This window comes from Cricetulus griseus, assembly GCF_003668045.3.
Source record: "Cricetulus griseus strain 17A/GY chromosome 1 unlocalized genomic scaffold, alternate assembly CriGri-PICRH-1.0 chr1_0, whole genome shotgun sequence".
Lineage (NCBI taxonomy): Eukaryota > Metazoa > Chordata > Mammalia > Rodentia > Cricetidae > Cricetulus > Cricetulus griseus.
The window spans coordinates 56,121,193-56,193,281 of NW_023276806.1; the positions used below are offsets into that span (position 1 = coordinate 56,121,193).

The window sequence follows — 72,089 nt, forward strand, 5'->3', positions numbered from 1 at the left end:
CCTCAACCCGTGAAGTCAATGCTGTCTTATGAAGCAAGGCACATGGGTTTCCCTGGCAGCTCGGACATCCTAGAACTGTGTAGCCTGCTCACCAATAGGGCACCTGGGAAAGGGGGCTGGATCAGTGAGTCATGCTGAGGTGGACATTTAAGGGATCAGGGGCCGAGGTGACAGCAGGCAACTAAGAAGACAAATTTTCATTAAGTGGCCTTACTCACCTAGACATCTGTAAATGTGGGACTGAGCTGACATGCACTACTGGATCGAATTATGTCCATGAGATAGATAAACGCAACGACACTCTATCCTTTTATTTCAGGTAATGTCTCCTCAAAAAAAGGGGGAGGGGGTAAGGAATTAAAAAAAAGAAAGAAAAATGAAAAGAGAAAAAATCCACCTTGGACAAGACTTGAACAGTTCACTATATGCCCGCATTTCGAGGCAGCTTTTGTGCTAGAACTATAGCTCAATGGTAGACACTAACCTAGCCTATGTGTAGGCCATGAGCTTGCACTCTACAACTGCCCCTCATAAAGAAATCTTTTTATATATCTACATTACTTATCTTATTGTAGCCACATAAACTCCAGATGTCTGTGACCTGGTAGTTGACACTGAGTCAGTCAAGTGAGCATTAAGCACCAAGTGTGGCAACCTGTGCTTGTGACCCCAGCACTTTGAAAGCTAAGGTAGAGTTACAAGTTCAAGGCATAAGCATTTCAGGCCAGGCACTTACTTAACAAGATCCCATCTCAAAAACAGAGCAAAAAGAATAAATAAACAAAGCAGAAAACTTTACATGAAGCCAGTGAACAGCTAAGAAAATACTAAAAGGTATTATATGGGCAAAGTATAGCAAACCTTCCCTTAAACAATTCTTCTTTTTCAACCTCTATCTCTACAACCTTTTTTCTCCTGAAGACACCCCCTACACACACCGCAACTCCCTGAAGACTCTTTCTGGTCTCTTTCTTTCTTTCTTTCTTTCTTTCTTTCTTTCTTTCTTTCTTTCTTTCTTTTCTTTCTTTCTTTCTCTTTCTCTCTCTCTCTCTTTCTTTCTTTCTTTTCTCTTCTTTCTTCTTTCTGTGTCTCTTTTCTGTCTTATCCCTCAAATCTATTTAGACTTCTTAGTGCGGCTTTCTCCCTTGGACTCATCACTGTGAGTCAGAGCATGGGGAGTCAGCAGAAAGAAGAGGCTGTGGGTATCTGTTTTCTATTGTCACCCCAGATCTGGCTAAGGGAGCATCAGAAGTTAGGGGAGCCAATGATCCTGAGGTTCTGCAAGTCTTTTTCCATATTGTAGTAGCTTTTATTCTTTGCTTGATAATAAAGAAATGAGAAGAAATAGTTGTCTTTGGTTTTGTTCCCAATTGAAGTATTTACTATGATATGTTATCTCATTAGTTACTGATACGTAGGTGAACAAGGAATACCTTGCTAAGAGCATGGAAAAGAGGTAAACTAGAGAAAGGAGACTGAGGAATTGATATCAGCAAAGAGGTGGAATGGGGAGGTCCCCGTATTCTCCAACAGCAACACTAACTTGGCAGCCATTGTGGACAATGCCTGTTGTGGAATATTTGCTTATGCAAAGATGTGTTGTATTTGTTTAACTATGTAAAGATGTGTTGCTGTTTTACCCTGTCTGCCTAAGGCACCTGATTGGTCTAATAAAAAGCTGAATAGCCAATAGTGAGGGAGGAGATACAAGTGGACAGGAAGAGTAAGCAGGAGGAGGAATTTAGGTTCAAGAAAGAAAGAAATGAAGACGACAGGGAGACAGTTGGGGCCAGCTAGACAGACATGGAGGAAACAGGAAAGTAGGATATACAGAATAAAAGAAAGGTTTAAAAGCCCTGAGGCAAAATGTAGATGAATATAAACAGGCTAAATAAAGTTAAAAGAGCTAGTGGGACAAGCCTAAGCTCAGGCTGAGCATTCAAGATTAATAATAAGTCTCCATGTCTTTATTTATGAGCTGGTTGGTGGCCCAAAGAAAATTCCAACTACCATTGCATCTATAGGCATTTTGACCTAAGTAGGAGAACAAAAGACTGTAACTATCAGAGTGAGGGCTGGTTCCACTACAATCTAGAAACACCAACCTCATGCATGCACAATGAACTTGAAAGAGGTTTACATTTTAATGTAAAACCTGAAAGCATAAAATGACTAGAAAACAACACAGGAAAAATATCCCAGATGTTTTGGTGACGATTATTAAACATATGACACTAAAAGCAAAACTAAACAAATAGGACTACCTCAAAATAAAGAGAATTTCTATATCATGAAGGAAGTAATCAATAAAATAAAGAGAAAACCCACAGAAAGGAAGTAGTATTTGCTAACTATATATCTGGTAAGTGTTAATGTCCGAAATACATAAGGAACTTACACAAGTCAGTAGCAAGCCCCAAATAACATATTTTTGATAGGCAAAGAAGCTGAATGATCATCCAACAGGTGTACAGAAGGGTGTCCAACCACTAATCCTCAAGGAAAGACTACCCTGCCTCATCCCCTGCCCCTTGAGACAAGATCTATCTTGTAGCATATGCTGGCCTTGACTCATTTCTCTTGCCTTAGCCTCCTGAATACTGGATGTATAGTTGTGAGTCACCATGCTTGACTGAAATACAAATCTAGACCCCAGTGAGCTAGTTCCTCCACTTGTTAGGAAAGCCTTTATCAGACAGACAAGGGGTCAGAAGCACTAACGAGGATATGGAAAAATGGGACCCCTGTCCATTGTTGATGGCAATGTGCATTGGCTGCTACAGCCGTTTCGGGAAACTGCATGGAAGGTCCCCCCAGATCACCAATGCAACTCCCCTATAATCCAGCAACCACACATCTGAGCATAAATCCAGAGGAAACGACAGGAACTTGAGAAGGAACCCATACACCACACCCATTGTGATGCTGTTTAGAAGAGCACCCACACAGAAACACTGAGTGTTCATCAGCAGTTAAATGCATGAAGACCTTGGGGAACAAATACACCATGGAGTATTATTCAATATTAAGAAGAAGGAGATCACTGCTCAGAGTCATCTGACAACAGCGACCTGCGTGCCGGACTGAGTTCGGCGGCGGGGTCCGACACACCGAAGCTTGGAGACAGTTCCGCCTCCAACTGCCAGCCAAGTGGGACCTGGCACACCCAAACACTGCCGACACCCGGGTAACAGTGACACCTCCATCCACGAGAAGAGGACCAACATCAGAGTATTGGAACCTTGGTCCCATACCCACCAGGAGAGGAAGAGACTCCTGCTATACACACCAGAAGAAAGGATGAGAAGAGGACAAGGTAAAAGCACATCCAACAACAGAAAACCCAATATGACACCACCGGAGACTAGGAACCATACACCAGTAAGACCTGAACATCACGATGCAGATGAACCAGAAGAGAATGATCTTAAAAACATCTTCAGAAAAATGATAGAGGACCTCAAAGAGGACATGAGAAAATCCCTTAAAGAAATGGAAGAAAAAACTAACCAAAAAATACAAGATATCAACAAATCTTTCAAGGAAACAGTTCAAGACCTAAAAACTGAAATAGAGACAATAAAGAAAGCACAATCTGAGGGATCGCCAGAAATAGAAAAGCTCAGTAAATGATCAGGAACTACAGATGTAAGCATCACCAACAGAATACAAGAGATGGAAGAATCTCAGGAGCTGAAGAAACACTAGCAAAAATAGATTCATCAACCAAAGAAAATTTTAAGTCCAACAAATCCCTAACACAAAATATCCGGGAAATATGGGATACAGTGAAAAGACCAAACATAAGAATAATAGGTATAGAAGAAGGTGAAAAATCCAACTCAAAGGCACAGAAAACATATTCAACAAAATCATAGAAGAAAACTTTCCCAACCTAAAGAAAGACATGCCAATGGAAATACGAGAAACCTACAGAACACCAAATAGACTGAACCAAAAAAAAATGTCTCCTCGCCACATAATAATCAAAACACCAAACATACAGAACAAAGAGAAAATATTAAGAGCAGCAAAGGAAAAATGACTATAAAGGCAAACTTATGAGAATCACACCTGACTTTTCCATGGAAACCCTGAAAGCCAGAAGGTCCTGGATAGATATTCCACCTACACTAAGAGACCATGGATGCCAGCCCAGACTACTATACCCAGCAAAGCTTTCAATCATTATAGATGGAGAAAACAAGATATTCCATGAGAAAACCAGATTCAAACAATACATATCCACCAATCCAGCCCTACAGAAAGTTCTTGAAGGAAAACTTCAACCCAAGGAAGTTAACTACAACCAGAAAAATATAGGCAATAGATAAACCCACTTTACCAACAGCCAAAAGGAAAAAGGGATAGAATCCCACACATAATCTTGCCTCCATCACCAAATTAAAAACAAACAAGAATGAACAATAATCAATGGTCATTAATATCCATCAACAATAATCAATGGTCTTAACTCCCCTATAAAAAGACACAGAATAGCAGAAAGGATAAGAAGACAGAATCCTTCCTTCTGCTGCATACAAAAAACACACCTCAACTTCAAAGACAGACGGTACCTAAGAATTAAAGGTTGGGGAAAGATCTTCCAATCAAATGGACCCAAGAAACAAACGTGGGTAGCAATCCTAATATCCAATAAATTGGACTTTAAACTAAAATCATTCAAAAGAGATGAAGAAGGTCACTTCCTACTCATCACAGGAGAAATCTATCAGGATGAAGTCTCAATTCTGAACATTTATGCTCCAAATACAAAGGCATCCACGTTTGTAAAAGAAACATTACTAAAACTCAAATCATACATAATACTGGACACACTTATAGTGGGAGATTTCAACACCCCACTCTCACCACTGGACAGGAACACCAGACAGAAGCTTAACAAAGAAACAAAAGAACTAACAGAAGTTATGGCACAATTAGACTTAACAGATATCTATAGAAAATTCCATCCAAATACAAAACAATTTACCTTCTTCTCAGTGCCATATGGAACCTTCTCTAAAATTGACCACATACTTGGCAACATAGCAAACCTCAACAGGTACAAAAAAAATTGAAATAACCCCCTGTGTCTTATCAGACCACCAAGCTTTAAAATTAGAATTCAACAACAACAAGAATTACAGAAAACCTACAAACTCATGGAAATTAAGTAACACTCAATTGCACAATTCATGGGTCCAGGAAGAAATAAAAAAAGAAATTAAAGATTTCCTAGAATTCAATGAGAATGCGGACACAACATATACAAACCTATGGGATACTTTGAAAACAGTGCTAAGAGGAAAGTTCATAGCTCTAAATGCCCACAGGAAGAAACAGGAGAATAATCACACTAGAGAATTAACAGTACAACTGAGAGCTTTAGAAAACAAAGAAGCCAATATACCCCGGAGGAGCAGACGCCAGGAAATAATCAAATTGAGGGCTGAAATCAATAAAATGGAAACTAGGAGAACAATACAAAGAATTAATATAACAAAAAGTTGGTTCTTCGAGAAAATCAATAAGATAGACAAACCTTTATCCAAACTTACCAAACAACAAAGAGTGAACATGCAAATTAATAAAATCAGGAATGAAAAGGGGGACATAACAACAGACTCAGTGGAAATCCAGAGAATCATCAAGTCATACTTTGAAAACCTATATTCCTCAAAATTTGAAATTCTAAAGGAAATGGACAATTTTCTGGACAGATTTCACTTACCAAAATTAAATCAAGAACAGATAAGCAACTTAAATAGACCTATAACCCCTAATGAAATTGAAGCAGTCATTAGAAGTCTCCCAACCAAAAAAAGCCCAGGGCCAGATGGCTTCAGTGCAGAATTCTATGAGAAATTCAAAATACAGCTAATACCAATTCTCCTCAAAGTATTCCACACAATAGAAGCAGAAGGGTCATTACCAAACTCTTTTTATGAAGCTTCAATAACCTTGATACCCAAGCCACACAAAGACACAACTAAGAAAGAGAACTACAGACTAATATCCCTCATGAACATTGATGCAAAAATTCTCAATAAAATATTGGCAAATCAAATCCAAGAACACAACATGAGAAATCATCCATCCCGATCAAGTAGCCTTCATCCCAGGGATGCAAGGATGGTTCAACATTCGAAAATCCATCAATGTAATCCACCATATAAACAGACTGAGGGAAAAAAAATCACATGATCATCTCACTAGATGCCAAAAATACTTTGACAAAATCCAACATCCCTTCATGATAAAGGTCCTGGGGAAATCAGGGATAACAAGAACATACCTCAACATAATAAAAGCAATATACAGCAAGCTGACAGCCAACATCAAATTAAATGGAGAGAAACTCAATGCAATTCCTCTAAAATCAGGAACAAGACAAGGCTGTCCACTCTCTCCATACCTCTTCAATATTGTCCTTGAAGTTCTAGCTAGAGCAATAAGACAACAAAAGGAGATCAAGGGAATACAAATTGGAAAGGAAGAAATCAAACTCTCACTATTTGCAGATGATATGACAGTCTACATAAATGACCCAAAAAACTCTACTAGGGAACTCCTACAGCTGATAAACACCTTCAGCAAAGTGGCAAGATACAAGATTAACTCAAAAAAATCTGTAGCCCTACTATAGATGGATGACACATTGGTGGAGAAAGAAATCAGAGAAACATCACCCTTTTCAATTGCCACAAAAACCATAAAATACCTTGGAATAACACTAACCAAAAAAGTGAAAGACCTGTACCCTAAGAATTTTGAGTCTCTAAAGAAAGAAATTAAAGAAGATACCCGAAAATGGCAAGATCTCCCATGCTCTTGGATAGGCAGGATCAACATAGTAAAAATGGCAATCTTGCCAAAAGCAATCTACAGAGTCAATGCAATCCCCATCAAAATTCAATGCAATCCCCAACACAATTCTTCACTGACCTTGAAAGAACAATTTTCAACTTTATATGGAGAAACAAAAGACCCAGGATAGCCAAAACAACCCTGTACAATAGAGGAACTTCTGGAGGCATCACCATCAAGACTTAATAGACTTAATAGACTTCAAGCTCTATTACAGAGCTATAGTCCTGAAAACCTCATGGTATTGGCACAAAAATAGACAGGTAGACCAATGGAATAGAGTTGAAAACCCTGATATTAACCCACACACCTACGAACACCTGATCTTTGACAAACAATCCAAATATATATGCTGGAACAAAGAGAACATATTCAACAAATGGTGCTGGCATAACTGGATGCAAACATGTAGAAGACTACAGATAGACCCAAGCCTTTTGCCCTGCACAAAACTTAACTCAAAATGTATCAAAGACCTCAACGTAAACCCAGCCACACTGAACCTATTAGAAGATAAAGTGGGAAATACACTTGAATTAATCGGTACAGGAGACTGCTTCCTGAACATAACGCCAGTAGCACAGACACTGAGATCAACAATTAATAAATGGGACCTCCTGAAACTGAGAAGCTTCTGTAAGGCAAAGGACACAGTCAGCAAGACAAAACAGCAGCCCACAGACTGGGAAAAGATATTCACCAACCCCACATCTGACAGAGGGCTGATCTCCAAAATATACAAAGAACTCAAGAAGCTAGTCTCCAAAACACCAAACAATCCAATTAAAAAATGGGGTACAGAACTAAGTAGAGAATTCTCAATAGAGGAATCTAAAATGGCTGAAAGACACTTAAGAAAGTGTTCAACATCCTTAGCCATCAGGGAAATGCAAATCAAAACAACTCTGAGATACCATCTTACTCCTGTCAGAATGGCTAAAATCAAAAACACCAATGACAGTTTATGCTGGAGAGGATGTGGAGAAAGAGGAACACCCAACCACTGCTGGTGGGAGTGCCAACTTGTAGTGCCACTTTGGAAATCAGTATGGAGATTCCTCAGGAAAATGGGAATTAGTCTACCACAAGATCCAGCAATTCAACTCTTGAACATATACCCAAAAGGTGCACATTCATACAATAAAGACATCTGTTCAAAGATGTTCATAGCACCACTATTTGTAATAGCCAGAAACTAGAAGCAGACTAGATGCCCCTCAACCGGAAGAATGGATAGAGAAAATGTGGTACATTTACACAATGGAGTACTACTCAGCAGAAAAAAACAATGGAATCTTGAAATTTGCAGGAAAATGGATGGATCTAGAAGAAACCATTCTGAGCGAGGTAACCCAATCACAAAAAGACAAACATGATATGTACTCACTCATATGTGGATTTTAGACATAGAGTAAGAGATTGCCATCCTACAATCCACACTGCCAGAGAAAATAGTAAACAAGGAGGACCCTAAAAGAGACAAACTTTGTTCTCTGAAGAAGGGGAAAGGGTCACCACCGCCCTGATCAAATTGAGAACATGAGAAGAGGGGGGAGGGAGCTACGAGAATGAGAAGGGAAGAAAAGGAAGGATGCAGAGGTCATGAGGGAGCAGAAAGGTTGAGTCAGGTGTAGATTAGAAGAAAGGATATGTGATAGGCAGGATTTTAGTTGGGGGAGTGGTAGGGGAGGATGGGAGGGAGAAGGGAACTGGGATTGTCATGTAATTCAATCTTATTTGTAATTCAAATATATAAAAAAATTATAAAAGAAGAAGGAAAGCCTACCATTTGTGACAATAATGAACCTAGAGGACATTATCCTAGATGAAATAATATAGACACAGAAAGATGAGCAATATGAGCTCAGCTATGTGTGAAATGTTAGAAGCAGAGAGGTGGTGGGGACCACCAGGGGCTGGCAGTAGGTGAATGGGGAGGTATTGGTCATAGGGTATCAACTTTTACATACGAAGTAGATGAATTCTAGGGACCTAATACACAGTTATAACTAATGACATCAGGCATTCCAAACCTGATGAGAGAATAGATGTGTTTTCATCACACACACACACACACACACACACACACACACACACACACACACACACACACCACGCATAGGTATACATATTCCTATGTCTACACAGACTTACACACATACAAAAATGCTAACTGTAGTGAAAGACATACTCATTAACTCTACATAATGTCATTTCACAGTGAATATCAAATAATCACACGTGTCTTAAATTCAGGCTCTGTTCTCATCAGTTGCACCTCAACAGAGCTTTCCTGCAAAGGGGAGGAGGGGAATAAGGTTAAGAAGCAAGCAGGAAAATCTCTAATGCTGCAAAAATGTGGGAACATCAGATGCAAAATGTGTTTCGTTTTTCAAAATGTTGCCCTCCCCATCCTACACACTTCCCCTGTAAGTTACTCCAGGTTTGACATCTCAGACTGGATCAGAGGCATCACCTCTCGAACTCAGGTTTCCCCGGAGCCGTTAGAGCAGATAGCCAAGTCAGTGGTTTGCACTCAATAGAATTTTAACAGCAAAAGCCCACACCCAAGCGAATGTGTGCTATAAATTACATGGAAGTTGTCCCCCCCTTTAAATGAGCACACGTGTTCTCCCCAACAGCACACATGTGCTGTTCCCAGCTGCCCCAGGCAGTGATTAGAAATCAGCCTTGTCCCTGAGCCCAGGTGTACAGCACCAGGCATTCTGGGATTCCAACAAGCCGAGCACTTCATAGTGTGGCACCTTTAGGGAGTCATGAAAGCACCATCTTGCAATTCTGTTCCTTGTTAGTGTTTTTGCCTTGAGGGTAGAAAACCGTGAAGCTAACGGATAGGCCACATGTGTTAAATGTAGGTCTCATGCTCTCTGCCTTGGGAAATGAGTGCTTTTCTTCAAAGGGTTTATTAAGGTAAGTGGAGCCTGAGGGTGCAGCTCATGGGAGGGACACTTGGCTTGCTTAGCTAGGTGTGGCAGCATAAGGAAAAAGAGTAAGTGACGTTTATTAGTATTAGGTAATAATGTGTTTGTTACACCTGTGAAAGTGGTAAATACAAGAAAGCATAGCCAGTTTTTGTTTTGTATTGTTTTTGGTCAAATTTTTAAATCTTACCCTGCATTTTAGAAGAACTCTCAGAGGAAAGCTCATTTGGTTCTTCAAAAGCTTCCAGGTCTTGCTAACTTTGACTAACAGAGCAACCTTTCTCATACTGATTACTCTCCACCGACATTGTAGAGTTTCCCTCCTGAAGCACTTTACAGAAAGGCTGCAGAATGAGGCATCTGGGGTTTGGACTCCAGGGGCTGCTGGGAAGTACTTTTGCTAACCCAGGAACCTGCCTGAGATGATTGCCTTCTGAGAGTCATCTGATGAAGCCCCTGGCTTCCCAGACACCCTGAACAATCTCACTGACAATAAAACCACACTTTTTTTTTTTTTATAAAAAAGAAGAAGAAGAAAAGAACACAGGTTTTGGAGGCCCATAGACCCAGATTCTGCTGTATTTCCTTTGTGTCTGCAGTGATCTTGGATGACATGAAATTACTGATGGCTGGGAGAACATGGTCAGGAAAGAAACTGTCAGCTGAACAGAGTCCTGCCGTGGCTCTAGACAGCATCTTCCCTTTGCTCATTAGCAAATTATTCTAAAAATGATTTGATTTTACATCATCTAATTACCCTTCCAAGTGTCCTCCTTTGCTTTCTCCTGTCTCTATAAGCTTTAACTCCCTTAGGTGAAAAGTGAGGATGGTAGAACCCACCTTACCTTGTTGAGAAGATCACACCTGGCTTGGGGTAACCTCCCTGACTGCTGCTAAACACACACACACACACACACACACACACACACACACACACACACACACACACACACACACACAAACACACACTCATACACAGATTTCCTCTTTCTTCCTCCCAGCCTTACTCCAGCTTTTCCTTCTGCCTGGATGTTCTTCCTTGCTTGGCAATCCACACTCAAATTAGAAGCCATCTCGCCTCAATAGTCTCTAACCACACTGTACCCAAGAAGACTCTTAGGCATTCTGGCAGTAGTCTGTCGTGGCAACTAGCATAGTTTTTACAGTAATTGTGTATTTGTTTATCTGTCTCCTTTTCCTAGTCTGTTCCTAAGAATTGAGGCCTTATTCTTCAGTCATGATTACTACCCTAGGATCTGTGGTGCCAGGTACAATAATAAATGTTCAATGAATGTTTGTTAAATAAATAATATGTAAAACTCCTAGAAGCTGCTCAACAAACATTTGTTATATCAATAATGTATGTGGTGCTCTGACAAGAATGCTAACACACGGGAGAAGCTTAACATTAAGGGTTGTGATTGTGGGATGGCAGGACATCGAAAGGCCACTTCCAGAGGTGACCTGAACAATTGCCACACGATTCAAAATATCATGCTGCATCTTTAATGCAGCATTAATTAAATCTATGGTAAACAAACAGTGGGCATTTGGGAAACTGTTGTTGTCCAAACTTCTGCTTATTTTGAAGTTCAAGGTAGAGGGGTCTTGGTATCTTTTCTAAGTTCTTTTTCTCCAAAGGATAACACGTGGGTATGCCTTGTCCTGCAAGAGAGCTATGTGTAGCCGTCAGCGCTATTGCCATGGTCATCTTTTGCACTTCCCAGTGCTACCCCCACATCCCTCATTCACCGTCCTACATGCCTCTGCCTCAAGTTACTTGACATCTCTCTTACATAGGATGTAAGCCATCAGCTCTCAATCTCATGCTCTCACGAAGCTGTCAGAACAGATGCCCGGGACAGAGGTTTGCACTCCGTAGAGCTCTCACAGGGAAAGTCTGCACACAGCGTGGGCCACTAACTGTCTCTCTGACAGATGAAAATCTGAGGCCCGGAGAAACTGACCAGCATGGGATTATACACAATACTCTTGGAAAGGGATGTCCGAGGAGAAATAGCCGTGTCCATGCTCCCTCTCCCACTGTTCTCAGAGTGCGTCATGCGCACTGTTAAGATGGTTTGCCGTCTACATTTCGAGGGCAAATGAGATGTGAGGATCTGAAATACGACATGGCGTGGTCAAGTTTCACCAGTGTTTGCTTTGGGGGGAACCTAAGTTAAAAGCTTTATTTGGGCTTTTTTTCTTTATTACTTTTTAAAATCATATTTATTTGTGTATGTCCGTGTGTGCACACTACGTGGGTCCTGGGCATCGAACCTGGGTCATCAGGCTTAGCAGCATGTGCCTTTATCTACTTGTGCCATCCCACTGATCCCAGAAAGGTTTTTTTCTTGGTAACTGACTATAGCAGTCAGAGAATGTCAGTCGTAGGCACACCCTCTCTGGGTAGTGCCACCCTCTGTAAGGGCACAAAATGGCCAGGTCCCTATTTCATGTCATTTAACCTCACCAAGCTATAGTTAACTACTATTAAATTAATTCTGTGTTCTCATAGGGTAACATCTACCTTCTATCTGCTTCCCCAGAGTACCACTGTTAATCCTAAACGTACCTGACAAACACTCAAAATGCACAGCTACTGTAGAGTGTGGGTCACACTGATGAGCATTGGGTAGCATGAGAACCAGACAGCGATGTTAAAGGCTCTCTCAGGGGGTAGAATTCCATACAGTGGGATAGTGAAATGAAGACAGAAGGGAAGGAGAGTAGGAAGGAAGTGGAATCTCTAGAGGTCCTGATTTAGTCCTGGCCAACTGCTCTCCCTGTACTCTGAAGCTACTACCCCTGTCCAACACTTCCATTCCATGGCTTGGACATTTTGCTGCAGGGGCTGTCAAAACCCAAACTCATGTTCTGGCTGTGTGTGTGTCTGCAGTGTCCACACAAGCAGCAGTAGCTAGTCCTGAGCACCCTCCCTGCATCTAGACTGAGTAATTCAACTTGAGATTTCAAGCAAATCGGATGAACACCCATAAACTAGGATGATAAGTACTTCCTGTAGAGAGGAACTAATTAGCAATTATAATAATGAGAGAGCGGTCCAAATGACACCCATGTTTATGTAGTAAATCATTTGAGGTGAGCCACCGATGCCACTTGAGGATTCTCCTTCTGGCTTAATGAGGAAAGAAAGCCACAGGTTTGTCATATGCAGCAAACAGGGCTAAGCAACAAAGACTTGCTAGAGGAGGGGATATCCGAAAAGAGTTATGGCTTTAGGTATGAAATGTGTGGGGGACTCCTGGAAGGGAAGTACCAACCTCAGTGGCCTTCTGGGCACCTGCTCACCCAATGCCTGTGTGGTTTGGCTATCAGACTAGACCCTTGATTCTGCCCTGGGATTTCCACAGTAATATGCTTTTTATTTTTCTAATGATTGTTAGGTTGAAGACTGTCTGGATGCTCCTTCCTCTCTCCCAGAAATTGAGTCACACACCTCTACAGCTGTCTCCAGAGAGCTGAAAAGCAATGGGTGCTGTGACCCTGCAGCTCTCACTGAACTGGGTCATCTCCTCTTTCACTGCTGCAAGCAAAGCCTGCCTACCTCCATACTGCTCAGAGCCAAGATCTGGAGTTATAGCTAGATTTCTGTTATTGTTGAGACAGGGTCTCTCTATGTAGTCCTGGAGCTCACTATAGAAACCAGGATGGCCTGGGACTCATGGAGACATTTTTGCTTCTGCCTCCCAAGTGCTGGGATTTAAGGTTTGTACTACCATGCCCAGCCATAGCTAGACTTTTTCCAGTCCCTTTCTAACTTCTAGTATGTAGACAGGGGTCACATGGTATGGAACTTGCCCTGCTGAAAGCCAATAAAAGCAAGCAACCCTTCTGATTCCTTATAAATAAAGGGTCAGACTCTCCTTTCCAGGGAGTGGCTCAAAGCTCCAATTCTTCTAATCTCAGGGACACCAAGTGGCATTGAAAGCACTTTTTCTTCAGGACCCTATCATGCTACCCATGATGACTATCTCCACTAATGAAGCTGTTCCTGAGACCTGAAGACCTGCTCTCCCACTCCAGGCCAGGATGCTATAACTCTACCGATAAAACTCATATGTAGGGTAAATGTACTCAGTTTCCCTTCTACACCTACAAGACTTGCATACGTAACAATGGTGGCTATTCTTCCCTGTGCCTTAGTAACTCTAGGTGTCCTGATAGACACTAGTTATTATAATTTTAAAGGATTGCATTTTCACAACATTAGGCTCATCATAATGGTTTCTTTACCTCTGGTAGAACTCCCCAAGCCTTTAGCACTAATATTCATAATGAATGCCACAGAGAAATTTGTGCTAGATTCAACCAATTGAATTTATGACTGTACTGGTCAAAAACAGTTGAGCAGTTAGGCATGGAGGCACACCTGTAATTCTAGCACCTGAGAGGCTGATGCAGGAAGGATTGCAAGTTCAAGGGTGGGCTGAGCTACACAGTAAGCCCTGTTTCAAACAAATCAGCAACTGAAACTCAAACAAGAACTCCTAGCCCTTGGCAGTTTCACATGGCCAATCCTGATGTCATTCAGAATTTCCAAACTGGTTTGACTATAGAACTCTTCTGGGGAAAACAGAGAAGTCACGCTGGGCAGTACTGTCTTGGGTACTATGTACAAACACTACCGAGAGCCCAAGTCATGCGTGTAACACCAACCCACATGATGCTCACATTCAGCTAGACACTGGGTTGAGTAGAATTGAAAGATTTCTTAAAAGCAGAAGGGGGTGGGGGGCTGGAGAGATGGCTCAGAGGTTAAGAACACTGGTGGCTCCTCCAGAGGTCCTGAGTTCAATTCCCAGCAACGACATGGTGGCTCACAACCATCTGTTATGAGATCTGGTGCCCTCTTCTGGTGTGCAGATATACATGGAAGCAGAACGTTGTATACATAATAAATAAATAAAATCTTAAAAAAAAAAAGCAGAAGGGGGAATCCCACCAAGCCTCAAGACCGACCAAGTTTCCAAGAAGATCAGTGTCAGGGTTTGGATCTAAGTGTCCTCCGCAGGGACATGTGTATGAACATGTGATCCACAGTTAGTTTTCTGTTTGGGGAGGCCTGAGGCCTGGCTGGGACTCACTGGGGAAGACCTTTAAAAGTTCTCTTCTTCATTTCCTTCAAGGTGTGGACATGCTACACTCTTAACCTCCCACCACCATGGACCAAGCTGTGCCAGCCATCATGCCTTCCATGCCATGATGGAACCATGAGCCAAAAATAAAGGTCTTCTTTAAGTTGCTTCCATCAAGAGCTTTGTCGGAGTGATGTCAAAAGTAACTAATACAAGTAGCCTAATACAGCATTTTCTAACTGGGTAGGAGTGCACAGACATATTACCATATAGGGTTATGACTGCTGCAGCACTAAGCAACAATTCTTTAATTGTACAACTGCTTCCAAGCTTAGTTTTAATAATGCAAACATTCATAGGAAAAGCAGACTATTAAAGGGTTCCACAGTATTAACAACTGTTTAAATTATTTGTAGTTGGCATTAAAAGGAAAGAAACAAAAAGGAAAATAGTCCCAATGATTAATCCATGATGACTTCAGTTTTTTTTTTCCTTTTCAATATTTCCTTAAATGTTGCAATTGTATTTCACAGTGAAGCAAAATTACACATTACATGGGATGGTAAAACACAGGTGCTACGAAGGGGGAAATGGGGAAAATGGGGGAGCGCTTTAAGTGGGGGGGGGAGGGAGGTTAATACAAACAGAGAGGGAAGAAGGAGAAATAAATAATACTAAGGATATTTTTAAAGCCACAGAGACATATTATTTTATAAGCTTGCTTCACACACACACACACACACACACACACACACACACACACACACAGGAGTTATACACATGGGGTGATAATACTCCAACATCACAGACTAACAAAAACCCTAGTGCTAGGCATGAGAAACCTCCCTTTGATTCTTGGTCATGGAAGTCCAAGGGACTCAAAAAAAATATAGTCAGTTTGCATTGCCCTTGATGCCTTCCAGAAAAGAATTGAGGTCCTATCGCTGAAGATACCACATTCTTTGGACACAGGACTTGGAGGAATAGAGCTGGAACTAACCTGGAAGCCTCCTCTCTGAGGATTAGCTCTCATAGCATTAGAAAGTGCTAGGCAAGCTACCAAGGAAGAAAAGCAATCATTAGTCCTACCCAGATTTAAGGCCTATGGATTACAACAGTAGCCTACCCAGCAAGATATCTCCAAGGGTGCAATCATGACACCTTTATCTTGGGAGTAGCCAACAGCTATCTAAATGGACTTATGGCCCACTCAATAGGAAGGAATTCATGTGCAATACTGTAAATCCAACCAACCAATAGTTAAAAGTCATAGATCCTAGAGAAGAGCCTGTTACTTCCATTAGATATAACTTCTAACTGTATTCTAAATATTTATCCTTATACCTACAGATAAATGTAGCTCTATTCATCAAAGAAATAGCGTGTGTGTGTGTGTGTGTGTGTGTGTGTGTGTGTGTGTGTGTATGTGTGTGTGTGTGTGTGTGTGTGTAACAGGTGGAGACTTCTTCAGAGAGCCACAATTGCTCAAAATACAGAAGATAAATTATTCACTCAGTGTTTGAGTCCATACCAAACTATCCTCTGAGACAATCCTATTTCCATCTTTCCAAGTGGGAGAGAAATGTCAAAGAGAAGACTATGTTAAGACCTCCCAGTCTCCTTACTAATCTGGGCAGAGTTGAAAACCTCTGATGGCAAATTTGCCCATGAGATTGGGTTAAGAATACCAATGGTGCTAACAAAGCACACTTTTGGAAGTATTTATGAGTGTGTTTGTAGCGATGATTAACTGAAAGAGGTAAGACTGGCTTTTAATGTGGATGGCATCATCCCATGGGTTGGGCTCTTAGCCTGAATTAAAAAGGAGAAAGCTGGATGAGTACCAGCACTCTTCTCTCCCTACTCACTGGTGTACTGAGATGTGAGCTAGCCCTGGTATGTGTTCTTGCAGTCATGAAGCTACCTGCCATCATGCCTTCCTGACTGTGTTGAGTACCCATGCCTTCCTAACCGATTACCCATAGCTAAGGAAGTCGTTGATTCTAGAGAAGAGCCTATGACTTCCGTTTCCCTAAATCATTCAACATAATTTCTAACTGTAGCCTGAATACCTGTCCTTATACCCACAGATAAGTGCAGCTCTTGCTGCAGTGGACTCTGTTCCCTGGAGCCATGAGCCAGAATTAATCCTTCCTCCATTAAGCTGCTTCTTGTCAAAATCAGGTCGCAAAGATGAGAAAAGTCACTAGTAAAAGACCTAAAAGCAAGTTACCCTTTGAGCAGCTCTCTTCTCTCCTCACCCAGTAGAAACCTACCCACAGAGATTCCAAAACCTACAGGCATCCCAGCACAATGGCTTGTGTGTATGCATTTAAGCTGTGTATGCACATGTTTGTGTAAGATTGTGCACACACATTCATGCTAGTATGCAAGGCTGAAGTTAGTGTTGGGTGTCTTCCTCTATTGTCTTTCACCTGGTTCTTTGAGGCAGTGTATCTCACAGAACCTGGAGCTCGCAGCTTGGACAAGACCAGCTATAGGGACCGTCCCATCTCCACTTCCTCGGTGCTAGGATTACAGGCATGCACAGCCTTGCTTAGCTTTTAATGTGGGTGTTGGGTATCTGAGCTCAGATCCTTGTGCTTGTACAGCACACACTTTTCTCTCCGAGTTACCTTCTCAGCTGCCAAATATCCTTCCTCATGCCTGTAAGTCTTTTCTTTGACACAGCCACACTCTTTACATATGATGGTTAGCTGTCTCTGCAAGGCCTCAAACACTGAATCTTAATCCTTCAAAAGACTGTACATGTATAAGGGGAAGTGACAGCCGAGAGCCTTAGAGACAAATGCACGGTTTCAGCGAGCACTCGTTAGAGTTTTGTGGTTCATTTGGCACCTGGCTGGCATTCGTAAAGCTGTTGCCATGGAAAGCGTCTTCTTATTCGTACTCAGAACACTCACTGCTGCAGCAGTTGTAGGATGCTGGTGGATGAACTCGTCACTGTGCACAGGGTTCCTCTGCCCATGCCTTCAGGCAAAACCTGGCCTGTGGGACAGCCTCAACACAGTAGCTCCACAGGGCTGTTCAGAAAGGCCCAGCTAACTGAAGAAGGCCCTTTCTCCTCAGGCCTCAGTGGGGAATTTCTCCGCATAAAGGTTGTTCTGGAGGCCAGATTTCCCTCTCTCTACCCTGTCCACTCCTAGATGCAACCTAGGTCACATGTGCTAGATCAGCAGTGACTAACAAGCCCATCTCCCAAATTCCTTGTACACTGTCCTTGTGAGGGGACTGACTTAGCAAGCACCAGGCAGAGCGCCTCTACAGGGGAGTCCCACAGAGCTGGCCCCAAAGTGAAGGTGTCTGTGGCAGCAAGGGGACAAGGCTTTTGCTAAATTTCCACAGGCTTACATTAAAGATATTAGATGAAGGTCACCTGGCGTAAAGCCAATAGGAGGATAGCCAGGCTGTCCCATTGACTGTGGCTTCTCTTTAACTGAAAAGACAGTCATCTAGATGTGTTCTGCCTTCAAACAAAAGAATGAGGAGGAGATGGGAAATGGATTCTCTAGACAGGCAGAAGCTAAAATCAAAGACCAGCTTATTGCTTGGAGTAATTCCTCACCCGACTCTCCCTCCACAGGGTTTTCCATCAGGACCTGTCTGGAAATGTCCCAAACTTCAAGGACATTTGACTGAGGCTGATCTGGGGCCTACAGGATGCTCCTTCCCACATCACATAGTGCTTGCTTTAAAAGAATAAATATTTTTCTTGTTTTTTTTTTTTGAGAAAGGGTTCCAGCTGGCATTAAACTCGTGGTAGACCCCTGCTTTGGCCTCTCCAATACTGCGATTATAGGCATGAGCCACCATGCCTAGCCCAGCTTGCTATTTACTTTACTCACCCCACCCCAGCCTCCCACAGTCTAGTACTTTATGAAGGATATGTCAGCCACGGTAAAGAGTGATGGTCCCTGTGCTTGTTACATTCTGCTCCTGAAGCCTGAAGCCTTTTGACAAAGAAAATAATCCATCATCAAACACAGGACAGGAATGATGTGCTGGTCCTTGTGCCAGAGGTGAGTTCCCTGGCTACAGAATGTTAACTGCTATCACAAGTGTAGAGAGGCAGAGACTGGCTCCAAGTTCTGGTGCCTATGTCATGGTGAAGAAGGAAGGGGCAGGAAAGGAGACTGTGTTGTCATGGAAACCAAAGAAGGGGTGTTTCCAGGAGGTCACAGGGCATCTGCATTGAGAGCTGTTGTAAAGGCAAGTGAGAGAAGAAAGAAGCAAGTACTGGACGAGACAATGGGAGGTGACTAGAGGCCCTGACAGATACAATATCTTGGTCCAGTGTGGCTGGAAAATCCAACTGGGGCATCACAAATGAACAGAAAGTGGGAAGTGAGGGTTTAGTAAGTGCTTTATCAAGCTCAACTTGCATAATTCCCACACAGTCTTATAGTATTGGCCCTGAGATGACTCCATGGTCAAGAGCCCAGGCACAAAGAGGACAAGAAGTTCACCCAAGGCCACATAGCAAGAAAGTAGATTGCCTAGGAATGTGTAGGCAGGCCAGCTCCACTCTGTTCAGAACCCCCAGACACCAATCAGTCCAATCCTGGTAGAACAACCTTGCAATATGTTTGCTGAGGAGAGAAATAGCAAGATGGGGTGGGCAGCCAGAGCTGTTATGAGGCTGAAAGATGACAGTTTTTGTCTGTAAGATGGAAACTCCTGATGCCTGGTCTGTGTGCTGATTGGGGAACAGAGGTGCAGGGAAGATGGATGGTGACTAGAGGACGTGTGTATGAGCTGGGAGATGAGACAGTTGGGAGCGTGTGGAAATGACCTTTGATAGTGCCAGGCAAGTCTGCACCCAGATGTCTAGTCTGAGGTCAGAGAAAGGGCATCGGTGAATGTGGCAGCTGGGAAATGAGGTAAAGGAATGCCTGTCTTCGCATTGCCATTTTCTCAGTGAAGGATGAAGTCAGACGATTACCTGAGACCAAGGTGTTGAGAAGGCATGGGTTTGTCAGAGGACTGAAGGGAGACAAGAGATGAGGTTGTGGAACGACCATTCTGGGAGCGGAATGAGAAGAAAACACAACAAGGAATTAGGGCATCTAGATAAAAGGCGCCATTCGATGTCCCCAGGTATTACTGACGCTGTTTCTCAAGTCTTCTTTGCCTTTTATTCCATGATATTTTTCATTTTAAATCTACAGATAAAGAAAGGAAGCTTTTCTCCTGCTACTGTCATGCTGGGACTAGCAGAAATGTGGTGGAAATGGTGTCATTGTAAATCTTCAAGTATGCTAGGCTTGGAATTTCAAAAGGTAAATATAAAGGCAAATAGAACATGGGCTTTTTACCAGTGTGTTTGCCTTCATTCTTACCAAGGCCCATCCATTGCTCTTTTACACATTTGTTAAAGAGGAATGTGGCATTAACATCTCAGTGAAGTTTATGTCCATCTGGATTAAACCTCTGCCCTTTTGCTGGAGCATCACAGGCTCAAGTGGAACTGTTTTTGCATGGCTCTGTGAGCTGGAGTGGGTATCAGAGGCACCCAGAGGGACTATTGAGTGGGGATCACTCTGCCCACTCCAGTTCAGTAGACCTGAGGGGACTAAGAATGTGCTTATCCAACGGCTCCAAAGTGCTGCTGCTCAGGTCATACTTGGAATATTGGGGTGACTGTGGTAAGGTGTGTGGTTTCAAGTCCACCCAGTTCCACATCTCTAGGGGCAGAGTTCCCCTATGTCTCACAGAGCAAGGACTGAAAAGAAGGCATCTCTGATCCAGTGAAATCTGGAACATTCTAGACATATTCTTGGTTCTTTTGGGGATGGTCCCAATCCTCCCTCCACCCAAGTCACGGGTTTTCTCCAGAAAACATAGGGAGGGGACCATTCAGTAACATCAGGGACCCACTGAATGCCAATTCTACAAGATGTAGAAATCTGTCATCAGTGCCGTGGACTCTCCCATCAACCCTAAAGGCTGGGAAGCTATTGACACCCAATTTACTGGTGAAGAATAAGCACAAAGAGATTGAATAGTTAACTTAGGTCACACAGCAAGTGAATGGAGAGACTGACTGGTCCAACTAACTCTGTATTTTTGCATACATCAGGGGTAAACATGAATGAAACTTTGGATGCTCAGATACGAAGATACCTGACACTTGAGTAAAACAGTCTTCTTAGGGTAACACAGCTTTTATCTAAGGCCACTAGCATTATGGGACCTTGAAAATGTCCTTTTCTATGATTCTCTAACTGCACAACCTCGGAGAAGCTACATACTTTATTTTAGCTGTTGTCTGAGGCGGTCTATAGACACAAAGTCCAAGCTCTGAGCGTGCGCTTCTTTTTGCTATGCTTACCATCTGTGATAGTTTGAATGTAATTGACCCCATAATCTCACAGAAAGTGGTACTATTAGGAGGTGTAGCTGTGTTAGAGTGGGTTTGGCCTTGTTGGAAGAAGTGTGTCACTGTGGGAACAGGATTTGAGGTTTGTTGTGCTCAGGATACTACCCAGTGTCTCAATCTGCTTCCTGTTGCCTGAAAGATATAGGACTCTAAGCTACTTTTCCAGCACCATGTCTGCCTGCATGCTGCCATGCTTCCATCATGATAATAACAGCCTGAACCACTGAACTGTTAAGTGAGGCACCCCAATTAAATGTTTTCTTTAGAAGAGTTGCCATGATCATTGGTGTCTCTTCACAGCAATAGAAACCCTAAGATATCATCTAGAGAGCAACTACTGGAACAGTGGGGACCCAGCCAGGAGTCTTCTGTGGTGGCAATCACTGAGGAAGTGAGTTTTTGCCAGCACTGAGTTGGGTTCTGCTATAGTGGCAGGAGATGAAGCAAGTTGGTTAGAAGGAGAACTAACTTTGTAACTAACTAGAAAGCATAAGCTAGGAACCTGTGGGTTCCCAGCATGGGCTTTCGGAGGGGCAGTAATTGTGACTCAGTATTTGCATTTATGCAATGGAGATAATTAGGATAGTGAGGCAGTTAAACTAAGTGACCATGACTGAATGCATGGTCATTGGTCCACAGCCTTAACTGTGCTCTGGTGGGTGTTGCTTTGGTTGTGGCAGCCTGTATAAATGAAAGCCATGGACTTACTATACACTATGGATGGGACAGAGTACAAGCAGTTTAATCTCACAAGGCAACCCTCTTTTTAAAAAGTTACATAAACTATGATAAGTATATACATCTAAAAACAAGGACATTAAAAAAAATGCCTTGACATGTCTACATTACCTTTGTGGAAAAGACAAAGGCCCAGGAAATATAGACTCAGTTCTTTTCACATGACCAAAGATAATAAGACATATAAAATCAGGCATATCCCCTCACTGTACTTGTCTGCTTAAGATAGCTGTAAACATCATCTCATGTTTTTCTTGCTTTAATAGTAAAAAGAATTTGCACTACTTGAGCTCAAACACCTAGAAACCCGCGCATGTCTCCATACATCACATCTTTGGAATATCCTTCGAGCCTTGGAGACTTAGCCTTCCTGGTTGCAGGGTGGGTTGACACTTATTATCAACACTGTATTATCAGAAGGTGTAGATGCTGAGCTGTGCACACAGTGGGGCCTCCCAAACTCACCTGGAAGCCCCTCACCTCAGTGTCTGTCTGCTCAGTGGTGCACTCAGACACGGTTTCCTCAAATCTCATTCTCAAATGAGTCTCCTAGTCACAGACAGGTGTGAAAGGTGTGACCAATTTGACTTTTCTTTTTCTAAAAACAACAACAACAAAACTCTGTGGACAGAGTATTGTTAAAATGGACTGTCTTGGCTCAGTGGATAAGAGCACTTGTTATGAAAACAAAGGACCTGAATTCAAACCTCCAGCACATCCACATAAAAGCAAGGCATCGCCAGATGTGCCCATAATGCAAGAATTGGGGGACAGAGACAGGCGGATCTACCAGGAGCTCCCTGGCCAGCTAGCCTAGCAGGAAAAAAATGAGCCTTGGGCTCAGTAAGAGACTTTCCTATTCTCCATAGAAGGATACTCTCTCAGCCTAGACACACGGGGGAGGGCCTAGGCCCTGCCCCATAGGATGTGATAGACTTTGATGGTCCCCCTCACCCTCCCTGGGGAGCAGAAGGGGGATAAGGGGTTGGTGGGAGGCAGGGGAGGATGGGAGTGAGAGGGAACTGGGATTGATATGTAAAATAAGATCATTTCTAATTTAAATTTTTTTTTAAAAGGAGACTGTCCTAGTTTGCTGTCTATTGCTGTGATAAACCTCTTGACCTAAAGCGACTTGGCAGGCTGTAGTGGGATTATACACTGCAGTTTACAGTTTGCCTTAAAGGGAAGTGTGACAGGAACCTGGAGGCAAGAACTGAAGCAGAACCATCGAGGAACACTGCTTACTGACTTGCTCTTTGTGGCTTGCTCAGTTTGCTTTCTTATACAACTCAGGACCAAATTTGTTCAGGAGTGGCACCTCCCACATAATCATTAATCAAGAAGATGTCCCATAGACTTGCTTTGAGGCAACTTAATAAAGGCAATCCCATAACTGAGATTCCCTCTTCCTGGATGACTCTAGTGTATGTCAAGTTGACAAACAAATACCCTACTTCTAATCATGGATAACCAATGATATCATTTCTCAGCTTTTTGGCTAAGATCCAGTGTAAAAACTAAGATCAAAAGTAATAGAGAAAAATACCCAATGTCCTTTGGTCTCTGCATGCTCATGTGTGTGCATTTGAGTGTACACACACACACACACACACACACACACACACACACACTTGCTCTTTAAAAATCCTCAATGCCATCACTACAAGATCTGTTTCAAGGACAAAAAAAGTCAGCAGCCACAGAGCTGAAGATAGGTTTTTATAGCTAGCCAACCACGTAATGGACAGTATAGAGGAACTTGCATAAAATGAATATAGTAATGGATGGTATTTGTAGAACATTAGGATGTGTCAGGTCCATAATTATTACACAACCTGAGCAGTTGTTTACTGCCATCAGCCCTGGTTTACAGGTAGGGAAACTGACACTTATAGAGGATAAGTGTTCACAATTGTGCATGTTATCAGCCCAGGCAGTCTACAGCCAGAACTCAGACATGCATCTACAGGGATAACTGTTCCGCTCTGCCTGACAAAAATGATCATGTCAGATCCTTAGTGAGGAAAGTAGAAGCATCAGGAACATGTATGTATTCATAAGCAAGTCAGGCTGGGAATATAAAAGAGGCAATTAAGGTACTTAGAAAAAGCCAAAAGGGACTTCAAAGCTAAAGAGACACAGGATCTGGCGGCTGAAAAAAGTGAGAGTCACCGCAGTGGGCAGAAGTGGGGGCAAGCATGTGTTCAGGTGATATACAAGTATTCATGGGAGCCTAGGACCCCGGAGCCTTCAGTCTAATAGGCTCCCAGAGATAAAAGCTGAACTCATCTTTTATTGTCTCTGTGGGGTTTGAAGAGTTAACCTCATCAGCGCTGAGCTCTCTCACCAGGCAAGCTTGTACAGTGCTGCCAAGCATTTTGTCTGATTGTCTAGCTTGAATTTGAGGGGGAAATCGAAGACCAGGACTCAGAGCAAAGCTCTGTGAGTTGCCTTTGTCCAAGCTTCCATCATCTGTTTTAGTCACCTTCATGTGACAAAGAGACACCTATCCTTTTTTCTGCCAAGTAGTTTCCTTCTTTGGATGCCTTTATCAGTCTTATGGTCTTCTATAATTTCAGATAGAGGTTTCATGGGGCCCCAGTCTTTGATGGTCCATGAAAATCTACTCTGCTGATATTTGTGGTCTCTAGGCTCTGATCTTTCTGCCTCTCTGGACATCCAGTCTTTCTCCACTTCCCTTCTCCACCTACCCCTACATGTCAGTCAGTGTTCTTCACCTCTCTGTCTTTGGCCTCTTTGTCCCCTTACGGGCTTTCCTTAGGAGACACCCCCATGTGCATTGTCTGTCTGAGAGCTGTTGACATTTAAACCCTATCCATGCTCCCTCCTAGTTTCTTCCCCATACTTTCTGCTTTTCTTAACATCATCATCTGATGGTCCCAGGGGAATTCTCAAACTCAATATGCACCAAATATAAGGAACTCCTGTGTCACATCCCATCCCGTATCATGTCCCTCTCCGTCGCCACACTCTGCTCCATCCAGAGCCGGGGAACTCATTCCAGGATCTGCCCTTCACCTCCACATACCCTCTTCATGCTTCTTGACTCTATTTCCCTTCCCCAGGTCTCTATTATCTTTTTTTCTTCCTTGTCCTTATTCTGATAGCAACTGCCTCCCATCTGCTCTCATTGCCTCCAGACTTCTGCCTACTTAAGGTAAAAATTCAGATTCCTCTGAATTGAGAATTGAGAATTCTCTGAGAATCTTCGAAGGCCCATCATCACCAATAATCACTCCCTACCTCTCAGTCTGCTAAATAAGGCCTCATGTGACCTGAGACTTGGTATTGCCTCCCTGCCCCATTTCTCAGCACTTCTCAGAATTCACCTTGGGATGGTGTGACAAAGTAGCAAGCAGCTTTCTGTGCTGGCATGAGTTTTAGTTTTCCATCTCCTTCAGCGGAGAGTGTCTTTCCCACTCTTTTTAACTGGGCCCCTACTAAGTCATTTTTTTAAAAGAAGGAACCTAGACATCTGGGCAAGAAAGGGCTCCCATTGGCATCCTGAGCCTATCATCGCATAACACAGGAATGTCGTCTTTGGGGATCTTACTATTATTAGACTATACACTTGGCAGCATCTTGGTCTTCTTTGTCTCAGTGTCTCATGCAGCACCCTACAGAGAATAGATACCCTGATATATTGTTGACTAGAACATAACACCTTCAGAGAAGGGAATCTGACTTCACTATCCTTGGACTCCAAGCAGCACTTGACAAAAGTTTTATGAGTGAATGCTGGTGTGATGGACAGCCATGATGGTAGGAGAGTATGATCACACAGCTCCTCATGTGCCAGACAGTCTATCCCTGGGAGCTACATTCTGAGACAGAGGTTTGAAGGGATTAAACTCTCTGTTAAGGGAGCAATCTTCTAGGACTGCAGAAGATGGTAGGCCCTCCCATGAGCTATGCTGTGCTATTATTAATGAGAGGAACTATTAAGAATAAAGAGGATTATGGCAAAAGGAGGGAATTGGTTGTCATTGAGGGGGATACTGGGTTTTCCAAGTGTCTTCTTTTTGTATCTGGAGGAAAGCTCCTGATCCCACTTTCCACTTAGATGATCAGTACCCCCTTCTCAGGCTGCCACCCTCATGGTTTGTCTCTGTTTTTGCAAATGCAGCATTTGCAAAATGGTGAACAAAGCAACCAGGGACAACAAGAGAAGCCTCTGTTGATCCTAATGGGTCTCTAAACCTTAGAGGGTGGAGGACCCACATTTTGAACACCCACCTCTGGCTGATCAACCAGCAAAACCAGTCAGGCCAGTTGTAATGTATTATTAGAAAGCCCACACGCCAGTCCTTGGAACAACAGGGACACTTGTTTCATGTTGCCCATCCTAGGGACCTAAGCTTGAGTGATGGGGGAGGAGGGTGATGGTGGGAGTAGGATCGAGCATCTCATAGGCTTTCCAGAGTGAGACAGAGTGGGTTTAAAGCTGCCCCACCCCTCATACATATAGCTCCAGGCCTCGAACAAATGACCAGTTTCTCTGTGGTGACAATGAACCTTCACAAGGGGTAGTGAGATTCCAGATGCCACTACAAAGCATGAGTGTAAGGTGGGAGGAGGGGTGCTGTGCTCACAAATGCTCACCCCTGGCAGGGCACTTCCTGAAGACATTCACACAGGCTGGGATGTCTGGATGGAGACGGCTGCCATCTGTTGCCTCTCCAGGGTGCTGAGAAATCCCCAGCACAGTGAGGAGGCGCTGCCCAGACCCCCTCTGCTGATCCTGTGATGTCCCTGTCCCCCTCTTGCTGAACAGGAGTAAGGAGGTATTCTGTTTCATGGGAAAGAATTTTCTAGGCTGTCTGTGGAAAGTGATGCTCACTTGGTCTCTTTTTAGACTTTTCATTGTTAATCAATTTCTTCCTACCTTGCCCTTCTTTTCCTTTCTTTCCTTTTTATTTTTTTTTAAATCTGGAAAAGACACATAAAAATTGGAGGATTGGTCCTTCAAACAACCCTAGAATCAGCTTGCATGTCTTCCTGAAAAGTGTAATGAATTGGGACTGACATTGAAACATCATCTATTTCAAGGAAAGCAAAAGCTTCCATCTCTTTCCAATCAGAAAGGTAAATGATGTCCTGAGGGAAAGGCAACTGGGATATAGCTGAGGAGCAAAAGGTGGCTGATGAGCTTGCTTCTTCTTACTGTATTTTCTTTTCATTTCTGGGGTGTTAGGCAGCAATAAACACCAGGGTCTCCCCTCCAGGTTCTCCTAAGAAAGCAAGGGATCTCACCTTCAAGCCAGGTCTGGGGTAGCAATGTTGGTGTGAGTTGCTGGGTAGCACAGAGAAATTACACCTACAGAAAAGTCAAAGCACATTTGCCTGCATCCTCCTGAGGGCTGCAGAGGGTATCCTGTGTTAAACCTATAACCAGTCCCCGCTGGCCATCCTTTCTTTGCAGCTCGATGCCACTGGGTTTTAGCATGCCTGAACATCTCTATGAAGTCCCCAGCGTGTTACACATAGTTTTCAACCCACAGCTGCCCTAGTAGGGATGATAAAACCTTCCATGATAAACCACCAACCAGGGCCTTCCCTGAGTCTGAGCAGGTGCCTGAGAGGCTGGTGTGCTGTTGAATTTGATTAACCTCTTCTTGACCCATTGCTGGATCAGATAAGGGTGCAAGTGTAGCCCTGGAGCACAGCCCAGAAGTTCTCAGCACCTCCCAAAGACCCCATCCCTGTTTTTAATATGGAGACAGACAGACAGACAGACAGACAGACAGACAGACACACACACACACACACACACACACACACACAGAGAGAGAGAGAGAGAGAGAGAGAGAGAGAGAGAGAGAGAGAGAGAACATTACCTCCAGAAGATGATCTGCCCCAAGGAAGCCATGGTGAGGGAAGAGTTCCTTCCCACAGTGGGGCTGGTGAGTGGAGCTGCATGCGCTGCCCTCCTGGGTGTTGTGACTCACAAGGAATACCTGAGTGCTGGCTTTAAATAGTGCAGGCTGGGAGGGGTGTATGCAGCTGTGGATGGCTCAGGTATGAGGAAACAGCTCCATGAAGCCAAGGCTCAGGGATGCCTTTCCAGCCCCGACCTCGGGGCTTGAATTCAGACAGGTTTTAGCTTCCAACTGTATAAGGGAGAGCTAGCTAAGGGGATCCAAGCTCATGGTTGGTGGGAGGAGTTCCAGGAGGCTGCAGGTGAAATGGAAGTGCCCATTCCTGCTGGTGCTGACCTCAGATGTAGACTGGGTCACCCCATAGAGTCTCTCTCTCATGATTCTGGGTCCAGGCTGGTGTTGGCCTCTGACAGTAGACTGGGTTGTCGTTCTCTGCTAATGCCCCATCCCCCATATAGTCATTGTCACACATCTGATTCATGCTGGGGCACCGCAGAGAGGCTAGGTGAAGAGACAAAAACTCTATTATGTTACTGAAGATCTCTGACAAGGCCCAGCTGTGTAAGCAAATCTCTTCTGGTTTTCTTCTAGTGAGAGAGTGAGGGGCTCTCTCCCCAACCCCTCCCAGCCCCCCATTTCTTGTTGCTGTTCTAAGATTCCAGAGATATTGTGGATACACTGCATGGAAAATTGTTCAAGGTGAGTGGATTAGCATTTCGATTTTTCACTGCAAGGCAGACCCGTCTCCTCTCTCTCTCTCTCTCTCTCTCTCTCTCTCTCTCTCTCTCTCTCTCCCCCCCCCGTGTGTGTGTGTGTGTGTGTGTGTGTGTGTGTGTCCTGTTTCTGAGATGATCTCACACTAGCCCTGGCCTTCTATGGTCATTCTAGATTGGACCAGGGGCTCTTGGAATCATCAAAAAGTAGGTATAAAGAGGAAGGACTGAGAGGCAAGAGGAGAGGACTTAAGAAGAAAAAATGTTTCACTGTGAACTGGTCTTTATGGTGAAGCACAGGCAGATCGATTTCCTGCATGGTTTCAAGATTTACTCCACCTTTCTCTAGCACATCTCTTACAGGGTTGGTGGGTTTAGGAGACGATTCACATGACTTCCTTCTCCCTAAAGTAAACTAAGAGCAATGATCTGGAACCTACGAAGTGTCCATGAAGATGGGTCCTTCTAGGGATTGGGAAGCTGAAGTCACAGGAGGCCATAGTTTCCCTAGATCTATACATTCTAGCCAAGGGCACAGAGCCCTAAAAGAGTTGTCTTGCCTCCTGCTCTCCTCCAGCCACAACATGCCATCACCAAGGGAAAGTCTAAGGAAGGCCCTGGAAGAAAGCAAGCAACCCAGTAGACTTCCTCTGAGAGAGGAAGTCACCAGGGGAGCAGCTTCTGGAAAGAGGCCACAGACCACACAGTGGACATTACCACAATAGGGATGGAAAGGTGAAAAAACATTCTGCCATTTCTGGAGAAGTAAGCTGACCTCACTCCAGTTATGGCTGGGAAACTGGAACAGTAAGCAAAATAAAGAAATGGGGAAGGGATTGGTGTGTGTGTGTGTGTGTGTGTGTGTGTGTGTGTGTGTGTGTGTGTGTGTGTACACAGAGAGAAAGACAGAGAGACAGACAGAAGCTTTGATCCCTCTTCAGCACCTGAGAGACATAGCACTGTCACCCATGTCTCTGCTAATGCCCCAACTCTGCCCAGGTCATCTTCCTTTACTCTCTCATAAGAGATGGGCTTCTCTGTGTTTAAGTTCCCTGCCCATCCTTCACACAGAACGATGTCCCTAGAGTGTCCTCAACGGCTGCTCTGCTTCAGCTGCTCTGTATTTGAATACCCCAACATCCAAATCCTCGGCTCATGCCCCTTGAGTGATGTGCTGGAGGCTCCATGTCTCCTGAGGCCCACCCCATCGCCTCGGCTTGGGGTCTCCTCCATCCTTACAGTCTTCCTCTGCAGAGCTCTTTGACAGGTGGCTCACAACCACCTGTGACTTCAGTTCCAAAGACCTCTTCTGATGTCTGTGGGTTCATGCACACGAGTGGTGCATATACATACACTCTGGTACACATTCACACATGAAATAAAATAAATATGAATTAAAGTTTGGTTTACAAGTGCCATCGTTTCCAGAGGGAGCCCCTAGGGGGCATTTGACCCACTTCTGCAATGATGGTAAAATGCAGTCAGTGAGGCTATCTTCCTCCTGTGCGGTCACCTCTACCTAGCTTTCCAGATTTCCCTTCCCCCTTCTCACTCTGTGGACCAGGCATGCTCCCTGCTTTCTCTCTAGTGCCATACTTTCCCAGGCCACTCAACCTGGCTATAGGTTCATCTCTCTCCCTGGAATCTATCCCTCCCTTTTTCTTGTTTTATACAAATCTGTGGGAAACCTTCCCAACCCACTTCTACCTGGCAGGTTCTGTCTTCCCTGCCCCCACTCGACACTGGTGCTGACTTCTGAGGTTCTGAATTGTGACTGTTGACTTGTCTGTCTCCTCGACCAGTCACACCATAAGAATACAAAAGGTATCTTAACCGTCTTTGTATTTCACACTAACTTGAGGCATGCACAGAACAAACGATCATTAAATATTTGTTGAATAAACACATCTGCTCCTTTCAAAGCCATGGCACTGTTTCCTGTTTCTACATCTGTCTCATTGCTCGTCTGTGAGCTCCTGGAGGATAAAAACCGTCTTTTTCTTTGTCACCAGGGCCTAGCACCAACCCAGACATAAAAAGGACTGGGTAACACTTGATGGATGGGGAACAGGGAGTAGCTTGGGTTGTGATCAATCAAGCACTTCCTGGAGCTGTCTGCTGAGCTGGATTGACACAGTTAGAGGCAGAAGGGAGAACACGCTGCATTGGAAAAGAAGGAGCCAGTTAGGTTTGCGCACAAAAAGGGAAAGCAGAAGTAATTTGTTTTTTGAAATAAAATCAGTTTCCTTTTTATTGATCTTAGGGAAAGAAAATGACAGAGACAAATTTGATGCACATGGAATAAAAAAAAAAAAAGTCCTCTCATGAATTTTTAAGGTGATTTACACAGCTGGGCTTCAGACTTCTCACTGTGTATCATATGTCTTCCTGTGCACCAGGCTAAATGCCTCCTGAAATGGTGAATCCTGGTCATGACAGGAAGAGCATCCACAACTGTGTGAGGCTTCTATACTTCTCAACAAAAGACCCTGAGCTCACATGGTCCTTACCACAAATAACCCTGGGGAGGAGTTTTACAACTGGGGGAGACTAAGCCTCAGAGATGAGAGAGCTGCTCAAAGCCAACCAATTTGAGTTTCCCTAGGTCTTATTGCTGATGTGTATACATGAGATCATACTAACAAAAGTGACACAGATTTCAAAGTCCCTGAAGCTGCATCCTAAGACCAAATTTCAGCTCATCTACAAACTTTACCTTTCACAGAGTCAAGGTATTGCCTAACATTTTTCAGAAAGACTGGCAAGGATTTGCCTACCAAGGACCCTAGGAACATGCTTTCCTAGTGGTGCCTTTGAGCAATCCAGGCCTGCACTGATGCCCAGCCTCTGTGACATTAGCAGACATGACACAGGTAGAGTACATAAGCATTTGGGATGTCATTTCTGGCCGTTAGCACTCTTCTGCTGCTGTGTGAAAAGGGGGAAGTGTGATCGGCCGTTCCAGCTGAGACCCCTGGAACAACAGCCCCTGCTGACCCGACAGCTGATTTCAGCCACACAGATAACCACCCAGCTTGACCTGGATTACATAAAGGTGAACAAATAAAGGGCTGTGGTCTCAAGGTACCACATCTGGGGGTGGTTTGTTACTTGAACAATAGGCAATACACACTGTTCTTTCACCTGGCGCTGCTCCACGTTTCTCTTCGAAGTTTTCTGGTGCTACTTCCTGTGTCATTTCACCATTGCCAGGACACAGTAAGTCAACGCTAACATCTGTAGCAAAAAAAAAAAAAAAAAAAAAAAAAAAAAAAAAATGAAAAAAAATGCCTCTAAATGGAACCATCTCAATACAATATCACATATGCATGCCCATATACAGCCATGCTATGCATGTCTCGGGGTTTAAAAAAAAAGTTACTAAATCTGAATGCAGGAAAGCAATACAGAGGTTCCATGTTAGTTATTGTTTTGTGACAAACAGCTGAGAAAACCTGTAAAACAGGAAAGCTCTATCTTGGCTCATGTCTTTATGGTTCCAGTCCTAGATTGGCTGTCTCCGCTGCTTTCACCCTGAGTCAATGTGCCATATCATGGCTTTCAGATGTGGTGGCACAGAGAGGCTGGCCTCATGGCAGCCAGGAAGGAGAAGACAGTAATACCAAGGCATGGTAGACCCTTCCCAGGCATGCCTAGTGACTCTACTTCCTCCAGGCAGGCCATTCCCCTATAGTCTACTCTCTGAAATCACCTATGAATTAAGCCCTCAGTGAAGTTAGAGGCATCAGCAAGCTTCCAACACACAAACCTTCAGGAGGACTCTAATACATGAACCCTCAGCAGCCCAAAGCAAAAGCTATACCTTTTAAGACATTTTTCAGGCACTCTTCCATATATCAGTATAATTCAAGGCCGGTTCTAAAAATAATACCTTGTGGTTAGTAGGGTGTGGTAGTTCAAATGAGAAATGTTCCTCCACAGGCTTGGGTGTTTGAATAGTAGGCTCTCTGCTTGTTTGGGGAGGCTTAGGTAGTACAATCTTGCTGGTGGCAGTACATCACTGGGGACAGGCAGTGAGATTACACAGCCACACCCTACTTCCAGTTTGTTCTCTCTGCTTTGTTGCCTGCATTTAAAGCGGGGTGCTTTCAGCTTCCTGCATCTGCCACCGTGCCTGGACCATGCCTCTCCACCACACTGGACTCTTATCCCTCTGGAACTGGAAGCTCAAGTAAACGCTTTGTTCTATAGATTGCCTTGGTCACGATGTTTTATCACAGACTAGGACACAATGCTCCATTATTTTAAGACCGTTTGCTAGAGGAGACTTTTAAAATGTATTTTTGCCTCCCCCCTTTAAACTTTCTTTCTATTTATTCTTTGTGTCTTTCACATCATGCCTGCCAATCTCACCCACCCCCTAAATAAAACAAAATAAATTTAAGAGAAAAAAAAGGGGGGGAAGGATGAAGTGGAAAATCTCCTCATGGAAGCCTCAATGTGATTTAGTGAGCCCTGCAGTAACCCCTTTATCCATACATTTTTACACGCAGAAGTTCATTGCAAAGAATCATTGGTATGCTTCAAGGCGCCTGGGTCTCTGCTACACCACTGACACTGGGCCCTCACTGGGACTCTTTCTCGGCATCCTGTGGCTGCCCTGTATCATGGAGATCCTGCAGCCCTGGGTCCACAGGACCACCCCCCCCAACCCCACCCCTTTGCTCCAGCAAATCACAGATGGGGTGGATGTTGGAGTGGGCCAATACAGAACCCTGGTTCTGGGTCTGGATAGTTACAGGGTTGGTCAGCCCAGCAGCTCTCCCCCGTCTTCACCACCAGGGTGAGCTCTCCAGCATTGCCCTAGCTAGTTCACCCCTTGCAGCAAGGGCCAGTTCTCTGGCTTTCACATCCTCAGGGTTGTATCTCCCACATTACACCTTCCGGGCTAGCTCTACTGTGTTGCCCTGGCAAGGTGTAGGGCCACTGTCTCAAGTGCTGCAGGTGATGAGGGGCAGGTCCAGCTCTCCCGCTCTTATGACCCCAGGGCCAGCTCTTCCACCTGCCTCATGCATTGATGGGTGGGGGGTAGGGGCGGGAGGATGGAGGGAGGTGGGGGTGAAGAGAGTTGGGGGTGGGGATCTCTCCCTCACCCATGTGGCCACATGACAGATGAGTAATGGGGACAGCCCTACCATGCACACAGCATCAGGGCTGGCTCACCCACACCTCTGTCAACAGGGTCAGCTCTACTGTAATGCCCAGGCAAGGGACAGGGTCCACTTTCTCAAGTACTGCAGCTGGTAAGTGGGTTTGGGTGGTGGGTGTAACAGCTCTGTTGCCCACCACAGGTGGCAGGGTCAAGGGGGGAACATCTTTCCCTCGCCCTCAACACCACACAGCAGACAAGGGGGATGTGGCCAGCTATCCCACTCTTATACCCCAGGGCTATCTCACCTGCACCCCTGTCAACAGGGCCGGCTTTTTAAAATATACTTTTACATATAGTTGATGCTTAGTAATTAATTGTACCTATCTTTGTGGAGGATAGAGTATTAAATATACATGTGTGTGGTTTTAATTGGTCAAACCAGGGTCACTGGCATATCCATCACCTCAGTCACATGTCCTTGCTTTGTGCTGAGGAAGATTCAATAATCTCTACGAGCTATTTTGAAACACACCAGTGATCATTGTGAAACTATGCTCAGCAGAGCTAGCAGGACGACCTTGTAACCTTATTGCTGCAAGCCTCAAAGGGTTCAGTAAGGGTTGCCGCTATTTAGTCAATATGAAGGAGCTGGCCTGGAAATACAGCCCAGTGATAGAGCACTTGCCTAGCATGCACAAGGTCCTGGCTTCAAGCCACAGTCCTGGAAAAACCAGGGAGCTATCACTTTATCTGATGGGAGCTGTGTCTGAGGCAAATGCCATGCCTTCTCTCTGTCTTCCCTTTCAGCCCGAGCCCCCAGACATAGACTCCTAGAAGCCCACCTATGGGCTTATGAGTTCATAATTTTGTGCAATCCTTGCAAAACTCACTAAGGCAGAGAACATTGGAGGCTTGGCGAAATCTCTAGTCAGCTGTCTTGGGAGGCATTGCTAAGTGGTCACAGTTCTCTTTTCCAATCGGAAACAGTGTTTGTTAAAATAGCAGCTAGCAGGTATCTCCTACCTGGTAGTTGGAGGTGGCCCTTGGGGTATGTGGGGCTAGTGGGACAGGCACTTGTAACGGAGAGGCTGGCTGAAAGCTGACATCCGTGGGTACATGGTCTGAAGTGTGAAGGGACTGGCAGCTCCGTTCCTTCTGAGGGCTGTGGGACAAGAATCTGTCTGCTTCTCTCCTTGCCCTATATACAGGTGGTCTTTTCACATTTTTTTCTTTGCACATACACCTGGGTATTTCCCTTGTCTCGTTTGTTTATAACCTCACTGGAACACGGTTACTTCTGTAAAGAGACTCTTTCCAAGGGTCACATTTGGGGCTCCTGAAGAGGGAGGCCTTGTCAAGACTTCAATATATCCTTTTGTAGGGTACTGAAATCTTTTTGTTCCTCTTAACTCCTATGTTGAAATTAAATCTTTGTTTTAACCCTTTGAAGAGCTGAGGGTTGAACCCAGAACCTCCTATGTTCTAGGAAAGTGTTCTGCCACTGAGCTACACCCACAGAACCCTCCCCATATGCTGATCTGAACCCTCGGGGGTAATGGGAGTGTTTGAAGAAATGATTTAGGATCAGATCAACTCCCTGCTAGGCGGAACCCCAGCTAATGCTCTTGCCCCCTCTCTCTGCCATGTGAAGAAACTGTAAAAGTTCGGCAGTCTCTAGCCCAGAATAGTCTGTCAAACCTCGACCATTATGGCACCTCAGTCTTGGACTTTCAGCCCTCGAACTCTGAAAAATGAATGTAGTTTAACTTCCTGGAATAGGGTATTTTGTTATGGCAGCCCAAGGTGACAACTCAAAACGATGGGACAAAACTCAACCCATTTACAGCCCCTGGCTGAGGCCCTCTTTTCTTCCTTCCCCGCACCCCCGTGCCTGGTCTATTCCGACACACACTTTTCTCGGCTGGATAAGGGGCTGAGACAGCTCTGACATTCATAACCACAGGGCTTCGTCGGGGAGACCAGGTCCTCAGTCAGCCTCGGGTCAGCGTGTGTTTTCCCAAAGCTGCACATCCCCAGAAAGGACAGCCCAGAAACTGCTGCTGTCACTCAAGGAAGAAGTCTTCCTCAACCTATTGACAGCACTGCCTTCCTAGCCAATGGAATGTGTGTAGGCGGGACTTGTGCTCCCAAGGGGAAGCTGTCCGAGACTGTTAGGGTTTGACCCTGCTCTTGCTTCTTGTAAGACTACTGTTCTACGGATGGGAATCGCTCGAGAGTCTGAATCTCAAAGCTGATGCCTGGAGTTTATATTGCCACCCATGATACGTGTGGAGCATGAGCTTGGAAAACACCTTTTGTACCAAAGCCACTGAGATTGACAGTTATGTGTTCTTGGCGTCTCTTGGCCAATCCTGGCTAATATCACAATGTTTTCAAATAGAGAAGAACCACGCTTTAACAGTAAGTGTAGTTCTGTGGCTGTACCCCAGTAGTAAAGCTTTGCTGAGGAAACCCTGGGGTTGATCCTAGCACTGCAAGAAAAAGAATGTAAGTCTGCAACTGTGTAGCAAACACAAGGGTAAATCCCACACCAGTCAAAATTCAAGCGTAATTTATGAGTCTACAACAGGAATAGACAAAAATGAAAATTACCTTTGTAAACTCAGAATGGGGAAGAGCTTCCTAAATACAGCTCAAAATCCAGAACCCAAGACCACAAAGAGTGATAAACTGCACAAAACCAAAAATAGCCCAGGAAAATTAATAAGGAAAATAATCAAGGCTGGGGTCTAGCTGGATGACCTCACACTCTTCTCTCTTACTTTACTCCCCTGTGTTGTCTTCTCGTCCAGACTCCAGACTCAGTCCTCTACTTCCTGTGGTCACTGGGTCAAGAGCAGACCCAGTGATGCAGACTTAAACACATGAGCACTGGTACTGGCCCACTTGCTGGTACTTTGTTTTTAAATTAAAAAAAAAAAAAAACTGTCTTGTGAGCACCCTGAGAAGTCTTCTGAGCTACTAGGTGGCTGGCTGCTTCCAGCTCCTCCAGTGACAGCAAAGGACAAGGGCACCTGGTGGAACACAGAGGTATTGCCTCAAGCTGAGGCCATCTTGAACAAACAAGTGGCCATAGTTAATACTTTCTGTGGTGGTTTGTGACACAGAAAAAAGAAATATCATTGATGCAATAACCAAAATGTGAATCAAAAGACAAAGGCAAATGGAGGGCAATCTCACAGCTCATTCCCCGAAGGGCTGTTTCTCATATAAAAGTTTCCTATTATCCTAGAGAAAAGTGGCATAAGGATATGAGTTTACTGTTCATTATAAAGAAATCACAAGTAGCATTCAAAGTGTATGCAAACATAATTTCAGCCCTAAGATTAATGCCAAATAAAGCTAAAGGCATTTTAATATTCCAGACTGGGCAGCAGGCTCTACTGGCAATGCTATAGGAATACAGGCACTCTCGTATGATAGATGGGAGTATAACCAATCAGACAATTTGGTAATACCAGTGACAAATACAAATGCACAGGTAGTTTAGTCTAGTAATTATCATTCTAAATGTTTCTCCTACAAATGGACCAACAAACCAAAGGCCCAAGTGATTCCCTTCAGTGACTCCCAATAGCAAGAATCTGGCAGCAACTTAAATACCCACCAACGGGGAGTCAGATGAGTGAGCAAGAGTCATCCAAACTGTGGACTGCTATGCATGTATGTAAAGGATAAGGACGCTGATGTGTACTGATATGAAAAGCTAGTCAAGATGTGAGTGAATGAAGCCAGTTGCAGAGGCCCATGCCCTTTGGTGTTTGCTTGTATGTCTGGTTTTCACTGTCTTCTAGGCATAAATGAGGTTCCTTCCTGTTTTTAGGTTTGCCCATGCTCCTGGTACATGGTCTACTTTTCTTCTCTCTTATAGCCCAAATATTTCCTACCCTTTAGAGTCCAAAATAAGCCCACCTTTGAAAACATCCATGGCCACACCCCTTAGCATTAACCTTTTCTAAATTCTCATTGCTCTTATTGTCTGACTTCCACTTGTCACATGCTTGGAATAATTTGACATCTTTTGGTGTCTGTATACTTTGTTTCCTTATGTTCTTTATGGACAGGAATTTCTTTATGCATCTTTGTAAGTGAGGTAAACAGGTAAGCTCATAATTGGTGCATAGAAAACTCTCAGCACATGGTAAATCTTCAGGTCTTCCTCACAGTTCCATCATGCAGAGTCCTGTGCCTGCTCCCTCGACAGCAATGCTATCTTACTGAAAATGTGGGAGAATAGGGAGGAAACGGACTTGCATCCAAAGAGGCTGGCAATTAGATGGAGTCAGATGCAGAAGTATCAGCCCAATGTAATCAGTCTCAGAGCTTACATCCTAATGGAAAAATGGAGTACCCCCCCATGATAGTCTCCCATGGCTAGCAATATATCCACTTTCCAGTGTCCAGTCTTACATATGGGTGACTAAGGACACATCTACCCAGCACAAAAAGATAATGGCAGGTGTAACTCAACAGCTGTGGAAAGACCCCTGTGAGTTCAGATTCACAAACTTCTTGAATGATGAGTCCTACTGTGTGTCATAGATTCCCACATACTTATCTCATTCAACCTTCCCAACAAGCCTTGGGATTGGAAAGATCCTTAAAGACAGAAAATCTTAAAATAGCCTAGTCATCAAACAGTGGATCTCGGGTTGCTGTATGCCAAGCACCTTGGGTTGTTGCTATATTCCCCAATTGCTGCTGCCAGAGGCTTTAGTGAAATGCAGAGATAGCTTAAACACAGACAAAGAAAGTATCCTAAAGTCTGCTAGACTGGAGAATGGGAGCCATCCAACTATGAGAAGGATGGAGGGGAGGAAAAGAGGCTACAGTGGTAGCTTGGAAGCTTTTTATAGGATCAAAAATGTAGGACAAAGCCACAGACTCTCTCATTCTTCCCAGGATGGTGGTGTCTTAAGAGTCTTGGTTGGACTTGGACCCTCTGATATTCCCTCTTCTGTGCTCTTTTCCGATGCCTGTCATAGCTAATTTGTAACCCCTGTCTCTTCCCACATACTATTCATGCAAATACATCTCATGCCCCAAGCCAGGAGAACATGGATGCTTGCAGGACGAAGCGAGTCAATCTGTGTCTCACATAGACTCACACATCATCATGTGGCCTCCATCAGGTCACATCTTGGTTGTTTCTTTTACGGTATTGGGGATCAAATCCAGGGCCTTATACACGGAGCATAAGCCCTCTAGCATTGAGCTACCCTCCAGCCCAACGTGTCTTGATTAAATCTTAATTTTGTGTGACAGGGGACAGACAGGGAGTTACATAGTCCATTATGCTCTTAAACTCACGATGTTTTGAGGTTGGCTTTGAACTCCTGTACCAGTTCCTGGATGCTGAGATGACAGGAATGTCCCACCACATCCAGTTAAATTACGTTGAGCATGGTTTTAGCCATGTGGAGAATAAAAAGAGCAGGTAACTAGCACATGACAAATGGACAGGTTTCTGGCCTGGCTAAACTTTGAACTCTACAACTTGGCAAAAGTTGGGAGTAAAGAAGTGAATGACAGGGAGAATGGAACAAGAGAGACTAGCAAATGAACTTCTTCCTGGATTGGCCTTCACTCTTCCTGTCAAGTTCATCTACCCTGTTGCTGCCACTGCTGATTCCTCTGTTGCTATTGGAACCAGTGTCTTTGGGCTTCTAATGTGGAGTGAAGGCTAGAAGCTCTCCAGGAATTCTCCAGGCTTTCAACATCAGAGTGGGACGGGTGAGGCGTTTGGTTTCATAGTCTGGGAAGCTACCATGTTCTCAGCTTCTCTTGTGACAGTCATTGTTAGACTACTCTGTATTGTGTAAGCTCATACATATATTCATTCTATTTGTCTGTTCCTCTGGAGAGCCCTGACTATACAAATTGTCATCACTTCTTAGTAAAACAGAATTAAAAAAAAAAAACTAATTATCTAATGTTACAGTTTGGAATTGTTTTAGTTTTATAATCATCATCATCATTATTATTTGTGTGTGTGTGTGTGTGTGTGTGTGTGTTTGTGTGTGTGTGTTCCCATGAAGAAAATGCACATGTGTATGCACATCTGTGTGTGTGGGGGGGTGTAAGATTTCTTGAGCTGAGTTACAGGTGGTTATGAGATGCCAGATGTGGGAGCTGGGAAATAACTTGGCTCCTCTAAAAGAGCTGAACCATCTCTCCAGCCCCACAGTTTGGATTTTAAATTTATACCCAAACTCTTGCTTCCCAAAGTATTCAGAAGTGGAACTTTGGGGATGCAATTGAGGCATTCAGGATCTGACCTCATGTATAGATTAATCCACATGTAGATTTATAAACTCATGGGTTGTTGACAGGTAGTGTAAACTTCAGATAATGGGACCTACTTGGAGGTAAGAGGTCCTAGACTCCCTATCTCTCCTCTTCTGTCCCCACACTTGCCCCACCCCCATTCCCAGCCTCTACAAGGTCAGCAGTTTGGTCCCACCATGTGCTTCCTGCCATGATCATTTAGCTCCTCCTCAGCCAAGGAACAAAAGAGCCAATGGCCACACACATCCTTCCTCCTTTAAGTTGTTTACCTCAGGTATTTTGTCCCAGTGATGGGAAACTGACTAATAACATCCGATCACCTTGTAGCAGCTACAATTCACTATTGCACAACAGAACAGTTGTGTAAGGGTTTCTGCCCTGTCTAACGCATGTTGGATATACCTATACGTGATGATGGTTGAAGCTGAATGTAATTCTATAAAGTTTTATTCTACCCAAGTCTCACTTCAAAACCGGCACTTCAAAGACAGAATAACAGGCATCAACAAAGCCTCTACATGTGCTCAGTTCCTGCCAAAACCAGTAAGTAAAACTTAAGACATTTGAACCCCCACCGTTACACATAAAAGATTAACATGGTAGCACATTTATAGCCTCAGTACTCAGAAGGCTGAGGCAGAGGGTTGAACAGTTTGAGGCCTGCCTTGACTGCACAGCCAAACACTGTCTCAAAACAAAACAAGCAAGAAGACTCAAGCAGCTCCTACCCAGGGATGTGTGACCACCTGGACTGCTCTTGAGCAAAACCAGTGTTTATTTTCCTCATTAGTCAGAAGGCATCACATTTGGGACAAGCAATAAACATTAACCTGTTTTCAAGTTTCTGGAGTCCCAAGAACACACTTTCTATTGTTTCATTTCAGGTTGGTCACACACTGTACTCACCGTGGTCAGTCCTCAGCCCCCAACTTGCTCCTTTCTCGTCACAAGGTATCCCACACACCCTGATTAAAATGAGGTCACCATCGAACAATCAAAGAGTTCTAGGTCCCTAAGAAATGCCAGAGTCATTTTGTAGTAGGGAATGGGGGAGACTGTTTTAGAAGCATACCAGGAAGTAGGTACCCAAGTTGATGAAGTTAAGCAAACAAATTAATGAACACAAAGCTGAGTGGGAACCTCAAGCTGAAACCATGGTTTCAGGTGACTACAGTATTTGTCACTCTCTGGAATTACAGGCTTTGAGCAATTTCTTATTTCCCATCAAAGCCAAGGCGGATGACCTCCGCCAGGGCCTTGTAAATCATTGTCTTACCCCCAACAATAAAGTCCATAGATGATTTCTCGGTTTGCCATTCATGAGCTCCAGGAAAACAGACTGCAAAACTAATTTTGCAACTGTCATTCCACTGTGCAGGGACTACACTTAGAAGAGAGCTGCCATTTGACCCAGCCTGTTGCTAGTAATTGAAGAAAGAGGCTAGCTGGCTTGACAAGGGAGCCCCAGCCAAAGATTTCGGAGGTCATTGGAGGGACATGGGGACTGTGTATTTATTGTTAGGTTTCACCTCTAATACTAGTGTGTTGTGTGACCTTGAAGATACCCTTTCACTCTTCTCTGCCTCAGTTTCTTCATCTGCCAGGTTGCACTAGTGAAGAGCTTTGTAACTACTTATTTGATCCTAAAGGTTTCTAAAAATTTTTTGGTGTGAGTGTATATATGTATGTGTATACACATGTCTATGTGTGTGTGCTTATGCAGTAGTGTGTGTGTGTGTGTGTGTGTGTGTGTGTGTGTGTGTGTGTGTGTATGTAGAAGCCAGAGTTGGACATCCAGTGTCTGCCCCTATCATTTGCCATATTTTTTTTTTTTTGAGACACTTTGTCACTGAACCGGGAGCTCACATTTACAGCTAGTCTGCCTTGCCAGCAAATCCCAGGGATCTCTGTCTCTGCCCCTCTTCCCAGCAGTAGGGTTATAGGTTTGTACCACTATGCTTATCTGGGTGGTTCTGGGGATCTGAACTCAGGTCATCAGGCTTGCCAGCAGGTACTTTATCCACTGAGTATCCTTCCCAGCCCTGCTTCAAAACTTCCTAAACCAAACTAAGCCAGCAGCACTTTTCTGTATAACCCGTGCTCTGCTTTCTAAAGCAATGGTCTGTGTTACAGTTTGGATGGCTGGATTTATTGGCTGATTAGAGCTTTAAGAGCAAAAGTCATATAGAATTGTGTGGCTCACCCTCTGAGGCTGAAGAATCAGCAGACTGAAAGGCAGCACTTTGATTTTCCAGGGTTTGGACTAGAACACCCGGGTCCTATGGAATCTGGGAGATGTGCAGTTGAGCCTTCAACCTCAGAGCTCAAAGAAGATTTGGGCCCATGTCTCGGGATTTCCTCCATCGGAGCCTCTGCCTGCTGCCTCTGTGCTTGGAGCTATCCTTCCCACCTCTTTGCTCAGCATTAGCCCTTGTTTAGGCAACAGAAGCCACAATGATTTCTTCAATCCTGTTCCCTCGCTCCCCTAGCTGGAGTAGGGTTTGCACCCTCTTTTCCCTCCACAAGCATCCACTTAGAACACACATTAAATTGTGAGACATTGCTTTGTAGCGTGGTGGATGTCTGTGCCCAGGTTCTCTTTCTTGAGGCCTGACCTCGTTGTCTATGACATTCCATCCCTTAGTGAATCCAGCACGGGGCTTTGCTTGCAGACATCGGGTGACTATGCAGATGGGGAACTTTTCGTATGAGGGTTTGTGTAACTGATTCTGCTTTGCTTTGTCTCTTGTGTATCACGACACTCTCCCTATCTGTTCTTCCTGGGGGTTCAATAATAAGTTTGTTCTGGCACTGTGACAAGCTGCTCAGATCCCTCCTCAGAAACAAAGGAATCCACTTATCAGCTTCCACCACATGTGGGAGAGACTCTGGCTGTCAGTCCACTGCACAATTTCCTTAAAGAGCATCCCTTGAGCAAGGTCATGTTCCCTTCCTTTGGCAAACCTAGGGTCTTTGGTGGCTGATAAAGATCCAGACAAGTCCCTTCAACTTGACCCCCTTCTGCAGGCCACCTCAGCTTCATGGGTTCCGTGGAAATTGGCTCTATCCCACACACCCCAGCTTCTCCCTTTGTAGCTGTTGATCCCAAGAACACCCGCACTCACTGCATACGCTGTGTGCCACACATCATTAACACTCGACATGGACTGGTGAGCAAATCTCCCCTTTTGCGAATTCACAGAGAAATGTGCTCAGGTGGCCAACAGGATTCAGGACTAGTGGAGACTTCGGCTTACGTCCACGATGAGCTGAGTGTATAAGTCAGTTGCTTGAGGTCTTTGTTAAGTGGTCACTGGTGAGGTTCTGATGTGAGACAGAGCAGCATTTGGAGAACACATTGATTCCAAACTTGACCAAGGAGATGGTTTGGAGGATAAGGTGCTTGTTGCAGAAGATGGGGACCTCAGCTAAGTCCCCTAGCACCCACACAAAAGTTAAGTATGGTGGCACGAGTCCATAATCCAGCACTCGGGAGGTGGAAACATGGAGATTGATGGCTCCCTGTGTAAATGAGACAGTGAGCACCAGGTTCTATGAGAGACCCTGTCTCAAAACAATAAGGAATGACAGAGAGAGCTGGAGAGATGACTCAGTGGCTAAGAGCACTGGCTGCTCTTCCAGAGGACCTGGGTTCAATTCCCAATACCCACCTGGTAGCTCACAACTGTCTTAAACTTGATTTCCAAGGGTTCCAACACCCTCACAACAGACATCCATGCAGGCAAACACAAATGCACATAAAGTAAAATAGTTTTGTTTTTTGTTTTTTTGTTTTTTAAAAAGGAGTGATAAAGAAAGACACCAGAAGTTTGCCTCTGCTCTCTACTTGCACTTACACTGATAAGCACACCCCCGTCCCCCATGCACACATTGGCATACCACACTCAAATACCAAATAAAACAAATAAAAATTTGAAATATCCATGTCAAACTACAGAAAACACAGCTGCATTCATTTATTTACTGGTACTAGGGAAGGGGTCTAGGGCCCACACTCACTAGATAAGTGCTCTGTTACTGAGCTGTATGCCCAGCCTCCAAACTTATTACTGAACCCACATGTCACTAACACTTTTCTTAGTATGCTCACTGCCACTGTGCCAGCTTGAGCTTTCTGGTCTTAGCTGAACTATTTCAATAGTCTTGTCTTATTTCTGTTATTATTATTTTTCTCCCTGTAAGGCAGTCTAGAGAACTTGTTTAGATGTCCTTTTTGTAAACATAAACTGCAAAAGTATTACTCTCCCTTCCTACAGGATAAAGTCAAATTTATTTTTATTCTCAGCCCTCTTCTCGGTCTAATCCTCAATTTACCCATGCCGTTCTTTTAAAAATAAGATTTATTGCATTTTTTACTTAGGGGTATGCAGGTGTCTGTGTGCATGTGACTGCAGGTGCCCAGTGCTGGGAGCCGAGCTCAGGTACTCTGCAAGAGCAGCAGTGTTCTTAACGACTGAGCCATCTCCAGCCCCACCTGCCCGTTCCTGAAAGCACGTTTCCTTCTGCATAGTCCTGCTCCACTGAGATGGGTGTAGTTGTGGTTTTTCATCCTTGTGTCTGCTTGACAAGAACCATTCTTTTCACCTGGAACCCTGATCTCTCTGCCCATCCTAAAGGAATTATCCTTACTTCCTGGACTAGCTCAGGAAGTACTTTGGTCCTCACCAAACCCTGCCGTGAACACCCTGTGAACACCCCGCTGACCTGCCACCCTGCTTAAGCCACCAAGTGTTTATATTTAGGTCTCTTACATTCAACTGAAATTTATAGCCATCTTGTATGTGTCCACATCTCACCTTCACATCTAGATTATGAGTTCTCAGCAAGTGAGGAAAGCCCGATCCATCTCTGTCTGACCCCGAATGATTTTGCACTTGAAAAGTCAACTCTTTTTTTTTTTTCAGCATTTGATTTTTGTATGCTGACTCAGAGACAAAGGATTTCTTCAGGGAGCCTTCAGCTGACACTTCTGATTGGTGATTCCAATTATAGAAAGCTCAGGGAAGCCTCCTCCTATTTGTTTTCACTCCATTAGGAAATTCTTTGTGTTAATTCAACATTTTGTCCTACGACTCATTAAGTCAAGCTATGTTGAAAGCAATTTAATTAAAACTCTTGTGATTTTGCAAGATTGCCAAAAATTCTAGTCTCTCTAGGCAGATCCATGGGTTATAAAATGCAGCATTTCCAGGCATCAGAAACCTGGCAGCTTAGGCTTGCTCAACAATGAAATTCTGAGATGTTATATATGCCTATTCCTCCCCCCCCCAATAGTTGTAGTCTCTTGGTTGATAGATTTGACAAATATAGCTTATAGTCTACAAACTATATTCAATATCCCTTAAAATAAAATAAAAGATGAAGCAAAGATTAAAACTTAGGTGAAGTTTAAAAGTTAAGTAAAAACATATAAGCTGGTTTGCTTATTTTTTCTTTTTCTCTTTTTGTTTTCTTTGGGTTTTTTGTTTGTTTGTTTGTTTGTTTGTTTGTTTTGTTTGAGGCAGGGTTTCCCTGTGTAGTCTTGGCTGTCCTGGAACTAGATCCATAAATGACTCTGCTGGGATTAAAGGTGTGTGCTGCCACCACTGTGCCGCTACTTATCTTAAAGAATTTTCTTTTGTAACAGAATTGTTAAAGGGTTGTGTGAGATGCATTGTTTAGGGATGAGCAAAGAGGGCTAATGTGGTCTAACTCAAGAGTATAAACATATGGCCTAAATAAGTGTTAGAAGAACAATGAAGGCCCATTATGGGAAAGTCTTGGCCTGGTGGAGACCTAACATTCCAGCTGGGTGAGCTAATCACCTGGCCAAGGGACCACCTCTCAGGAGGAAGGACTGCCCCCTAGGAAAGTAGGATCACCTTAACTGTCCTTCTCCCTGCCAGCATTCCACTCCCTCCCCACCCAGTACAGTATCTTCAAGTTGCCAGGAGACTGTTCACTGGGTCTGCCCACCTGAGTCAGAATTCAGCAACTTCCTTTTTGTTTTCTCTCTCTTTCTCTTGGATGCTAGCCAAATGGCCAAAGATAAGTATGCTTTTCTTGATTCTTTGGACTCTCTGTCTCTCTCTGTCTCTCTGTCTCTCTCTGTCTCTCTCTCTCTCTCTCTTTCTCTCCCCACTTCCCTGCCATGTGACTACCTGCCTGCTACCATGTGACAGACCTCCATGGTCTGGTAATTCAAACAGCATCTCCTTTTTCTGCTTTCCTCCACATTCCTCCTAAAAGCAGCTTCTGAGACTTCCAGCTGGCTTGTCCCAGAGCTGTTCTTTTAAACTATATAAAATTGTTGTTGTGTTTCTGTTTGAGTCCATCCTTAAATTCCTTTATTAATGCAGCTAAGAACCCCGAGAGGGGGCCCCAAGTTCCTCATCAGTAGAATTTGCTTGTTGTTTTTTAGCAGTCTTGATTGAGAGGTCTTTAGGAATACATACATTATCTTTGTAGACTATTTTGGCTTTATTAATTGTGTTGAAGATGTCTTTTTAAAATTATCAGTCAATAGGAATGGCAACTTAGATCCAGAGTGAGGGGTCTCCTTCCCTTTTTGTATCAACTTAATCTTCTTCCTTCCTCAAGCTCTGACACTGGGAGTGAAGGAACCAGCTTCCTTTTGGCAGCCATAACAGCCGAACACATGCTTGCCATAAACCTGCCTTGGTCACGTAGAGGTCAGATGCCTGTCTTGTGACAAGGAACCAATCAGAAGTTAGCTGGTGGCGCTATGCTTTACGACCCTGGGTGTGCTTTACGGACAAGCGCACGACAATGACGTAAGAGCATAGCAACCACCCTGGGAGGGCCTATGGGCCATAACAACCAGTTGACCAATCAACACAGGGCAAGCCCTCCAAGCCTGGAAGCACACCAATCGTAAGCCTGTGCGTAAGCCTGTGCGTACCCCTAGACACTCCCCTTAGGCTGCCCTATAAGATCTTTTGGGAGCCCGTAGGAACCGTCTTTTGCTAGCCGTCCGCCATGGCGGGTGGGTGAAAGACCCGAGCTAACATGGGGTTAGTTCGTTAAATTACAATAAAGCCTCGTGCAGTTTGCAGCAAGCTCTCGAATCTGCCTGGTGATTGGGGTGACGGCGAACCTGGCCTGAGACCCCGGATACTTGAGTTTTCGGTGGTCTAACAGGAGGAAGGTCTATATGCCCTATTATTTAAATTTACAGCAACACAAACCCAGCAGGTGGTCTCATTTAAAAGATACTCAAAATCAGTTCAGTGGTCCACTTAGGCAAAGATTAAATGCAATTCCAGACTCTCGATCTGTCTACCGTCAGCTCCCTGATCCCTGTGATCTGTGGAAATAATTTAGACAAGTCACTGAGCACAGGGTAGAAGCTAGGTAGTATATTGTAAGATAAAGCAGGGATTGCACTGACCCGAATTCCAAGCAGGCTTTATCCTATCACTAAAGTCTCTCGATCAGATAGCTTGCCTGGGGTGGGGGGTGTTTTTCTGTCCTGATGATTGACAGACTCAGTCCTTTGATCAGAAATCATATAACAGAGCAGATGAAAAAGGATTAAAGAGAGGCTAGAATTTATAAAAATAGCCATGCTTTATCAGAAGGAAATAGCTTTCCCTTGATGGATCTCCACCCTCCCTTTTGTCTAAACTATAGCTATCATTTCATATGGGATTTTAAATTTTTTGAGAATATCCTACATGAATACAATTTTTTTGTCATGCCCACTCCTCCCTCCCTTCTCTAACTCCTTCTGCATCACCCCACAACCCACCTCAAATTCATGTTATCATCTCCTGTAATTACACACACACACACACACACACACACACACACACACACACACCTATTGAGTTAAATTAGTGTTGTGGATATGTAAATAGATGTAGGGCTGACCACTTGGGTATGGGCTCATCCCTGAAGAAAACTGTCTTTCTCCACAGTCACTGACTTCACCTAGGAGTTGGGCCTTGTGAGCCTTTCCCCTATTCCTGCTTTGATGTTAACTAGTATGAAGGTCTTGGGTAGGCAGCCATATTGTTGAGAGTTCATGAGCACAACAACCCTGTTATGTCCAGAAGACACTATTTCACAGTGCTCCTCCCAGTCCATTGGTTCTTACAGTCATCCTGACCACCACAACCACCACCCCAACCCCCACCCCATGATGTTCTTGGAGGGTTTAGAGTCTGTATTATAGATGTCCCATTTGGGCATGGGAACTTCACAGTCACTTATTCTCTGCACTTTGACTAGCTGTGATTTCCTGTAATAACCTCCATCTGCAGCAGAGAGATGATGGGTGAGAGGATGTAGCATTTCAGTGTCTAAAGAGAGGCAATCGTGAGGCTGTCTTCCCTCCTTGGTCTGCAATTTCAAACTCTAAGGAGAGACAACTGTTACACTTTCCCCTTCATTTATCTATCATTGCTTTCACTTGCAAAATGAGCATGCTAGCAGGTGTTGTGAATGAGCTATGTCAGGAGCCTGGATAAATGTGACACATTTTCTCTCTCTCCATATCAGAATTTACTGACTGGCAATAAGTTCACAAGCTACCTCGGTTCATTAGCTGCAATTTGCCAAATAGTCCCGATTCCCTTGATATCTCGCCAAGATAAACATAGGTTCTTTTATTCCAATGGTAGCTACTAAATTTATCTCTAAGATCACACATTACCTATCACATAGTAACTCTATGCATTTGTACATATGCAGGTTAAAGAGTGCTACAAAGTGTTAAACAGGGCACAGAATAGTTAGAAGAGAACATAAGATGTCTAATTGACAGACAGAAACAGGAATCTTATAGGGGTGAAAAGGCCATCTCTGTGTTGAAGTGCTGCTCAAAGTCAAGACACAAGGTCAGAGTTGAGCTGAGCCTTTCGATAAGTGGGGGAGCAGGAGCAAAGTGTAAGATGTGGAAGCGAAACAGGTAAAGCTAGGTCTAGATGGATGCATGGATGGACACATAGTCAGTAGCTGATTAGGTCACATCAGTAGTGGAGACAGACCTGAGCTGGAGCCCCTGGAAAAGGTTCTCTTACTGCTGGTCCCTTGAAGCACACACTGGATGGCCAGATGACAGGTCAGTGGGGCCACCATCTCCACAGTGTTAGGAGTTCTTCCCTTCATGGAGTCCTGGTGAGATATTGCACCGTTTCCTTGGTTTGATGTGTGGTAAGTTCTCAGGCCTAGTTTTCCTCGTATGATTTTAATATATCCATGAACATATATGACTCCAGTTTTTGATACATTTATGGGATGACACCCATTTTACTTTCAGGGGTAAATTCTCAGTTTGTGTCTTCTGGGCTGTACTGGATAGTCAGAGCTATTTACATGCCCACCAAGGTACAGAGTCCTCTTGTTTCTGTGTTTACACTCTAAATGGAGCCAAAGGTTGCCAAAGAAGAGTCATCCAGGGCAAGCCTAAACACTGATTTACACAATGTCCAGTACCTTAGAGCAGAGCCTAGTCTGGTCTCTGTTTTGCGTTGTTTTTTGAAGCAGGGTTGGTGTGTGTGTAGCCCTGGCTGGCCTGGAACTCACTCTGTTAACCAGGTTGGCCTGGAACTCACAGACATCCACCAACCTCTGCCTCCTAGTGCTGGAATCAAAGCCACCTCCCAACTTTTTGGGTTTGGTTTCATAGATTGTTTTTTTCATAGTCTACTCTCAGTACAAGGACAGAGATCTGATTTTCATGAAAAATTCAGAACAAGCCTCAGGTCGAAGAACACATGTGGGACAAAGAACTCTGCCAAGTCCGGGGACTTAACCTGACACCTATGTAGTCCCAAACCTTTCCTTTGGAAAATGGGGGGAACTTTGAGATGAACAATTCTAACCCCACTCCCTTGAGTACTGACTGGAATGACGCTCCTCTTGTTCCAATGTCCGTGAACTGTTAGTGTTGAAGAGGTACCAGGGAGCTACCTGGTCCTCTCAGACTGCAACAAGTAGCTCCTGCAGCTGCAGGCTGCTCACAAGCTGCTGACTGTTAGGGCGGGGCCCATCTTCCATCACCTTGAGGTTCTGGTACCCAGCTAGTGACCCGGCAGTTAGGCAAAAGAACTGCTTCTCCAGAACCCTGGTCTCCCTACAATGAAGGATGCTGTTGGTTGGCACAGATGATCTTTAGAAAGCATTTCTTCTGATAGAAATGGTTCAGAGCAATCACTTATGTTTAATACACTTCCCTGTTAGTCACACAGTAGCCTCGGGCTCTTTGGAAGCACTTCATATTACCAATTCAGACTAAAAACAACATCCCATGGGACCCTCGGCCATTAAAAGTCAGACATTGGCCAGAACTCCTATACTCCCTTTGATTAAGGGGATATTTAAATTAGAACCTCCTTCCATAGGATTATTTTCACTCATTTATTGAACGTCTTTAAAGTCGGACAGGCTCATTGCTACAGAGGGAGTATGAGGCCCTCTATATAAATAAGTAAAGAGAAGCAGCGCTTGCTGGACACGCTGGCGAATGCCGCTAATGCAGCTGCTGGGGAGAATGAGGGAGGGGCTGGAGTGGCACAGCAAGACTTTGCCTCAATGACAGCAAAGTAAAGAGAAACAAAGGATGCGCTTTTAGTCAGACTATTCAAAGTAGTATCTTTTCAACGTACAATTAATATAAAAATTAGTAATGAAGGAATATGCATAGGAAGGATGCCGGGAAGAAAGGAGGGTGAGAGGAAGAAGCAAATGGATGGGGCAAAATTGCTCAAACACAAAACAAAACAAAAAACAAACAAACAAAAAAATCCCTGCAATTTGCTGACAGAAATGTGTCCCCATAAATATAACAAACACTGTCTGCTCTTAACAAACACTGCTCTCATGGATAACTCTCTCTCTGTCTCTCTCTCTCTCTGTCTCTGTCTCTCTCTCTCTCTCTCTCTCTCTCTCACACACACACACACACACACACACACACACACACACACACACGCACGCACGCACGCACGCACGCACGCATGCATATGCACCTGTTACAAAAGTAAAAAGAATCACGATTTCTCAACCTCCCTAATGCTGGGACCCTTTAATACAGTTCCTCATGTTGTGGTGACACCCAACCATAACATTATTTTCATTGCTACTTCCTAAGTGTAATTTTTCTACTGTTATTAATTACAAATATCTGATATGTAGAGTATCTGATATGCGGTAGAGACCCACCCCAGGTTGAGAACCACTGCTCTAGGGTGTCAGATAGTTTATCCCTGGCCATGGTTATGCTGGTGCCCTAGGCACAGAGCCCTGTTCTTTACTGCTGACTTTTCCAACACCCTCTATATACTAATACTATATACTGTATACTTTATACTGTATACTGTATACTGTATACTATATACTCTATATGATCTTCTGCTCCCCAAACTGTAGTTTCTTCTAGTGCCATCTAACTGACCCTCCACCCATCTCCTAACAAACCTACTCACATCCACTAGAGACTCTTTCCAATCCACACAGACGAAGTAATAAGTCATCTGATAATTCATTCAAGAAGTATTTGTTGCCAAGTACAATGGTGCATATAAGAACATTGCCTTTCAAGAATTACAAAGTCAAAACCAGCAAGGCTAAGACATAAGAAAGTGGACAGAGATATGTTTCCTGCAGTAGGGGAAGAGTACACTGGAGCTGTTTTCAAATCACACCTTCTGCAAACAAAACAACCATGGAGACTTCCTTTAGGGAGCCTGTTCATAGCGACATAGGAATGTCTGTGCATGCTCAGTTAAACAGTCTATGCTATACTTGCACCATCAAGTTTTAGCTGGAAATAAATGCAAGGATGCTTTGAAGGTGCATTAATCCAAGAATCTGCCCTAAGGTGGCTGCCTCACTCAGTAGTTTACAACATTTCTTTTAGCTCTTCCGGAGGTTGAGGTGGACGAGTCATTTGTGCCCAGGAGTTGGAGACCAGCAAGGGTAAAGTAGCAAGACCTTGTTATAAAAACAAATAAGGAGAAGGAAAGATGAATTGAATGCTCAGGCCTTCCCAAGCACCATCGTGAAAGCTATTTGGAATGCCAAGACAGTGAAGTCCTCTGCTTTCCCTCCAGCTTCCATCCCATCGCACAGCTCACCTCTTACATATCCAATTGTTCCTTCTTCCAGACAATAACCTAGGAGCCTTCCTCACGCCCCACAAGTACCATCATCAGCCATCAGGGTCATTTCTTCTTTCCAGATATGTCCCCATGCTACTCACTCTGGACTAGTTCAATAGCCTACCAACTGGCCTCTTCTATTTAGGTTCTCTACAGCCCACAGCTGGCCCAGGGATCCTTTCATGTCAGTCTCCTACTTAAAGTCCCCAGTGAGATTCCTAACACATCTTAGAATGAGTTTCCTAATGCACCAGGACCCTTACTGTGGCCTTCAACACCACAGTGAAGAAGCCTTTCTTCACCACCCAGGCCTGCTTGCTTTTCTGACCTCTTCTCCATCTCTCTCACCAGGCCTGGCCCTGTCCTTTCCACAAATGCAAGCTGTTTCTCCACTCAGAATCTATACACATCCTTCCTTTGCCTGCTTCACTTTCCCTCTGGGTATTTCTAGAAATACCTCCTTCAAATTTCTACTCAAATGCCCTGTCCTGGGAGATTTTATATTCTTCTTTTTTAATTTAGACTTTTATTTAATCAATCTTTTCACTCCCAACATCCCACATCCCAGTTGCTCTCTAGATTCATTCTGTTTTATTTTCATCACGGTTTATAAAAATCTGTAACATTTATTCTTACGTTTATTTGTCTATTGTGTGTGTGTGTAATTTTTCACTAGAATATAGGCTGCAAGAAGACAAGGTCTTTGCTGGGAGAGCAGAGGCCATCATAGCTCATAGTAGGAGCTTTACAGTGAATTCTCTTCCTGATCCCTGGCTGTAGAAGATTCACAAAGGGTCATCATCAGGCATCTTACTTTTATTTCTACTGCCTTGGTAACCTCTGTTTCCACTGCTGAGTTCCCTAGGCACAGCATATGTCTATGATCACAGGACAAGACCTGTATGCAGACCCTCTAGAGATAGTTAAAAATACAGATTCCAGTGCCCAGTTCTGAGTTTGACTGACACTATCTGAAAGGTGATTGGCTCTACCTCTTCAAGAGACAGACCCTGACCCCTGACAAGTCAGGGCATGCGTAAGAAAACGTGCTACGTCAGCACCAATCACCCATGAGGACTCTGCTCTGGGCATGCATGGAACCTCAGTGCGCATGCGCAGTCTTGCCTTTAAAAGCTCAAACTTTACTGTTTCATTCTCTTCTTCTTTTCCCTTCTTTCCTACTCTCTTTGCTTCCTCACTGCTCCCTGTCTACTCTCTCGCTCGCCTATGCTCTCTCTCTGTCCCTCTGCGGTGACCGGCACTGGCGGTCAGCCATTTACCCTGTTCTTCTCCTCCTCTTCTTAGTCTCCCTACTCTGCCGGGCCTTATAATAAATTTATAGTCAACATGTCTCATGTCTCAGCACTTCTCTTTTCTTCTTTTTAAACAAAAGAATAACACTATCCACAGAGTAAGCCCGAGTTCCTGGACTTTTCTTTCGTTTCAAGAATTTCTTTTACTGATTTCCAAATCTGTGCCTCCACCCCTTGTTTCCACCCATCCCCAAGGCTGGCTGATTCTGCCTCCCGAACAACTTCCGAATCTGTGGCTCAGCATGCATTTGTAGTCTCATAACTGGGTCAGCTGTAAGACTTCTTTTGAGCCACTGCAGAAGCTACTGAGCTAAATCTGTGCTTTCTCCACCACATGGGCAACCCATATGACAGCTAACCCATGCCATGCCTCCTTCCCCTCCAGAGCATCTCTCATCACTTCCTAGATTTAGATTCCCACCTCTAGACATAGATGATGTGCCAGCTTCTCTGGAATTTTCTTTGTCTCAGCTGATCTTGTACCCATCCCCCCTTGATGCCCAAAGCACTCTGTCATCTCTTACGGAATTTGTTCATTTTGCATTTATTACAGTTATTTATTCATCTGTCTTATTTCCTCAAATCCATGACTTCCACAAAGGCAGGGAAAGTGATTTATTTTCTACCATCCCCTTAAAGCAGTTAGCCCAATGGCTGATACTCAACAAAATTTATTGAATAAATGATTGAGTTCGCATTTGGTTCAAAATATACTCTATCATTCTGTTTTTTTCCTCTTACTGTAATTAAAACAGAAACCCAAAAGATATTAATTTTAAGGGTTTAGCTTATTCATCCCTGCCCAAAGAAAAATTCTGACAGCCAAGCGCTGACACCCATTTGTGATAATGATCAATTTAGACATTATGTTGAGTTTCTAAAAACAGATTTATCATAATCAAGGAACATAAAACCATCTACTAATCACAACAAAGGACAAAACAAATTCTTTGAGTTCTCAATCAGGGTCTCAAAACATTCTAAATAAATGCATAGACAAGTAGCTTCTTGTGGATAATCAATTTATAGCACATTTGAAACAGGTGGGGAGAGCTGGCTCGTAGAACTCCATCTTCCAGAGAGATTCTTCCTTGTTCTCCTGTTTGATTAAATTTTGTCTTTCTATGGAGATACAAACTTTGGTGAACAGCATGTGGTTACAGCCATCTGATAGGTTCTCTGACCACAAACTTTAACACAATTATGTCAGCCTCTACTGCTGATCTGCAGGAGACAGATCCAGACCACAAGGGAATGGGCAATAGATTTCTATCAAGACATTGTAAATTAATCTAAATGTATAAAGACTGAAAATTTGAATGATACTTTGATAATTATGGTAAAACAGGCTCTTGGAATCTAGTCTGATAACCTAACCTTGTATCCCTTGATGGTTTAAGCAAACATATTTTTTAATTCTAGCTCACAGATAGAGAGCTAAATCCAGGAAACTAGTTCCTTTCTGTTGTGATAAACACTGTGACCAAAAGCAACTTGTGAAGGAAAGGGTTTATTTCAGCTTAAAACTCTCAGGTCACACACTGTATCACTGAGGAAAGTCAGGGCAAGAAATCACGGCAGGAACCTGAAGGCAGGTACTGAAGCAGAAGCCTTGAGGGACACTGCTTACTGGCTTGCTTTCTGTAGTTTCTCATCCAACTTTCCTATATAACCCAGGACCACCTGCCCACAGTGGTCTGGGATGTCCCGCACTGACCATTAATCAAGAAAATGCCCTACAAGACAATATGATGGAGGCATTTTTCTCAGTTGGCTTTTCTTCTTCCCAGATAGCTCTTGCTTGTCTCAAGTTGGCAAAACAAAACAAAACAAAACAAAACAAAACAAACAAAAACCTAACCAGTACAGCTTTCATGCTGGACAAGCTTAGCATCTGGGGAAGGTTTCTTCTTACCTCCTTTGCTCCTACTGACCATATAGAACAGCTGTCAGTACTGTGGCCTCTGTACAGAAAGGATGGAAGAGACCATTTGCTGTGCCCTTTCAAGAAAAATGAGACTAAGGACGTTCTAAAGCTTTGAGATTTCTATTTAAACTTTGTTACTATGTTGCTCTATTTTTTTGGGGGGGGACAACCCCCCCCCAAAAAAACTCAACTTATTTCTCCCACAATTCACCTGAAATTGTTCTCATCTGCCCAGAAACCATAAACTTTCAGAGTTGGAAAAGCCCTTGGAGATTTTCTGGTCCAGTGCCCTGTTTTGCCTACAAAGAATGAAATTGTTTCAGCTTCTTCTTTGTCATTCATTCTATATGCTATGGGCATCCTGAAAGTTCCTGGTAGGTTCTAAATGCATTCTGTTGAGTTCCATATTGAACCAGCACTGTTTATAAACTGTAGGAGTAATTAACATAGGAACCTCTTTGGACAATGTGAGGAAGAAAACAGTGTCTATAACATGGTGACCTAGAAATCATAGACCAAGCCTTGTTGTGGGATATTTTGAACTCACTCAGAGACTCCTGAGACTGCCAATAAAGTTAAGCCTTGAATTGGGGGACAGAGCCAGTGATTAGCTGACCAGAATTGGCCATAGAGAAGCCAGCAATTTATATAGAGAAGATGCACAGGAAGGAAAGGGCAGGGACTTGAGTTTGGTGCTTCCCTTTGACTCTGAGATGAGGGAAGAGATGTGTCTCTTGAGGTGTCTCTGGACAAAAAGCAAAGTCAGCTAGGGCAGATAGCAATTACTTCCCTTAATCCTAAAGACACTCCATAGCTATACTTATACTTGGCTTTCAGGCACTCCATACCAGCAAGTGTCACTAGTCTTCAGGGTGGGTTTTAACTCGCCTGGGCCTAGGTCTTTTGTTATTTAGATAGGAGCTATCACTGCAGTCATTAGCTGACAGCTTAAAGACAATAAAAATTGAGGCTCTCTGAACTCATGGTGGGATGGAATAGATTTCCAATATACGGCTAGACACAAGTCTTATTGATAAATAGAATGATAAATTTAATTTAAACCTACATATCATGGCCACCCGGCTCTGCATAGCCTCAGGACTGAAAACCCTGCCAGGCCATGGCCTGAGTGACTGGCAGGGTGCCAACTTCGGGTCGTGGGGCCACAGACAATAATTAAAATATAAGTAGATTCATGTGCAGTCACTAAGGTGATGGAAAAACAGCAAAGCCCTAACTTTTAAATGACTCTCCATGTGGGGACAACACAGGGGGAAGTGCTGAGACAACCACTTCACTCCCTCAGAAATCTTATAGTCCAGCTTGAACTCATTTCTGGTTATTTGGACTGCCTTTTTGGAGTTTCCTTTGGACCTGACACTGATGATAAACTGAATGTAAGATGTAAGAAAGAAGGGATCTTTCTTGGAAGGAACAATCTGGTTTGTTTTTAATTATTATTTAACTGTTTGTTTTATTATGTATTATTTTTTGGACACAGCATTTTACAATGCAACCCAGGTTGGCCTGAGACTTGATGTGCCACCCCATGTCTTCAAATTGACTATCCCCTTGCTTCTGCTTCCCAAATACCATGATTTACAGGCATGTGTCATCATACTTGATGAAAAATGTCTTTCTTTCTTTTTAAGATATGTATGGGTGTCCACAGAAGCTGAGAGGTGGGAGGGACCCCTGGATCTGGAGTTACAGGGGTTGTGAGAAGTCCAGTGTGGGTTCTGTGAACCTCTACATGAGTAGCAAGTGCTCTTGATAGACAAGCATCTCTCCAGCCCCTTCCTCCTTTTTTCTTTCCTTCTCTTCTCTTCCTCTCCCCTCCCTTTCTATCTCTTCTCCTGTCCGGTGCAGATATGGAACCCAGAGCCCTGAGCATACTAAGCAAGCACTCAGCTACTGCTATTTCTGCAGCCACTGATCTGATTTCTGTTACATAGTCTTCACCCTCAAGGCTTTTGTCCAAATGGCACTCTTCGATCTTTTGCTCAGATTGACAATTTCACAATTCATTTTTTCATTGCTGAGCTTCATGGGCTGTTTTTGTTTTTTGTTTTTTTTTTTTTTTTTCTGGAGTTCCCTTTACTCTACTTCGGCTGCTAGGCAAAGAAGCCTGCCCCGATGCAAGTTCTGAATGTCATGATTTATGGTCAGCTTTACCAAGAACTGCCTCATTTTTTCTTTGTGTCAAGTTCTGGCATTCATAAGAAGGGTTCAAATTGTCTCCATGTTCATCAGCTACTCTTGTGCTCAAGGTCTGTGGCTGGACAGGCAGGGCCACATGAGTAAGGAGGCAGAGCTCAGGTGTGTCAGACTCCTCTGATCTGAGCTAACATCTTTTAACTTCCCGTGCCCTGCTTTTCAGGCTCACACTGATATGGTAAAAAATATTCTTGCAGAAAATGTCTGGTTCAATATTACTTTCATCTTCCAAATTTCTCTATTTTTTCTATGTTGGCTTCTATCTCAGTGACTTATACAGTTTCAACTTTCCCTTTTTTTTTTTTTGACAGATCAATGAAACAGAATAAAAAATGTAGCAGCAGACTCATGGGCTAGACATGCCCTAGACTTGGCATGGGTTAGACATGCCTTCTCAAGTCAGTAGGGAAAATGACCAAGCATTCAATAAACAGTGCAGGAGCAATTGTGGTCCTGTGGGGAATAAAAGAAAAGAAAATTGAATCATTCCTCACACATATACAGGATCCTTTCCCAACGGATCAATTATCAAATAGGTACTGCAAGAATCAAGAGTAGGAAAGGCTTCTCTAAATGATACCATATCTATAAGCACTAAAGAAGAGCATGTAAGATTAAGTTCCTACAATCCCTGCTAGGAAGAACCAAGTCCAGCAAAGGCAAGTAAAAACTGTACAGACTGTAACTCATTTTACAGACCGCAGCTAATGTCTTTAACATCTTAGGAAACTCTACAGGTCAATAAGGAAGATGCCATTTTTAAGGAGCAAACTGGTAAGGAATTTAAAGAATTCACAGGAGAAGTAAAGCTAAGCAGCTCTTGATGAGGAATAATCAGTCTCACTATAGTGAAGATAAATACAAATTCAAATTACAACACGATCCCATCTTTACTATTAGATTACAAATATGTAAGAGTAATGTATACATGTTGCAAGGAAGGGGAATGGATGCTGGTGAGTGTGATTTTGTGCCATCTGTAGGTGGGCAATTTGACCATCAGTTTGGTCACTCATTGCACTCGTTTTGCTGTATCAGGAAATTGGCAATCAAGTAAACGCCAGTCAGTGGGGAATTGTTAAGCTGTGGCACATCCATACCATGGAATTCTATATAGTTGTAAAGAGTGAATAGAGTATTTCTTATGGGATTGATATTGAAAGATTGCCAAAATAGGTAATTAAGTGAAAAAAGTAAGACATGGACAATATCTATGGTGTGCTGTACTTTTTTTTGTGTAAGAAGGAAGATTTCAAAATGTAACACTTTTGTAGTTTAAATGTATGAGAAATGCTTCACAGTTACTGGCTTGAGACTAAATACGAGGTCAACAAAGGAGAAAACATAAAATATGTAAAGTGCATAAATATTAAATTAATTTTGCATCATAAAATACATTAGTTACCTTAAATATTAAGGTCCTTACCTGCCTTATGTCATGACTGGAAAATGTCCTCCCCCAAGTGCTCCTCAGGCACCAGACTTTGTTTGACCTCTGTCCTGCTCCCGAATGCTTTCAGAGCCTCCGTTTCCTCAGAACAGAACTCTGAAGAGCATAGGTGGCACATGGGAGGATAAACAGTTACTACATTTTTTAGCTCCACAGCATATTTTAAGTAGCTTTTTTATTATTTAATTTGACCTTCATCATTTCCTTGGGCAACTTATGACTGTGACCTCATTTTGCAGATGAAGAAATGGGACCTGAGAGTTGATCAGCCCATGTCACAAGCCCGGTAAGAAGGAGCCAGAATCTCAAGTCAGCCCAGTTTGAGTCCAGCAGTCTTGAGCGCAGTACTCCCCCAAACACACATATGAAAAGACTTTGTGTTAATGTCACCAGCAGCAGGAGCAGGGGGCCTCCACTTATACTGTCATGTCTTCAGCTCGAGTTCTTTGCACTGCCCTCTGTTCAAGCCAGCATCTTGACTTACAGAAAATAGAAGTCAGCATGAAGCAAAACTAATGTTTATTAAGTGAATACATACTAATAGTTAAGTGTGCATGTGTGTTAGAGAGAGGGGGATGGGAGGCTTAAGAGAACGAAAGGGAGTGCAGGCTCCTCCCATGGGAAACTTCAATGGGGGGCGATATTTCTGAGTTAAGGGAGGGGGGATTCCAGAAATGGGTCAGGATTTTCCTAGAACATGATTTATTCTCCTTTCTATCCTTATATTGGGTTTGCCAAATATTTCATATGTCAGATGCAGGATGACAATGTCATTTTAATGAAATAAAGTATACCTAGTAGTCATCTTAGTCAGTCATCTTGGTGCCAGACTATTTTGGGTAGCCTGTGTCTCTAGTGTTTGAGTAGTCACAAGATGTCCTGTTTAAATACAGCTGTGAGGGTTGTATTAGCTTCCAGCCACTATGCACTTAGCCTCATTTTCTCTCTCCTATCCAGTTATCTCTATGTCCTACACATATTATTTACTTTTTATAGCTATTGCTGCTAAAAGCTAGAAGTTAATAACACTTATGCTATGTTACAAAGTGCATATATACACATTATATATATATATATGTATATATATATACACATATACACACATAATCTTATTTAGCCTTAATTAACTGAATATATTACTGTTGACAGAATATTTTCTTTTCCAGGGTAACACCAAAACCTGTCCTATGTATGACTACATTACATGCTGATTTTATGGTCTGAGCCTAAATGGCTCCCATAGGCTCACATTTGCACATTTGTTCCTTGTGATCATATCTGGGGAGAGGAGGGAACCTTAGGAGCCTACTTAGTAGAAAGCATGTCATTAGAAATGGGTCTGTGAAGGTGATACACAGCCTCTGATTCCCGCCTCTTATTCTTTGCTTCCTGGTCTGCCATGATGGGAGCAGGTTCAAGGACACCTTCCCACCACCATAAAACAACTTGTTCCACAGCCCCTTTTCCCCCACCACTACTCACCTGTCTGGTTGAAATCATCAGGCAAAAGAAGTCTTTCCTCCTTTAAGTTGTTTCTGTCAGGCACTGTAGTTACAACAGTTGTAAAGCATAATGCAGAGACTTGATACCAGGAGTTGGGTGCTTGGCCCACTTCTCCCACTTCCTACAGGCTTCACCATCTCCCAGGAGAGCACTGCCAATTGGGCAACAAGTATTCAAAACATTAGCCTGAGGAGACATTTCAGATTCAAACTGTTAATTGCTGTTTTTCCAAAGTTTCAAAGACTCGTGAAAAATATTTAAAGGTGCATTAATACTTATGCCTAGATACAAACTGAGAATGGTGATGTCTCCATTGTGTGAGAGGTTAGAGAACTTTAGTGCTGGTGTAGATCCATTCCAGAATTTACTGAGTTACGTTTCTTATTCCACCACAGTGATGTGTCTCAGTTGCTTGGTGGTCTATGCTTTCTCTGTTAACACCATCAAGGACCAGGCAGCCAGCACTGTCATTAAACACTCTTCTCTTTTCCCGGGCCCCCGAGTGTGTTGTCTGTTCCATCAAACAGGCTGCTGTGTCTTTTTCCTGCAGGGATTTTCTTCTTATCTTCCATGGAGAGATGTTTACTTGTGGATATGCTCTGAACTCAACTGTGCATGGAGAAACCAGCCCCAACTGCCAGGAAGCCACATTCAGTTTACACTACAGCAGCGATTCTATTCATTTCCCCATGAACCACAAAAATGTGATTTAAGCACATGTACAAATTTCACATGCCCATAAAACTAATCCTGAGTTGTACTTTAAGATTAGTGAATGAGAGAAAACAGAGCTGCTATGTTCCCTTCACTTCAGGTTTACAAAATCCTCCTTATTCTAAAGTCATGGTGCTGACATAGGTGTGTTTAGTTCTCAGACTCTGTCTTGTTTTAATCATCAAAGAGTATTATGTTTTATAGGAACTCACTCTAGACCGTCTAGGGGGTGTGATTCAGCAGGTAGAGGTGTGCTCACCCTGAGCTCAATTTCCAGTACAAAAAAGAAAAGAAGGGAAATGGGGAGGGTGGGAGGAGGAGATGACAAAAAAGGATCTGTTTCATGTAAAGCTCCTACTATGTGACAAACACTCTACCCTGTGCCAAGGGTACAGAATGGCATCTAGTTCTTCCATCTCAGGACTCTGCTCCAAGAAGAAGGTCCTTCAGTCCTTGGGGCAGAGCTAGCTGTGACCTGAGACATCTTTCCCATATCTCCAATCCATATCATTTCACAAGCTGCCAACCCAGGTAGCTTGGAAAGGCACAAGTGGATGGTGGTGGCTGAGCTCGCCACACCCTTGTTACTGTTCCAGAAGGCAGTCAAGGGAGGAGGCAGAGAAAGAGCAGGTGACTCTTTTTAATTTGCTGGCAATTAATTCTTTCACTAGCTTTAAATAAAAATGTTCAGCTCTTCCAAGTCACTCATCAACAGCTGTTAAAATCAGTGTCTCTTCAGCATTTGGAAGGCACTGCATGTAAACAGCCCATTACCTTGCAATGAAAGATAACTTGTAAAACCCTGATTAAACAATGCTCTGGGAGGAGTTTCACTGATCCATAGATTCTCCGACTTTTTAGAGCCCGAGTCAGAAAACTCTGTCTTTCCCCTTTAGCACACATGCCCATTTATTTGTCCCGTCTATCAATTAACCAACACGACATGCCAGAGTGGCTTTGAGCATTTGCTGGGGCCAACACTGTCACTTGTTACTCTGGCCAGATGCTTGCCCACTCTATATTTCTGTTTCCTTGGGTATGAAATGGAGATGACAGTCCTTATAGATTCACAAGCAGGGTCCACAGGAGATGCCCGGCACACAGTACAATGATACATTGTTATGATCATAAACAAATCAAATATATAGAATTATATAGGGGAAATATGAAACCTACCCCATTTCTACTTCAGCTAACCACAGGTGATTATGTTAATAATTGCATGAATTTCTTTTCATACTGTTTTCCTAGGCATATAAAATATACATAATTATGTTTGTTTTTTAGAATACTTTTTCTATATTTTGAAATGGTAAACCCAGAGGAATGGTGACACACAATTTCAAATAGCTTTCATTCAATTTCCCTTAGTGCTGAAACCACATAAACCAGTGGTATAGTAAGAGGAATAAAGAAATGCACATTGCTGCAATATTCCCAACTGAGCTAGGGGGTTTATTTAGATTTTCAAGGATTTCCATGAATAGACTTTTGTCTTGTTTTGTTGAGACAGGGTCCCTTATGTAGTCCCTCTTAGAACGTTCTATACAGACTGGACTGGCCTTGAACTCAAAGATATCCTAAAGGCTCCCCAGGCATTTTTTCAACTGAGGTTCCCTTCTCTCAGATGACTCCAGCCTGTGTCAAGTTGACATAACACACATGAATAGCTGTCAAACATTTTCTCTATTCTGTAGCCTTTCTCTTAACTCAGTTTCCTCTGTGGTACAGATTTTAGTTCGTCAATTTTTACTGTTGCTTCCTGTGCTTTTGGAGTCAAATCCAGAAAACCATCATTGGTTCAGTGATTGCAGAGCACATGAGTGCATGTTATTTATCAACACTGTGTCTTGAGGCATGGCCTAAAAAGCCTTCAAGTCTCAATTTGTCTTCCCTCCAGTTGGATCTAGAATCTATACAGCAATCTGGGTCTGAGCAATGCAGAAAGAGCCATAGCAAAGGCAGGTGGATCTCTAAGAGTTCAAGGCCAGCCTGGTCTGCAGGGCAAGAGCCAGGACAGCCAAAACTACACAGAGAAACCCTGTCTCAAAAAACCAAAGAAAGAAAGAAAGAAACAAAGAGCCAAAACCTAGTAATATCAAGCACCCTGTGCCTATCAGCAATGAGAGTTCAAAGTGTTTTCATGAAGCAACTTCACCAGATCTTGCCAGACATCTTACCAGATAAGCTAAGAGAAGGGGCAGACACCAAAAGAGTCATCCAGCAAGGCTGAGGAAAAGATCTCCAAGGAAACAATGCCGAAGGACAAAAGCTACAAAGATCAACCCTCCATCAATCCTCAGGAAATTCTGACAGGTTTACAGGCAGGAGAAGGTTTGCTCTGAAGAATTCAGGTGCTGGTGGGCTCTCTGGAGTAGGGGGGGACTGGAGACCAGAAATCAAAAGGTCCTAGTACATGATCCCTTAAGACATCTATCCCAGAATTCCTGGATTTAGCAGGCAACTAAAGAACCAGCCCTTGGTTTATTCAAACCCCAGACAAGCAGAAGGTGGTTGTGGTAGGCAGGATGAGCAAGTGACACTCTCCATAGCGCCTTAGGCATGGTGACCCTTAGCATTTCAGATGCCACAGTGACCATGTATGCATAGAATATCTGCACCATTGGCTCTTGGCAGCGGCCAGCATTGCAGCACTCAGCTTGCAGCCTGAAATCTTTGCCCTATAGACTTGACAGCTCTCTGCAACTCTTCTGGAGACCAGGGCCTGCTTGTAGCCACACTGAGGATGGCTCAGGAATTGGGTGCCTGGCACCAGATGAATCACTCTAAACAGGCACACTCTCAGGCCAGGCAGTGTCCACCCGTGGTCAGTGGGTAGATTCCGGCAGTGGTCCTTGGGGGTAGGGTGGGGCTGAAGCATCTGAAGGCAGCTGCTCATTCTTGCCTGCCTAAGGGATGGGGACTGGAGCTTGGGAACTGGATGCTGGGCAGTCACAGCAAGGTTCCAGCAGTGAGGACCTCTCCAACTGTCATAGTGGGAAGTCAGGTGCTCCAGACCCCCCCCCCCCGCAACTCACTGCCATCAGAAGTGGTATTGGGCACAGAAACTGCATCCACAGGCCCAGGAGGTGGCAGTTCCTCCAGGGTTCAGCTAGGGTACAGTCATCTGTCAAAGTGAGATCAAGGTGTTGTGCAGACCAATGCCAGTTGCTTCTTTGGCTGTAAAGGGGCTCTTCATCCCCACGCCAAACACACATGTGCACAACCATGTGTACGAATACCCTCACACACATGGATGTACATGAACACTCATACACACACTCACACACACACACACACACACACACACACACACACACACTCACATACACATACACATACTCATACACATACACACACACACACACACACACACACACACACACACACATACACATACACATACTCATACACATACACACACACACACACACACACACACACACACACACACACACTCACACACACAGTTGCCTCTGATGTTGTGGCTTCTTTCTTCATGTTTCCATCTCATCCTTCTTTAAATGGAATAGACAGAGAAAGTTCATTCAGAGAAGTCTTTATTGGGCCTAATTTAACACCAGGGGAGTTGGCCCAGGCATGCAGAGCCAAGTCAATGTGGCTCAACAGATTGCTTATTTAGCCCATGAAAATTTGTTTGGCCAGTCACACTATTCATTTGGCCCAATCACAGTCATTAAATCTTGTGTTTTGAACCAATCAGAGCCTTTCCACCATAGTAGCCACTCCATTAAGGGAAATGTTGCCCCTCTGGCCAATGTGGAAAAGGTTTATAAGGTTTGTGACCATAGAAGTCGGGTAAAAGCCATTCAAACAGAGCTTGTTTGGCTGCGCCCTTCTGGAGTGAGGACAGTCAGCTGCAGCCTTCACGAAGTTCCCTCAAAGCCTCTGAGGATGTTCCAGGTGGAAGGGCAGGTATGAGGATGGTCTAGCTGCTGATTGACAGTCATTTTGCTGACAGTAAGAGGACATCCAACAACTGTTACTTAGGAAATCAAATCTCCCCTTCTCAATGGCATTGCCTATTTATAGAAAAAATGGGCATGGGATCTAAGAGTACTTTCAATATAAATGTGCCGAACTTAACAATAACGGTGACTTTTCCAGATTTTAATAATACTTACCATTTGAACAGCACCCAGAGATAGTGGGGTACATCTACTAGGGGATGTCTTCTGTACATATGTTTCTCTTATTGGTTGATGAATAAAACAATGATTGTCCAGTAGCCAGGCAGGAAGTATGGGCGGGGCTATGTGACAAGGAGAATTCTGGAAAGAGGAAGGCAGAGAGAATTAGCCAGAGAGATGACATGTAGCTGCTGGGAAGAGAGGTCTGGGCATTCTCCAGTAAGATAATGTTATGTAGAAATAACACATAGATTAATAGAAATGGCTTAATAATTAAGAGAGCTAGCCAATAAGAAGCCTGAACCATCAGCCAAACAGTTTATAATTAATACAAGACTCTCTGTATTTATTTGAGTCTAAATGATGTGGGACCAAGCGGGGAAAGAAACTCCATCTATATACATCTAGGTCTGCCTCAGACCTACTGTCTCAGTATGGCATATACTGTTTTCTTTTTCTAAATGCCTGCCTTCCTGATTCCTACAAAACCACTCAGCTCCCCTTACCTGAGTAGCCACCATTCACCATGTAGGGCTCAGTGTAGACCCTACTGCCCTGAGGGAGCTTTTGTTGACCCTAAACAAAGAATGAAATGTCCTTCCCGAATCTTCCACCAAAACAGCCATGGTCATGGAGGAGTTCTGTACCTCTTGAACCTAGGGGACCACTCCCATCAGAGACTATATGTCATGCAGTGCTTTATAAGTCCTGGTGTTCTCACATTTCATTTCACACCATCTAGGGTAGAGTACCATCTGTATTGAACAGTGTCTTAGCTACTTTCTTATTGCTGTGATAAGATACCATGACCAATGCAACTTATGGAAAAGTGTGTTAAATAGGGGGCTTACTGTTTCTGAGGGTTAGAGTATGATACTATTATGTTGAAGAGCAAGGCATCAGGCAGCCAGGAAGGGGGTTGGAGCAATAGCTGAGAGCTTACATCTTGATCCTAAAGTAAGAGACAGAGGGTAAATTGAGAATGGCAGACTCTTCATTCTTTCAAAACTTCCAAGTCCACCCCCCCCCAGTGACTCCGCTAACTAGGCCATACCTCCTAATCCTTCCCAAACAGTTCCAAGAGCTGGGAACTAGTGTTCCAAGTATCTAAATATTCACACCACCACAAACAGTAAGCTTCCATTTACTCATCCCCATCCTCTACCAACTGGAAGTATATTGAGGGACAGGATTTTGATATTCTCATTGTTACTTCCTTGGGGTTTAAAACTAACCTCAACCCTTAGTAAACATTCAATAAATACTTGCAAAGTGACTTGCAAGTATTGACTTATTTATCTGTTTATTTACTTATACTGACAGTTTCAGGCATGCATATAATGAATTCTAGTCATTTTCACAACACATTGCCCTTCGTTATTCTCCTTCCTCTCCCCCTGAGACATTTCTTGTTCTTACCAAGTCCACCTCCCTCGTGTGTGTGTGTGTGTGTGTGTGTGTGTGTGTGTGTGTGTGTGTGTGTGTGTGTGGTCCACTGAGTCTAATTAAGGTTGTTGACACAAGCGTGAGTGGGAGGTTATTTATTGCAATGTGGGACGTTATCAGTACCTACACCATTGAAAATGTGACATACTTTCCTCCAACAACCATTAACTGCCAATAGTCCCTAGGGAGAGAAGGACCTCATCAATGCTTCCCCTTTCCATGATGAACTATTGACAAACTCGATCTTGTACGGCTAACCACAACTGTAGTGGGTTCCCTGATTGCTAAGGTTGTTTAGCAGTTTTCAAAAATATTTCTTAGCCACTCAAATTCCTTCTTTTGAGGACTCTGTTCAATTCCCAAGCCCATTTAAAAATTGGGTGGTTTGTTTCCTTGCTGTTAGTTTTTTCAGTCCTTTGTATATTCCAGACACTAATCTGTCAGCTGTATTGCTGGCAAAGAGTTTCTCTGATTTTGTAGGCTACTGCTTTGCCAGTTAAGTTTCCTTTGCAGCAGGGAAACTTTTTAATTTCGTGAGGACTTGCCTGTTGATTGTTGGCCTCATTTCCTAAGCAAACAGGATCCTGTTCAGAAATGCCTTCTCATACCTGTATCTTGAACTGTACTCTCCTCTTCTTCCTCTAGAAGTCTCAGAATCACAGGTCTAACATTGAGATCTCTGATCTACTGAAAATAAATTTTTGTTTAGGGTGAGAGATATGGATCATTTTCATTCTTCTACATGAAGATGTCGAGTTTTCCCTGGATCATTTGTTGAAGATGTCACCTTTTCTCTAATAATTTTGGTGTCTTTTCAAGGTGACTATAAATGTATGGATTTATATCACCTTCATTCTGTTTTTATTACTATGGCTGCGTAGTGTAACATAAAAATCAAGTATGGTCAATACCTCTAACAGTGTTCTTATTGTTCAGGATTGCTTTGATTATCTGGGGTCTTTTGAGCTTCTGTGTGAATTTTGGTATTTTTTTTCTATTTCTGTGAATCATTGCATTGGGGTTTTGATGTGGATTGCATTGAATCTGTAGATTGTTTGTGATTGATAGACATTTCTATAACATTAACCCTACTGATCCACAGCAGGAGAGGTCTTTCATTCCCTAGTGTCTTCTTCCATGTTGTTCTTCAATGTTTTAAAGTTTTCATAGTTGAGGTCTTTCACTTCCTAGATTAGTGTTGGCATAAAATTACCATACATGGAGTAGGGATGGGACACCAGAAATGTTGGGGTAAAATTACCATACACGGGATAGGGATGGCATAGGTTAATTTTATTGGGGAGAAATCACTTACATGAGAAACTGATAACCCAGGGTCAGTGCTCCGAGCATCCAATCTCAGCTGCCCTCCGTAACCCAACTGGAACCCCAAGAGAGTGAGCCTGTCCTTCTCTCAAGTCTAAATCCCAAACGGGCGTGGTCCGTGCCACAGGTACCAAGTAAGATCTCTCCCTACAGATTAGGCTTATTATAAAGTTTTTATTGGTGTTTTGAGTTTTGAGGCTATTGTAAATGGGGTTATTTCCTCTAGTTCCTTCTCAGTATGTTTTTCTTTGGTACAAACCATTTCTTTTTAATGGTTAAGCCCACAAACCCTGCAAATCAAGGGCCACTACCACCTCTTGTTTTCTATTTCATCTTCTTCTTCTTTCTGTAGCTTCCCTCTCTATTTTCAGACTTCCACACAGCCCTATGGACACTGTTGTTTATCACAGTGTGGGGAAAGCTTGTCATAGCTGGATTAATTTCAGAAAGCTGACATAATATGCCACACACTGTATGGCCTTACAATTCCAGAATATAGATGTTATTTTTCTTTGTTTATTTGTTTGAGAGAAGCTGGGTGACCTGGAACTCACTATGTGAAGCAGGTTAGCCTGGAACTTTGAAAGATCCACTTGGCTCAGCCTCTTTACTGCTAAGATTAGTGACATTCATCACCACTTACAGCTTTTGAAGTTTAAAATCACATATTGGCAGAACCATGTTCTCTCTGAAATGTGTGGGAGAGAACCTTTCCTCTCTTCCAGTCGTTTCTTTGGTGTTTCTTGCATACAACTACACATTAATTTCTGCCTCTGTTGCCATGTGACCATCTTGTCTCTGTGTCTTCACATGGCTATCTTCTAAATAGGACACTGGTCAAATTGGGTTAGACTCACACTGATAGCACCATCTTTACTTGATCAAACGTTTGGAGACCCTATTGCCACATAATGTGTGCATGGATACCGAAGGTTAGGTTTTCACAATGTCACTTGTGAAGGGAAACAATTCAAAACCATAATGATGATATAGACAGTGATCCTCAACTTTTAGTATGCATGTTGGAATCACCTGAAGCCTTGTGCTACTATAGCTTGCTGGATCACATGACCAGAGTTTTTAGTTCAGAGGATGGGGTTTGGCTAAAAGGTTGTACTTCTAATGAGCTCCCAAATGAAGCTGTGGGTGCAAAGCATTTGGAAAGCCACGACTGCGCTCTTGCTAATTGCACTACAGTCCACTGATCAGCAGCATCACTGTCATCAGGGACATGGTAGAAAGGCAGAGTCTTCTGGCCTGACCTCAGACTATAGAACCAGATATGCGTGTGTGAATGCTGTAGGCGTTACATGTATCCATGAATGTGCCCATATATGGGCATGCATGTGGAAGACAAAGGTCAATTTCAGGTGTCATTCCTCTTGTGGTTTCACTGGGACCTTCGCCTCACCAATTTAGCTGAATTGGCTGGCCAGCAAGCCTCAGGGATCCTCCTGTCTCCATTTCTCCAGTTTTGGGACTACAGGCATACACCACACATCCAGTAATTATCTGGGACCTGGGATATTCTGGTTACAGGATTTTTGTTTGTTTGTTTTTTGTTTTTTTGTTTTTTTGTCAGCCTGATACAAGCTAGTACTATCTGGGAAGATGATCCTTAATTGAGAAAATGCTTCCATCAGATTGCCCATAGGTATGTCTGTTAGGCACCTTCTTTATTAATGATAGATATGGGAAACTCAGTGCCACCCCTGAGCAGGTGGTCCTGGGTTGTTTAAGAAAGCAGGCTAAGCAAGCTACAGGAAGTACATAGCAAGCAGCTTCCACCATGACCTCTGCTTTAGGTCCTGTCTCCAGGTTCCTGCCTCAACTTCCCTTCATGGTGACCTGTAACCTGTGAGCCAAATAAACACTTTACTTCTTATGTTGCTTTTGGTTATGGTGCTTTATCACAGCAATGCAAATGCAAACTAAGACATTGGTCATCAAACTGAGGTCTTCATGTGTGCATAGCAAGCACTCTACTGACTGAGCCTCCTCTCTGGGCCCTAGATGCTGCATTCTAAGAGGTGATATGTGTATGCACATTAAAGTCTAAGAGACCTAGGAGACACATGCTGCCCCAGCACAATCCAGAATGCCAGGTGGCTCCATCATAAGGCCAGGTCCTATAAAATCAAACCAGGAAACTCAGTCAGGTCCAGTTAGCTCCCATCAAAGAGTAAGATTCTGTCCGTTAATCCTCAGCCACATCCCTAGAGTGTTCATGCTTGGCAGGTGCCAGGAAGTCATGAAAGAGTTTCATATCAGCAACTGAACCAAAGATTAATTTTTCATGCTATTTTGCTGAAGCAAAGAATCAAGAGTATTCTAAGAAACCAGAAATGATGACAGATTCAGGGAAATCATGAGGCTCATGGTAGTGCAAAAGAACATACTGGAAAAATACATCATGAAGACTTTTTCTTGGACCTGGGCCTGATCTCTTGTTTTGATTGGTTTTAGATCTCTTCTATGGATAACTATTTATTTTTGTGATTGCTCTAATTGGGTAAGTGGGTTCATTCTTCTGTGTTAAGAGTTCTGTTTTGAAAGATGGATGGGAAGCATATACAGCGATGTCATCCCTGTGGGGTTTCTGATTGCACTGAATGATTGTGCAATTTTCCTGAACACAGTTCTCAGTGAGATGTATGGGCTGTGGCTTTTACTCTGACAATGACTGTTTTCGGTAGTTCCTACCATGGCTTCCAAATAAAGGGCCAGGTCCTGACCTGACCCCTGAACTGATGACAAGAAAAGTCTGGCATTCAAAGTGGCTGTAGGAATCCAAGCCAACTGCTCCATGCTGAGCTGGATCCAGGACCTCCCACTGCTAAGAACCTGAGCCTGACAGGGCTGCTTGTTTACCTCTTCATTTTCTCCCATTGTCAACAGCTAGACATCCAGTCCTGTGAAAACTGACTTGCAAACATCACAGAATCTTGGAACCAACAACAGCATCAGCTCTTATGGCTTCCTCTTAAAGATACAGAAACGGGGTGACTCTGTGTGGCTCATACAGGTAGCTTGTGGCAGACCCTGAAACTAAATTCCAATTCTGCGGCCACTTCCCAGCACCATCCATGCCATCCCTTTGTCCTGCTATTCTCCTTGTAGATGAACTGACTTTGCAACAGTCAACAGCTTAGCCTTAGGTTTTCTGTCTGGTATCTAGCGTAGGATCCTGCTTCTCAGTCTGTTCAAGGGAGAGAACACATTCAGCACCCAAATATCATGAATTATATGCCAAACAGCCCTCTCCTCTCCTACATTGCTTTTTGTGTGGGTATTTCATCACAAGCACAAAAAAAAAAGGACAATGGGCTCCTAAACCTCAGCATAATGGTCCTAATTTGTAGAGTTCTTGGGAAGAAAGGAAAGGAGATAATGTTGGTAGGGCAGTGAGATGGATATTCTTGACTGTCAACTTGGCTACATTTGTAATTAACTAAAATGCCAAAACAAAGTGGCACACCAGTGAGGGATTTTGTTTAATCTGAAGTGGGAAGATGTACTTCAAATCCAGATCTTTGTGGTAGGAAATCTAAATTTAATCTGGATCTTTTGAGCTTGGAAAACCCACCTTATAAGCCACAGCTTCTGCTGGAAGACTGTATAAGGGCATGGAAGTGAAGGGACCAGCTCCCCATTTCGGCAGCCGTAACAGCCGAACGCGTGCTTGTCTGACCTTGCCTTGGTCACTAAGAGGTCAGATGCCTGCCTCATGGCAAGGAACCAATCAGAAGTTAGCTGGAGGTGCTATGCTTTACGGCTCTGGGTGTGCTTCAAGGACAAGTGCACAGCAATGACATGCAGAGCATAGCAACCAC

At 43.5% G+C, this 72,089-nt stretch overlaps 2 long non-coding RNA genes across 2 annotated transcripts; both read left to right on the forward strand.

Annotated features, from left to right (window-relative positions):
• The first annotated feature begins 13,551 nt into the window (after window positions 1-13,551).
• Window positions 13,552-15,088, forward strand: LOC103159898. Its single transcript, XR_004772136.1, has 2 exons — window positions 13,552-13,900; window positions 14,963-15,088. It is a non-coding gene; the product is annotated as an uncharacterized LOC103159898 (long non-coding RNA).
• Window positions 15,089-18,405: 3,317 nt separating this feature from the next.
• LOC118239584 lies at window positions 18,406-59,925 on the forward strand. Its single transcript, XR_004772135.1, has 4 exons — window positions 18,406-18,951; window positions 20,101-20,211; window positions 28,541-28,648; window positions 59,356-59,925. It is a non-coding gene; the product is annotated as an uncharacterized LOC118239584 (long non-coding RNA).
• Window positions 59,926-72,089: the final 12,164 nt, after the last annotated feature.